The sequence below is a fragment of the Pristiophorus japonicus genome, chromosome 18 (genome assembly GCF_044704955.1).
Source record: "Pristiophorus japonicus isolate sPriJap1 chromosome 18, sPriJap1.hap1, whole genome shotgun sequence".
Taxonomy (NCBI): domain Eukaryota; kingdom Metazoa; phylum Chordata; class Chondrichthyes; family Pristiophoridae; genus Pristiophorus; species Pristiophorus japonicus.
This window is the reverse complement of record NC_091994.1, coordinates 115,318,703-115,380,311: the sequence shown is the minus strand read 5'-3', so window position 1 is coordinate 115,380,311 and position 61,609 is coordinate 115,318,703. Positions and strand designations below refer to the sequence as shown.

Sequence of the window (61,609 nt, the reverse complement as noted above, 5' to 3'; positions counted from 1 at the left end):
CTTCTCAGCACCATGTGGAGGGAATGATTCAATCCATGTCTGTCAAAAATGTGCAGTACAAATAGTTACACTGTTTAAAAATACCATTGTACAATAGGTACTGATCTCAGGCTGAAACTTTTATAGTGTAATGTGCTGCCAACAGACCAGAGTTATACTGCTGCTGCCCCTTGCACACTTCCAATTCCACTTTAATTTGAGGGGAGGAGGCGAGAGCCAGGAGAGCAAAGACTTCCCTCGAACAGTAAAATTGAAGTTTAAAACATTCCCAGGTTATCCGGTGAGTAAAGCGGGAAGTTTAAATTTGCTTTCACACCAGACAGGATTGCCTGAGCAGACAGACAGTGACAGAAAGGTCCCTGTGATGCCCAAGCTGTCAGTGCGTGTGTTCGGGGACCAGATCACCAGCCACCTGGCACACCTTTCCACAAATCAGCTGACCTCCTCCCCTAATGCACCGTCAGCTCCTCCGATTAATTAATCGGAGTAACTATTTGTACTAAGTCTCCCCCCCCCCCCCCCCCAGCACTCCCCCACCCCCCGAGGCCCGAACAGCTGAATGCATCCACCGAGCCTCAAGCGGGGGGTGAAGAGAGAGACACAGGGAGAGAGATAGAGAGAGAGATAGTGGGGGTTGGGAGAGAGAGCAGGGGCGGGGTGGGGAGAGAGAGAGAGAGTTGGGGGAGAGAGACACAGGTGAGGGGGATCGGAGGGGAGAGAGGGAACTCAGGGAAGATAAATAAACATTCTTGCAACCCCCTGGTGCATGCAAGCTCATTGCGTGTGTTACAAGGGACATCATTTGGGTGGATGAAATCCAGAAATCACGACACTGTCACTATTCACTTCATACCCGATAAACAATCTGCACACAATGCCCCATCTATGGGGGTGGGGGGGGGGGGGGGTAAAGTCATGCACTTGCACTGGGATAAGGGTCTTCAACTGGGGGAGGGACGCACTTAGAAAACATAGAAACATAGAAATTTACAGCGCAGAAGGAGTCCATGTCGATCCATCGTGTCCGTGCCGGTCGACAAAGAGCCGCACGGCCCTCGGTCAGCAGAACTGAAGGTTACATATAAACCTATGAACAATGAACAATGGTGGACAGGTAAATAGCACCCAGCCCAACCAGTCTGCACCACACAACTGCGACACCCCTTACACTGAAACATTCTGCACTCCACCCCAACCGGAGACATGTGATCTCCTGGGAGAGGCAAAAAACAGATAAAAGCCCAGGCCAATTGGGGAAAAAATCTGGGAAATTCCTCTTCAATCCATCCAGGAGATCGAAACTAGTCCAGGAGATCACTCTGGCTGTATTCGATTCTCTGCTGTACTTACCATCGTATCTGCGCTAGCCAACAAGAGGTTATCCAGTCTAATCCCAATTACCAGCTCTTGGTCCCTAACCCTGCAGGTTATGGCACTTTAAGTGCCCATCCAAACACCTTTTAAATGTGGTGAGGGTTTCTGCATCCACCACCCTTCCAAGCAGTGAGTTCCAGATCCCCACAACCTTCTGCATAAAGAAGTTTCCCCTCAAATCCCCTCTGAACCTTCCACCAACCACCTTAAAACTATGCCCCCTTGTAATTGACCCCTCTACCAAGGGAAATAGGCCCTTGGTATCCACTATGTCCAGGCCTCTCAAAATGTTATACACCTCAATGTGGTCTCCTCTCAGCCTCCTCTGTTCCAATGAGAACAAATCCAGCCTATCCAATCTGTCCTCATAACTAAGATTCTCCATTCCAGGCAGCATTCTAGTAAATCTCTTCTGCACCCTCTCTAGTGCAATCACATCCTTCCTATAATACGGCAACCAGAATTGCACACAGTATTCCAGCTGTAGCCTTACCAGAGTATTATAAAATTTAAGCATAACCTCCCTGCTCTTATATTCTGTGCCTTGGCCAAAGCATTCCATATGCCTTCTTAACCGCCTGCATCCCAGAGTACTTAAGGAAGTGGCCTTGGAAATAGTGGATGCATTGACAGTCATTTTCCAACATTCCATTGACTCTGGATCAGTTCCTATGGAGTGGAGGGTAGCCAATGTAACCCCACTTTTTAAAAAAAGGAGGGAGAGAGAAAATAGGGAATTATAGACCGGTCAGCCTGACATCGGTAGTGGGTAAAATGATGGAATCAATTATTAAGGATGTCATAGCAGCACATTTGGAAAGAGGTGGCATGATAGGTCCAAGTCAGCATGGATTTGTGAAAGGGAAATCATGCTTGACAAATCTTCTGGAATTTTTTGAGGATGTTTCCAGTAGAGTGGACAAGGGAGAACCAGTTGATGTGGTATATTTGGACTTTCAGAAGGCTTTCGACAAGGTCCCACACAAGAGATTAATGTGCAAAGTTAAGGCACATGGGATTGGGGGTAGTGTGCTGACATGGATTGAGAACTGGTTGTCAGACAGGAAGCAAAGAGTAGGAGTAAATGGGTACTTTTCAGAATGGCAGGCAGTGACTAGTGGGGTACCACAAGGTTCTGTGCTGGGGCCCCAGCTGTTTACACTGTACATTAATGATTTAGACGAGGGGATTAAATGTAGTATCTCCAAATTTGCAGATGACACTAAGTTGGGTGGCAGTGTGAGCTGCGAGGAGGATGCTATGAGGCTGCAGAGTGACTTGGATAGGTTAGGTGAGTGGGCAAATGCATGGCAGATGAAGTATAATGTGGATAAATGTGAGGTTATCCACTTTGGTGGTAAAAACAGAGAGACAGACTATTATCTGAATGGTGACAGATTAGGAAAAGGGGAGGTGCAAAGAGACCTGGGTGTCATGGTACATCAGTCATTGAAGGTTGGCATGCAGGTACAGCAGGCGGTTAAGAAAGCAAATGGCATGTTGGCCTTCATAGCGAGGGGATTTGAGTACAGGGGCAGGGAGGTGTTGCTACAGTTGTACAGGGCCTTGGTGAGGCCACACCTGGAGTATTGTGTACAGTTTTGGTCTCCTAACCTGAGGAAGGACATTCTTGCTATTGAGGGAGTGCAGCGAAGGTTCACCAGACTGATTCCCGGGATGGCGGGACTGACCTATCAAGAAAGACTGGATCAACTGGGCTTGTATTCACTGGAGTTCAGAAGAATGAGAGGGGACCTCATAGAAACGTTTAAAATTCTGATGGGGTTAGACAGGTTAGATGCAGGAAGAATGTTCCCAATGTTGGGGAAGTCCAGAGCCAGGGGACACAGTCTAAGGATATGGGGTAAGCCATTTAGGACCGAGATGAGGAGGAATTTCTTCACCCAGAGAGTGGTGAACCTGTGGAATTCTCTACCACAGAAAGTTGTTGAGGCCAGTTCACTGAATATATTCAAAAAGGAGTTAGATGAAGTCCTTACTACTAGGGGAATCAAGGGGTATGGTGAGAAAGCAGGAATGGGGTACTGAAGTTGCATGTTCAGCCATGATCTCATTGAATGGCGGTGCAGGCTAGAAAGGCCGAATGGCCTACTCCTGCACCTATTTTCTATGTTTCTATGTTAGCCACCTGGCGTGCTACTTTCATGGATATGTGGACAAGCACTCGAAGGTTTCTTTGTTCATCTACACTGCTAAATGGCCTGCCATTTAATGTGTATACCCTTTCCTTATTAGCCCTCCCCAAGTGCATTACTTTACACTTCTCCGAATTAAATTCTATTTGCCACTGTTCTGCCCACCTGACCAGTAGAGTGATATCCTCCTGCAGTACATGACTTTCCTCTTCATTATTAACCACACAACCAATTTTAGTGTCATCTACAAACTTCTTAATCATATCCCCTATATTCAAATCTAGATCATTAATGTATACCACTGGAAACATCCTTCCAGTCACAAAAGCATCTTGCACTGGGACAAGGGACTTTGGCTGGGGGGGGATGCACTTGCGCTGGGGTAAGGGACTTTGGCTGGAACTTGGTGGCTTTTGGGGAGATCTATCCTCTGTGGCTTCTAAAGTCAAAATGGATCGAATTACAAATTGGAAAGTCAATCAGAACTTGGGCTGGGCGATTCCAGTTGCACATTCCAGAGAAGCTTCAGGGTGTGGCTTATCCTCCAAGAGGACCAATCAGCAATAGATAATGTGATAATGGAGAGCCAATCAGAGAAACGGCAGCCTTTCAGTTTGTACAAATAAACGCATCCTTAATTAATGGTTGTTCCCAGGAAATTACTCAGGATGCGCTGGCAGAGTGTGAATTCTGCAGGATTCCCAGTACCAGCACCACATAAACAGTTCCTGGCACAGGATGACTAAAGGATTCACAGCACAGAAACTGTACACTTGGCCCAGCTGGTCTGGTTATGCTCCACATTCCTCTTCATCTCATTCTATCAGCATATCCGATTCCTTGCTCCCTCATGTGCTTATCGAGCTTCCCCTTAAATGCATCAACACATGCTCCTCACAATGTGGAAATTCTCCAACTGAGAGCTACGGTATATTTTTTTTGGGGGGGTGGCGGGGAGGGTTGATGCCCACATCAATAGAGTACTGGACTTGTGAAGGTCAGGCCTTGAGTTGGGGCTGGCTTGGGAGTTGGGTGAGTAGGGGTTGGGGTCCGTAGGGGTTGGGGTGAGTAGAGGGTTGGGATGAGTAGGGGGTTGGGGTTAGTAGGGGTTGGGGTCCGTAGGGGTTGGGGTGAGTAGGGATTGGGGTGAGTAGGAGATGAGTCGAGATGAGTTTGGGGTGAATAGGGAGTGATTGGGGGCCCTGATATAAAATGTAAACCGATTTCTGTGGGCCTTCCTTTGCACTGTCTATTTCTGATCGCCGCTCAGGCACTCCAGCCATATGATAGGAAGTTGCTTTAATCAAAACGTAAGAAGCCTTTCAGACACTTCCTGCCCAGACACGGGGTGGCCACTGGGTGGTAGTAGGTGCACAGCAGGCACTGAGTGGGCCTGAGGCCTCGCCAACACCGCGTGTCACACAGGGAACTGAGGCACAATAAGCAACAGCCATCACACTATCAACCCCAACAAATACATTCCAACACTTTCGGTAACTAGTTCGTCATTGCATTATTAATAAAAAAGTGACAATAATAGTGATATTGCCGCATAAGGTGGTGGCAGTTCCCGTGAATGGGAATGAACTGGCCATGATGAGAGGAGCAATTTATAACATCACATCTCATGGTTCCTTACAGCTGACCTCAAAAATTAGCTTATCCAGTGAATAACTTCCGTATTGTATATCAAACACCAAATGTATGTTGGCATATGAAACACTATTAAAGTTTATATAGTCATAATAAAATATGTGTATTTGTGAGTGATTTGGTTTACCCAAACAATATTTTAATATAAAGCAAACATGCCTCTCCCAGGAGATCACATGGCTCCGGTTGGGGGGGGGAGTGTAGAATGTTTCAGTATAAGGGATGTCGCAGTGGTGTGAGGTGGACTGGTTGGGCTGGGTGCTCTTTGCCTTTCCGTCATTGTTCATAGATTTATATGTAACCTCAGGGCTGCTGACCGAGGGCCGTGCGGCTCTTTGTCGGCCGGCGCGGACACGATGGGCTGAAATGGCCTCCTTCTGCCCTGTAAATTTCTATGTTTCTATACCTATATTCAGGACACTTAACATAAGAGGCCGAATTTTAACAACAAGCAGGTTTCGGGCAGATTGTGATGTGGGGTGGTGGGGGGGGGGACGTTGGGGTGAGTGCAAGAAGTACTTTGCAGGCTGAAGGAAGAACCCAGCCATCATCTGCATGCAGAAAGTCAGCTCCCACCCGAAGCAGAGAGACCAACACCTCTTCATACAGAAATAATTGTGGATCACTGTAGGTTGCTGCTGATGGGAATCTATCCCTTTTATATTATGAGATGGCTCCCCAGCATGAGAACAAATACTGTGGGTGCTTTTTCAATGTAATTTAAAAGTAATTACATTTCTGGATGTTGGGTCTTTCTGATAACTGGGCAGCACCAGGGAAAATGGTCAGTGCTGGGCTGGGCAGGTGGGCTGGAGACTGATGAGTGGGGCAGCACTGCGGGTACTGTCCTATGGTACCCAATAAATTAATATTGGAGATGGTCAACTGGGAAGGAATGAAAGATACACCCTGAAATGGTATACAGGAGAAGGCATTGAGGTAAGCAAAGAACAGTTGGTGACCATGAGACCAGATTGAATGCAGTGCAGGATGAACTTCCCTGGAGAATTCCCTGATCTTTGCCTTTTATATCCCTCTCTGGGACTGCAGCCCCCTAACGCTCAGCAACCTGCCTGATCCCCCATTGCTTGTCAGCGCCTTGACTTTGACCATTTAATGTACTGCAGCGAATATACACCTGAACTCACGCTGAACTGGAGCGACAAATGTTGCTTGCATGGGTTCCGTTCGCGCTCTCCTACTCACTGAATGTCCAAGGCAGATTCCACCCAAGTATCTGAGGAGGCAGAATAGGAATTAATTCCAAAATAACAACTGAACGTACTGGAAATACTCAGCGGGCCAGGCAGCATCTGTGGAGAGAGAAGCAGGGTTAATGTTTCAGGTCGCTGGTCCCTTTTAAAAGCTATGACCTTTCCCAATTCTCCTCCGTTGGCTGGCCCAGATGATGTGAATATTTATACCGTGCCGTTAATATTAAACCCGAAGCGCCCATTACAGTGTTCCCATTGCTGGTTGTGTCGGTGCAGAAAACAGGGTGGCCGCTGTTAGATTTTTTTTGTATGTTTTTTTTAGGGCATTAAAATTCCACATTTGACAAGTGCCCCCTATAAAAGGGGAGGGGGACACTAAAAACCCGGCAATTAAAACAAATTAAACCTTAAAACATATAGAGTCAAATTAAAATTTGGTTGCCGGGGGTGACAATGCACTCCAGTCCCTCCAGCGCCCACCTCTCACAGAAGGCCGCGAGCGTACAGGTGGACACCGCGTACTCCATCTCCAAGGACACCCTGGCACGGATGTGGCCGCTGTTACTTCCCTTGTACTCAGAGCCAGCTGCAGAGTGACAGGAGTGTATCAGTCTGACCGCAGAGTGGGAGCCCAGCCTCCTTGGCGGATGCTGCCGTGTATAAAGGAGCTCTCACTGTCCCAGTGTCACCGCTCGGAAATGATGCTGCCGACTCTACTCATTTCCCTCATCGTTCTGTCCTGGGCAAGTGAGTACTTTAGTGGGGCAGCGGGGCTTAACACCCCACTCGACTGTAGATTGCTGTTTATTTAAGAAGTTAATCTTCCAGTGACTGTGAGGAAATAATTTGGTTTATAATAACACTTTTTGAGGCAGAGTTTCAGCAACTGATTGAATGTTTTCATTATTCAGGCACCGCTCCTGAGAATATTGTCACACAATCTCCTGCTGCCACAGTGTTTGTGGGACAGGCTGTGGAACTAAACTGCGGACAGAGCGCTTCCTGGGATTACATGTACTGGTACAGGCAGGTTCCGGGGGAAAGCTTCCATTTCATCGTCTATTCCCAACAAACATATGGAGCACAGAGGCAGAGCACTTTGGAAATTCCCGCAAGGTTCAATGTTTCTGGACCAGGGTTCGGAACTGCAGCCTGATTTTAACCTCGCTCCGCCTGGGCGACAGCGCCGTGTATTTCTGCGCTGCTAGTTTCCCACAGCGGTGCAAACAGACGAGATTGCACACAAAATCCCAACCGGGCGTAGTCGGCCTATTTGCAGGCATTTTATCGTCATGTCATAGATTCATAGAATAATAGAATGACACAGCACAGGAGGAGGTCATTGGGACCTTGGTGCTATGCTCTTTAACAGATCTATCCAATGTATCCAACGCCCCTGCTCTTTCCCCATCGCACCGAAATTCGGCTTCAAGTTTTTACCAATTTCATGTTTAAGGTTATTATTGTATCTATTTTCACCACCCTGTTAGGCAGCGCTTTCCAGATCACAAAACTCGCTGTGTAAAAAAAATTCTCAACTCCCGCTCCTCTGTTACCAACCCCCCTGCCATTGGAAACCGCTTCTCCTTATTTACTCCATCAAAACCCTGTCATGGTTTTAAACACCTCCATCAAATCTATGAGACAGGTTTTCCATATTGGTGAATGTGATTCAGTGAATAGTGATCAGACATCAAAAATCCAACGAGAACTTCCAGAAAGTCATAAACCTAGTTCCAAGGAACAAAAACAGAAACTGCTGCAAGCACTCAACAGGTCAGTCCGAATCTGTGGAGGACAGGTGAGTTTTGTTCTCAGCAACCTTGCGGAGCCCCGCAAGTTCCTCCCTTAGCTTCACACCGCCAGGTGAGACGGTATTATCTCACTGTGCTCCCTCCGCCTGGAGCACAGGCCGCTCGGCTCCCAAACATACCCCTTCTCTGCTGTTCGCCCACAGCAACATCTGAAGGGCCATGGGCCTGAAACATTAGCTCTGTCTCTCTCTCCACAGGTGCTGCCTGACCCGCTGAGGATTTCCAGCACTTTCTCGTTTTATACCGGTCTGTCTGGACTCCCTCATCTGACGCTCCTTTTCTCCAGAGCAAAGCGGCCCCGGGCCCAGCAGCACCAGTTTCTAAACCTGGAAAGGGATTCCCAGCAGAGTCAGGTCTTTCCGAACTTCAGACATTTCGCCTCCTGGAGAGAGAGCGCCCGGGGTCCGCGCACTGCAGGCAGCTTGTCGACGCCTGCAACAATATTGGGATTTAATTTGACAAGTTTCCTTTGTTTTTATTTAAATTTGGTATTTATTGTTTGTCCCACTTTTAAAAAGGAGGCTCTTTTGTTAACTTACTTTTGCATGCGGATGCAATCATGCTAATTAGCGATTGAGAAGAGATGAACATTTCGCCAGAGTTTGGGTAAAGCCAGCCTGCACAGAGGTTTAACTGCGCATGTTCAGAACTCTGCTTCCTGCCTCAGGGCATTGAATCCAATGGCTGTTTAAATCATCATCATCATCATAGGCAGTCCCTCGGAATCGAGGAAGACTTGCTTCCACTCCTAGAATGAGTCCTTAGGTGGCTGACCAGTCCAATCCGAAAGCCACAGTCCCTGTCACAGGTGGGACAGAGAGTCGTTGAGGGAAAGGGTGGGCAGGGAGTCTGGTTTGCCGCACTCTCTTTCCGCTGCCTGCGCTTGATTTCTGCATGCTCTCGGCATTGAGACTCGAGGTGCTCAGTGCCCTCCCGGATGTACTTCCTCCACTTAGGGTCACCACTCCAGACTGAGACCAGGGTTAGGAGGGAGCTGAGAACTCTGCATTTCTATAGCGCCCTTCACAACCTCAGGAGACCCCAAAGCGTTTAAGAGCCAATGATGTACTTTTGAAGTGTAGTCGCCGTTGTAATGTAGAGAAAGCCGATAGCCAATGTGCACACAGCAAGATCCCACAAATAGCAATAGGATAATGACCAGATCATCTGTTTTGGTGATATTGATCAAGGGATAAATATTGACCAGAACAGCAAGATCTTTTGTGTCCACCTGAGAGGGCAGATGGGGCCTCTCATCCAATTACAGTTACGGTTCTGGGACTGGGCGGGTTGTTGTGCCAAGGTCCAGCTACACGGACCCGGAGCAGAGCTGGCAAACCAGACTAATCCCAGAGTGACCCCGACTGCTGTTTCATGGACATTGGTTAAGTGCGATAAAATCATGATGTTCAAACCATTCTATGTGTGAATCCTGCGGGTGAGAGGGAGTGGTCCGGGCTGGGGTTTCTCTGTGCCAATGTTGTTTGGAATTAGGATCTGTCTAAAACTTGTGCCAAATTAGTCATCGCTTCAAAAAGCGTCATGCAAATATTCCAGTCACTCTGAATAAATTCCCTAAACCAATCATCCGGCTGTGGAAACGGATTGTTTGAATAAACAGCCTATTCACACAAATCCAATTTCAAATAAGGATATCACAAACAGGAACATGGTCTCAAACCATCTTACACAATAAAATAACCAACTTCTATCCGCCTCTTTAATAAAATATCGAGCGGGCATTGCTGGAAAATCTGTGTGTTGATGCCAGTGTTGGACTGTGTGTTGATGCCAGTGTTGGACTGTGTGTTGATATCAGTGTTGGACTGTGTGTTGATGTCAGTGTTGGACTGTGTGTTGATGTCAGTGTTGGACTGTGTGTTGATGTCAGGGTTGGGTTGTGTGTTGATGCCAGTGTTGGACTGTGTGTTGCTGCCAGTGTTGGGCTGTGTGTTGATGTCAGTGTTGGGCTGTGTGTTGCTGCCAGTGTTGGGCTGTGTGTTGATGTCAGTGTTGGGCTGTGTGTCCATAGACTCATACACATTTACAGCACAGAGAAGGCCATTCGGCTATCCAGCCTAATCCCACCATGGTATTTTGAGAATTTGAAGTCAGGTTAAATAAATAACTCGACATTTTAAAAAAGTTAATACCAACCTATCGGATTCACTAATGTCCTTTGGGTAAGGAACCCTGGTTTATAAGTGACTCCAGTCCCACAAAAACACGGTTGTCTCTTAACTGCTGGCTGAAGAGGTGCAAGGACTTTGGAGAGGACCAGAAGGTTGGCGATGGGGCTGTAGTTAGTAAGGACAGAAGGCTCGAGGATGTTATTTTTGAGGTTTAGGTGTGGGCAGAAGTCAAATCCTGCACTGACTCTCAGTTTTACTATATTTGAATCAATGTGCACTCAAATCTTCGCCAAAACACCGATGTTGAAGTCAATGTGGCCAGTTAGTGAAACATACATTAAATTAGACCATAATACTTTAATAAATAAATGAAAATTAAATTAGAGACAATTTTCTTCGTTAATGAAAGATAAGTGGTTTAAATATTCTGCAGGTGGGTAGCAGAGAGAAACATATTAGAAACCTTCAAAACGCAGACTGATATAAAAATGCAAGACTTTGGGATTTCAGTGGGAGAGCTTCCAGGGCCCCAATTGCCTTTTGTGCATCTTGACTTGTGATTTCACCTCTCTCGCTCCCTTTGAATTTGTAAAACGCTGAACTGTGTCAACAATCAGGAAGGCAAATGGAATGTTGGCCTTTATTGCAAGAGGTATAGAGTATAACAGCAGAGAAGTCCTGCTACAATTGTACAGGGTATTGCTGAGGCCACACCTAGAATACTGCATGCAGTTTTGGTCTCCATATTTAAGGAAGGATATACTTGCATTGGAGGCTGTTCAGAGAAGGTTCACTAGGTTGATTCTGGATTTGAGGAGGTTAACTTATGAGTATAGGTTGAGCAGGTTGGGCCTGTACACAGTGGAGTTCAGAAGAATGAGAGGCGATCTTATTGAAACATATAAGATAATGAGGGGGTTTAGAAAAGGTGAATGCAGAGAGGATATTTCCATTCATAGGGGAAACTAAAACTAGGGGACATAGTCTTAGAATAAGGAACTGTCCATTAAAACTGAGATGAGGAGAAATTTCTTCTCTCAGAGGGTTGTAAATCAATGGAATTCTCTGCTCCAGAGAGCTGTGGAGGTTGGGTCATTGAATATATTTAAGGCGGAGATAGACAGATTTTTGAGTGATAAGGGAATAAAGGGTTACGGGAAGCGGGCAGGGAAGTGGAGCTGAATCCATGATCAGATCAGCCATGATCGTATTGAATGGCGTAGCAGGCTCGAGGGGCCAAATGGCCTACTCCTGCTCCTATTTCTGCTGTTCTTATGTAATCCCCAACAATGAAAGTATTAGAACAGGAACCAGTTATCAAAAGCTGGAGCTAATTATTCCATTCTAGCTGCTATACAAGATGTTAACCAAGGTCCAGGTCGCTGATTGGAGCATGGGCAGACACAGCTGGAGCAGCGAGGTCAGGGCGCAGGAGTGGCGAGAGATCATCGAGCGACATGATCCAGGCCCAGGTGATGCGTGAGTTTGGGGCCCAGAAGAGGCGAGGGCCCAGGGGCAGCATGGGCCAGCCCACACTGCGATATGTGCACGCACTCGGTCCTGGTTAATCCTTGCAACTGGATCAAGACCTAGCTCTGTCAAGCTGGTGTGTGGCTGGTGTGCAACGGTCACCACACGTTAAAAAAAATCCACGCACAGGAATCTTCCACCCTTCAGGGTGTAGTTCGGGATATGGAATATTAGGTCCTTCATTGAAACACCTGTGAACTCATCCCTTTTTGGTGTTGAAGCAAGTCATCCTTGCTTCGAGGGACTGCCTATGATGATTACCTGATACTTTGTAAAATGCCATTATGTTATTGGCAGAGGACTAGAGGATATAGATTTTAATTAATTGGTGGGAGGTTTAGAGGGGATTTGAGGGGAAATTTCTTCACCCACAGGGTGGTAGGGGTCTGGAACTCACTGCCTGAAAGGGTGGTAGAGGCAGAAACCCTCAGCACATTTAAAAAGTACTTGGATGTGCGCTTGAAGTGCCGTAACCTACAGGGCTACGGACCAAGAGCTGGAAAGTGGGATTAGGCTGGATAGTTCTTAGTCGGCCGGCGCGGACATGATGGGCCGAATGGCCTCCTTCCGTGTTGTAAATTTCTATGAATCTATGCATATGTGTCTGTTTCTTACCCCTGGTCCTCCCGCACCCCTCTCCAATATATTCCACACACACACACAAGTGGCAGTACTTTAGAGAAGTCTGGAGAATTATGCTACATCAGAGTACTTTCCATTTTTTAGTTTGTGCATTCCTTTTCGTCTTATTTGCTCTTATGTTCGGCAATGATATTAAATACACACTTAAGGTCTTTATAGTAATGATCAACAGTTTAATGGCAAGCACTGTATTTGAAAGCAGCTTTTTTGCACAAACCATCTGTCTTGGCCCGTCTTCCTTTCACAGTACTGGCGGGAATAAAAGTACTATGCAGGAAATTTCCAGGGGTAGGAGTTGTGGAATTACTCTGGGCACTAAGTGCATTCAAAAGAAGATGTTCCTATATTAAGAACATAATAACATAAGAAATAGGAGCAGGAGTAGACCACCTGACCCCTCGAGTCTGCTCCTCCATTCAATAAGATCATGGCTGATCTGATCATGGACTCAGCTCCACTACCCTGCCCGCTCCCCATAACCCTTTATTCCATTACACACAACATTCCTCTGTTCGCTCCGTCCATCCCCAAGCTCTATGCTCCTGCGGTAAAGGGTCATTAGAAGTTCAGTTTAATCGGGGCTTTTAATTTAGAAAATGGCTTTTATTGAATTAACCTAAAATTTGTCCTTCAGTAATCATTAAGTGATCAGTTTTAATTTTTTTGCCACGATTCCCCTAAAAACTAAACAGCAGATCCCATGAACGATCTGAGGAAAAATATTTGAATATTTTCCGCATTTTCCTGTCAGAATATTCGCATCTGCCGACAGTAATATTTCCCAGGTGCCAGAGATTTAACCGGCGCCTGGAATCGGCTATTCTCTCGGTGTATAAACCGATAGACTAACTCCAAGTATATTAACTTAACCCTTTAATACCGTTTAATGACTTTATAAATAATTTCTATGAACTCATCCAATTGTGCTTTAGACTGGCTTTCTCTGTATATGCAATCAGCAATATTACTTTATCCAATACTTCATATAAAGTTTCCAAACAAGAAAATAACGTCATTAGATGTCAGTATTCCTGGAATGTCTTGATCGAATTTTTGCAAATATCAAATGTTGTATTAAATCCGTCACCGTTAATAATCTGAAGCAAATACAATGAAAATAGTTTCCTAAAAGTGATGAAACCTCAAGGGTCGGGATTTTCTGATAGTTTTCTGATAGTTTACTAATTACGATTTAACTTTGGGTAATATTAATATCGGCACATCCTTAAAGTGATATCTGCGGACTTTTACAGGTCTTCAATTATTCAGGGTTAGTTATAATCTTTTAACGGAATAGGTTATCCAGACTAATTCTCATTCAATTCCATTCAATTTTCTCAAGAATTGGCAATAGAAAGGACACTGCAATTTATAAATAAAGCGTCACATCTGAACGCAGTGCATGAATGAGAAAAATGATCCTATGTAACAAAGCGGGAACAGACACTGCATCTACATGGGTCACATTGCAAGATTTGATGGCATTTCTGTGACAATGCTGATGCAATGTTTGACCAGAATTAGTTCTAATTCATTGGTTGCAAAGTAGCGTTATTTAAATAGGAGTCTTTCTCTAAATCACTTTCTGGGAGGAATATTCCACCACATGGTTACTGATGTCGGCAATATTCCGTTGGCGCGTCACCATTTCTTTCATTACAAGTTTTTGATTTGGAAACTGTTTTTCTGCTGACGGATGCTGTTGGAATATTTGCAGGTCACGCGAGCAGTGCCCCTCTGTGTTTATCCTGCCGCCCCCTGCTGCCGGTGTTGAGGGAGGGCCGAGTGCGAGCCTCAGCGGTTTATTGACATCGTTTTACCCGGACTCGCTGACAGTCACCTGGAATGTTTCCGGCCAGTCGCCTATCGGCGGGAGTCGCCTGCAGTTCGGTGCGGCGGTGGGCCGAGATGGCTATTACAGTCTAGACAGTCAAACATCGGCCACGGTTCAAAGCTGAGACGCTGGAAACTCATACACCGGCCAAGCGGATCCGCCTCGCTCTGTGAGAACTGTATCATCAGACATGTCAAAAGACAGAGGTTGGTTTAAATTCTATAATGGCATGGTCTCACTAAATCTCCCTCTGCTAAAATAACGAGTGGTAATAATGATACTATATAAAGCAAAGTCTTGCAATTACACGGGCACATACTAATGTAAGGGTAATACAAATGGCAAAATATATTTAGTACAAATACAAAAGCAAAATACCGCGATGCTGGAATCTGAAATAAAAACAGAAATGCTGGAAAGCTCAGCGGGTCAGGCAGCGTCTATGGAGAGAAACAGAGTTAATGTTTCAGAGTTCTGAGGACGGGTCACTGACCTGAAACATTAACTCTGTTTCTCTCTCCGCAGATGCTGCCTGACCCGCTGACACTTTCAGCACTTTCTACATTTAATACCATTTGGATTCTCGACATCCCCAGCCATCTAACGCCGCCCTGCCTGTTTGCTGTGTTAGGGAGCGGGGATAGACTCTGGAATAGAGGACACGGAGGACCTGAATCCATCACTGACAGCGGGAAAGGCTCGCCCTCCAAACAATAATTTGTCTCTTTGTTAATGTTTGTTATTTTTCAAGCTTTGCACTGTTTCCTCAAATAGAAAAGGAAAGTTTTGGACAATTCTTTGCTCACTAATGAACCGCGCTTTGATCATTATTCTTTCGGGATTTTAACTTTCTTTGTAAATTCTTACAGCCCAGAAGCTGCGAGAGGAATGTCTCCTGGTCGACTCCGATGAAGGTTTGTCCAGCTTCATATTTTAAACAACGAGATCTTTTTCAAATCTTTCAGCTTCACCTCTACGCAGTTTATAAAGAGTCGAATCTCGAATACCGCGTTTGGTAACTAGGTGATAAACACAAAGGATTACACAAAAAATTGGAGAAATTGTGGCATCGACCAGAACTCGAATGTTCTTCCCTTCTCGAGTTGTTGCGCGTAACTTGGTTATTGGAAATGAAACGCCTCTAAATCTCACACACACATACTGTCTCTTATTATTAATCATCTGGGGATGTGGGCGTCGCTGGCGAGGCCGGCATTTATTGCCCATCCCTAATTGCCCCTTGAGAAGGTGGTGGTGAGTCGCCTTCTTGAACCGCTGCAGTCCGTGTGGTGAAGGTGCTCCCACAGTGCTGTTAGAGAGGGAGTTCCAGGCATTTAACCCGGAGACCATAAAGGGCCCATATATGTTCAAATCGGGAAGTGTGACGGGGAGCAGGGGAGTACGCCCAGGGTCCTGGCCAATATTAATCCCTCAACCAACACCTAAACTGGTAGGTATCACATTGCTGTGGGATTTGCCTCAGATTGTCTGTCGCTTTTCCTACATTACAACAGTGACTTCACTTCCAAACTACTCCATTGGCTGTGAAACGCTTTGGGACGTCCTGAGATCCTGAAAGGCGCTATATAAATGAAAGTCTTTTTTTTATTACTAGTGTTCCTTTTTTATGATAAATTTACCAAAATATTTGCCTAATCCTATATGGCGCCTTTAGCGGTGGTGAGCAGCTGTAGAAATGGCGGTTGTGAATTTAGAAAACCTGAGAGAGCTCGGAGTTAGAAGCTTTGAGTGTTAGTTACAATATTTTCATCTGGAGGCTAATTCACTGCTTGGTACCAAACAGGGCCATTTCACTGAGTCTTTTCAGGGCTGATCCTGAACTGTCTCCAGCGATGGCCTGTAATGCTGTCGTTACATAATATAACCAGAATAGCTCTTTTTTACTTCCGACCCGCCCCTTTCAATAGGTCGGTTAGTCCAGAACATTTTTATCATCTTCACATTGAAACAAACTATGTGGTGTGATTCAAACTTTATTTTTAGTTGTTTATTTAATGTTAGCAGAAAACTGATAACCCAACAAACCTTTTAATGTTAAAATTCAACAGATATTTTAAGAACATTGAGTCGATCTGTGCATGACATGTCCATGTTTCCGCTGGCTAAACGGACACTTGGAATTGGCAATATATCCCGGGTCTGTTGGCTGAGCCGCTCCCCTGGCAGCGAGAGTGTAACCGTGCTCTGAGAGTGAGCCGAGTTACAGTGCCAGTCCCAACAAGTTAAGTGCAGCTTTGCGCGTGAGTGCTTTAAGGACATGCAGAGTTCACCTCAGGATACTGGTGACGTTTGTCACTTGGTGAGCGGGTCCCCTGTGGGCTCTTTGTTAACATTACCAGGAATCTTGGTGTCTCACTGACCGACGGCTGTAGGGTAACTGTATAAAACCCAGCTACTGTCAGATTATCGCTAGATATTAGGGGTTGCCAACTCTCCAGAATTGCCCTGGAGTATCCGGCAATTAAAGATTCATCTCCTGGTCAGTTCTGCGAGATACCCGCGAGAAAAAATGGTGTGTTTGTTTTTCATTTTCTTTGAACACGTTTATTTATTAGTTATAAACGTATTGGAGATGGCGAAGAAAGGCTGTTTGGCCGGGTGGGGCGGTTGGAGGGGGGAGCTCATGTTATGAAATCTCCAGGAATATGTCCAGTCAGAGTTGGCAACCCACCAGATTCGGCCATCTAACTCCTCCCTAACTCCGCGGCTTTACACCAACCAGGTCTTTCTTCACGATGATGGTTTTAATGTTCTGAATTTTGCACTAGTGCATTTTATTTCTTTTCTATCACAGACGAGATCCCACGTTCACTTCCAGTAATTATATTCTCCCTGCGAATCCTCTTAAATCTTTGGTTTTCAACGGTTTGATGACTTCAGCCATTTCGGTCTCAAGCTAAGGTAAAGCTCAACATTTGAACGCTCACATATTCACCACAAACCGTGTTTCTGAACGTAACACATCACATTGTTGAGAGCTGAACTGTAAACATTACCTCAACTATTAAACTCCATTGTCTGAGGACATTTACTTTTCTGCAGTGGACAATTGGGTGCAAAACTCTCGAATATATCATCAAAAATATTTAAAATTAGAACATAAGAACATAAGAAATAGGAGCAGGAGTAGGCCATACGGCCCCTCGAGCCTGCTCCACCATTTAATACGATCATGGCTGATCCGATCATGGACACAGCTCCACTTTCCTGCCCGCTCCCCATAACCCCTTATTCCCTTATTCCCTTATCGGTTAAGAAACTGTCTATCTCTGTCTTAAATTTATTCAATGACTCAGCTTCCACAGCTCTCTGAGGCAGCAAATTCCACAGATCCACAATCCTCTGAGAGAAGAAATTCCTCCTCATCTCTGTTCTAAATGAGCGGCCCCTTATTCTAAGATTATGTCCCCTAGATAGAAACATAGAAAATAGGTGCAGGAGTAGGCCATTCGGCCCTTCTAGCCTGCACCACCATTCAATGAGTTCATGGCTGAACATGCAACTTCAGTACCCCATTCCTGCTTTCTCGCCATACCCCTTGATCCCCCTAGTAGTAAGGACTTCACTAACTCCTAGTTCTAGTCTCCCCCATCAGTGGAAACATCCTATCTGCATCCACCTTGTCAAGCCCCCTCATAATCTTATACATTTTGATAAGATCACCTCTCATTCTTCTGAACTCCAATGAGTAGAGGCCAAAACTACTCAACCTTTCCCCATAAATCAACCCCTCCACTCCAGAATCAACCTAATGAACCTTCCCTGAACTGCCTCCAAAGCAAGTATATCATTTCTTTAATATGGAAACCAAAACTGCACTCCCTCAATAGCAAGAATGTCCTTCCTCAGATTAGGAGACCAAAACTGTACACAATATTCAAGGTGTGGCCTCACCAAGGCCCTGTACAACTGCAGTAAGACCTCCCTGCTCCTATACTCAAATCCCTCGCTATGAAGGCCAAAATGCCATTTGCCTTCTTCACCGCCTGCTGTATCTGCATGCCAACTTTCAATGACTGATGTACCATGACACCCAGGTCTCGCTGCACCTCCCCTTTTCCTAATCTGTCACCATTCAGAAATATTCTGCCATCCTGTTTTTGCCACCAAAGTGGATAACCTCACATTTATCCACATTATACTGTAAATACTGATACAAAATATTTGTTCAGAGTTTCTGCCATCTCCATGTTCCCCATCACTAATTCCCCGGTCTCATCCTCTCAAGGACAAACATTTACTTTAGCCACTCTTTTCCTTTGTATATACCTGTAGAAACTCTTGCTATCTGAACATTTCTGAACAGTGAACAAATGTGATATATTTTACAAGTTCTCTGATTATATTGCAAGTCGCTTCTTTATAATTTGATTATTTAATTAACAATCACTGATTAATTTATTTATTTCAGGGAATGACCTGCGATGCACTTTTGCCATTGAATATTTCAACATGTTTTTATTTCTTTATACATCAGGTTTGTCAATTTAAGGGTTAGTTCTTCAGTCTATTTCAATCTACTTTAACAATATTTCACTTCAAATCTGTTTAAAAAGTATTGAAGAAAAATGCTCATTTTGTAAAGGTTGATATAATGTTTAGCTGAATTGTTTGTTGGTAGATATTGTTCAATCTAATATTGAAGGTAATATTTTTATGAAAATCTCTGCCTAATATTGTTGCTAAAAGATATGTTGAGCATTTCTTCAATTTCTAATTAGTAAGTCATAGGTAGATTTCATTTTTATATATATATATTATTTTCTAATCAATGGGGAAGCATAGTTTTGTAAATACTGCAAACATTTCTGTAACAGTGATACAAATTGGAAATATCCATTTTAAAGCTTATAACATTCATAATTTTTTAATATTTGAAATGTTACACACTCACATTCTAATGATACATATTCTGGATCTTGGAACAACTCTTTTTTGTTACCAATGTACATGGATGTTCCAGAATACATGTACTGTGTTATATAACAATTTGCATTTATAAAGCACTTTGAATGTAGGAGAACATCCCAAGGTGCTTCACAGGAGCGCAAACAAAACATTGGTGCCGACTGAGAGGGGATCTCATAGAAAAATTTAAAATTCTGACGGGTTTAGACAGGTTAGATGCAGGAAGAATGTTCCCAATTTTGGGGAAGTCCAGAACCAGAGGTCACAGTCTAAGGATATGGGGTAAGCCATTTAGGACTGAGATGAGGAGAAACTTCTTCACCCAGAGAGTGGTAAACCTGTGGAATTCTCTACCACTGAAAGTTGTTGAGGCCAATTCACTAAATATATTCAAAAAGGAGTTAGATGTAGTCCTTACTACTAGGGGGATCAAGGGGTATGGCGATAAAGCAAGAATGGGGTACTGAAGTTGCATGTTCAGCCATGAACTCATTGAATGGCGGTGCAGGCTCGAAGAGCCAAATGACCTACTCCTGCACCTATTTTCTATGTTTCTATGACCCAAATATTAGCAGCTAAAAGCTTGGTAAAGACGTAGGTTTTAAGGAGCGTCTCAAAGGAGGAGAGAGAGGTGAAGAGGTGAAATGGTTTAGGGAGGGAATTGCAGAGCGTAAGATGAAGATTGGTTGAAGATATGGCCGTCAATAATGGCCCAAAGGGAGTGGGGAGTGTGTAAGAAGCCAAAGTTGGAGGAACAGAGTTCTTGGAGAGTTGTCGGGCTGGAGGAGGTTACAGAGATAGGGAACAGTGAGGCCAGAGATGAATTGAACATGAGGATGAGAATTTTAAATTTGAGATATTTTTGAACCGGCATCCTAAGACCTGAAAAGGTAACTTTCTGAACATTGCTAATCCTGGAAATGAAGAAAGCAATTGCCATTTTTCTGAATAAACTTATTAGATTCTATTTGTTTTGGACAGTGCACACATTTCTGATTTACCCACACTTTCCTTCAGTATTATCGATAGTTGTTCCTTCAATACTCCATTAAATTCAATGACAGGAGTCGGTGTGTTTCCACAGTGTATAATATTAAAGCTTGTATTTGTGAAATGTGGTATATGTATTCTTTAATGCAAATAAAATGGGCACATGAACCCAAGCTGTGGTATTGAACCATATAGGCCAAAATGTCCCAGGTTTGATTACCTGTCTCTGTGGTTCAATTGCCAGAATGTGTGTATATCCAGTAAAAAGACTGACTGGGCCGTGATGCGCATATCCATTCCACTGAACACCCAACAAAAATGAGGAGAGATGGTGAACAAAGAGTTGGCCAAAAATCTAAAAGAAAAACATTGTCAGCATGATATTTTTCTAAGCGGTGTACATTCAAATTATATCCCATTGAAATAAACACAGCTGCAAGTGTGCACAGATGATCTGGCCTTTGAGGATCCTTGGATGACACGAATCATTCAAGCTAGGAAAATGCAGTTCTGGTTGGGAGAACAACAGTGCCCACCTGGTACCGAAGACTTTCATACATCCCCATCATTCAGAGCTGGAAAAATAAGCAGATGTGCAGCAGTCTCCCAGTCCAGTTGTGACTGCAGTGTTAGCCTAGATTCTGTGCTCCAGTCCCTGGAGTGGGACTTGAACCCACAACCTTCTGACTCAGAGGCGAGTGTACCACATTGAGATTTACTGAGTTTACACACTAACTTTATGCTCACAACCAATGCTGAATACAGATTACAAATGCCCACATGGTTTTCATTTACAATCACAAACCACATTGGACCTGTTTTGTTATAATGCAAGAATTTAAGGCCTTTTGAAGGTTGTTGTGACTCAGAAAGACTGCTGCATAAAAGCTACACTTTTATTTCTGGGGGCGGATGGCACTCATTGCCTTCAGAATAAACGTAAGACCACAACCTCATCCGAGAACAGCACCTGAAGATGCTGATTGAGGTTCCGGCGGACTGGGAACCGACAAAGAGCTGAAATGCAAGTTTCATTTTCTTTGCTCTGTTTCCTGTTATTCTGCAAGTTCTACTTGTTTCAAAATGAAATGGAGAATGAGAAACGTCAAATACAAAAAAAGTATTGACATCATGCATTAAACTTTTGGGGACTTCATTCGCATATGAAGTTGTGTTATGATTTAATACATATTTCTACAGAGAATAACTTAGCTTAATTCTTTTACTGACTTTCTTCTAAACTCCAAAAATTCAATAGTACATCCACTTACTCCTGGACCTTGCACAATCACTGTGCTACAATTAAACTTTATTGTGTTGCTCCTGAAATATTCTTTCCCAGGAAATCCAAACTGTGGAACTCTTTGCCTCCCCCGATCACCCCTTCCTCCTGTTGTAATAGTCAGAGAACGCAATCTTGATATCTAAAGAGATGTGTAGATATCATATTGTTAATAAGATTGTATTGTGTATCTGGGCAATGTGAAAAGCAGATAAAGTGTTTGGTAGAATAATTATTAAACTAGGAAAATCCATTTGGCTTTAGTCCACTTCTTTTCAATTGATATCCCCACCTTCACCACATTCCTCAATAATTTCTCTTTTCACAAACACATTTAGTTGCCCCCTGAGTCCATGTCAATTGTTTTCTTCAATGGCCTTTCCTAACAGCTTATTCTTTTTGTCTATTGCACTTTGTTTTACAAAATGCAGTCTGTCTGACTCCTCTTAGCTCTAACTTTCTCTGAGATATTCTGTATTTGGTCCCTTTGATGTAATAAACAATTTGCTTGGATCAACTTTGACAATTTCCTTTACAATGTTCAACATTTCGGGAAGGTCATCCTGAAATGTAACATTAGCGACTGGTGCCGAGTGCCCCAGATCACGGTCAGCAACATCCTTACTGGGATTAGGTGACCAGCACTGTCAATTCAACCACGTGGCTGTGTGGATAACCAGACTTTTTCAAACGAGAAGAAACTGATACAGGCAGGATAATCTGCCAATAATCAGACAGGAAACTAAGCTGTGGGCACATCACAATTTCAAGCACAGCTAACATTTATATTATTAAAATCTGTATACCTTGTCATCTTTCCGATCAAGCGTCTTATGTCAGTGGTGCCAGGCCTGAGATTTTCGATGTTATTTGCGTTGGGGTCTGATCACAGGCGTTGAATGTAATTTCCCCATTAATGAGCCGCCTATGGTGCTGCAGTTCCAGCGTTCACCACTGGGTGGTTATGTGAGCAGGCTATCTTGGCAAAGATGAGTGTACAGGTCAGTCTTAACCTCTTCTAATAATTACATAGAATTACAGAGAATTACAGCACAGAAACAGGTAACTCGACCCAATAGGTCCATGTTCAACACGAGCTTCCTCCCACCCTACTTCATCTCAACCTATCAGCATATCCTTCTATTCCTTACTCCCTCATGTGTTTATCCCGCTTCCCCTGAAATGCCTCTATGCTATCCTGAGCTGTAGTTTGATTGTTGCAAAAGCCTTTAAATAATTTGCCCTGCACAGGGTCAACTCCTGGCACTGCCGGTGTGGGCCGCTCCTCATTCTGTAGCGAGCTGCACTTCAGTGGTATATGTAGAACTCTCCCTGTTTCTGTATTTCATACAGCCCACACACACACATACAACCCACACACACACACATACAGCCCACACACACACACATACAGCCCACACACACACACATACAGCCCACACACACACACATACAACCCACACACACATACACTCCGCTCCCCATCACCTGAAGTCTCGGCTCTGAATTCCACAGGCCGCTCCGCTGCTCCATCACCGTGGGCTGAGGGAGCGAGGGCTTCTCACCCAACAACGGCACCCTCACACTTTCCAGCGGGGGGGGGGGGGGGTTACTAGCTAACCTTCGGAGAGGGAGATTCGATTGATTTGCCCCCATCTGCAACCTCGAGACACTGAGGCCCCGCCCACCCAGCGAAGGCCAGTTGGCTCATTAGCATAGATTGGGCCGGACATGGGGCTTTCTGCCAATGCATGGCTCAGTAATACATTGGAAAGAAAGACTTGCATTTATATAGCGCCTTTCGCAACCTCAGGACGTCCCAAAGCACTTTACAGCCAATGAAGTACTTTTTGAAGTGTAATCACTTTGTACTATCTGGCGGCAGCCAGAGTGCGCACAGCAAGCTCCCACAAACAGCAATGTGGTCACGGCCACAGAATCTGTTTTAGTGATGGTGATTGAGGGAAAAATGGTGGCCGGGAAATTAGTCAGAATATTCACCCACTGCACCACCAAGAGAGCGGACATCTTAACTCTCGATGGTACACGGGAAAAGGGAGATTCTACTAAAAGGCTGATCACACGAACTTTAATCTTTTGTTATTTATAAAGTTTTATACACTTTGCTGTTCCCCATGCTTTTTTACTGCATTAAATGATTGGGATCTAGTCTGCTTCCACCATTGGCACCTCTGTTCTGTGTCCCCCTCTGTTCCATTCTAGCGCCTTCTCTACGACAATACTCTGTCCCCACTGTCTCGTATTTCTGTCATATTCAGCCCCTGGACAAGCATCCTATGGCGAACCATTGGCTTTCCCGCGGCTGCTTTAGGATGGTCATGGCCTATATCTGCCGAGCTCCCGTGCCCACCTTCCTGCTCCTCCACGCGGCCGCATGACAAGGCTACCCTATAGACATTGGCCAGTATTACCACAGTCTGTCCCAAATACTGCTTATCATCACTCGGGTCAGAGAGAAGCCTCAGCTTATATATCCATCGCCATTTACAGACTAGAAGCAGCCCCTCAATCCAAACTTCCCAATTCATTATCACATCAAAAACACAGCACAGAACCCATTCGGCCCAGCTGGTCCATGTCGGTGTTTGTTCTCCACACCAGCCTCCTCCCACCCCTTTTCATCTCATCCCATCAGCACATCCTTCTATTCATTTCTCCCACGTCGTCTGTTTATCTAGCTTCCCCTTAAATGAATATGTGCTATTCGCTTCAACCATTCCCTGTGCAATGCCACGGGAGATCAGCTAGTATTGTACAGGATCAAGTGTGGAAGAATAAGAATTTACAGCTGGAATTACAAATAAACTTTTGGAATTTGACGTACTCACACAATTATTGGCATTACAGAAATGTGGCTGCAACCATAAGGTGGACAAAAAATGAATTTAAGAGAACCACGAATGCTTTCCAAAGATATACCTGAGTAAGAAAGGGAAGTGTCATTGCTGGAGAGGCAGTAATGGTGAGAGGGAACGCACATGTATTCAAAGGGATGATATTATAAGAGATGACAGAATCAGTATGAGTTGACATTACCAATGATAATGTCAACAAACTAATAATAATGAACTATTACACGCCAGCTCAGTGATCAGGCAGACAGAGAGCAGCAAGAAATGCTAATACATTAATCACTGTGGATTCCAATATCCCGCAGAGTGGAGCGGGCAGCTCAGAGTCAATAAAAGGGATGGATGCAAACAATTTCATGCTGGTGATGAATGACCACTGAACTCATGGGAAGCAATGTGTTGGAACAAAGGCTGTGCTAGAGTTTATATTTAGAAGTCAAGCAAAACCGAATGTCTCCACTTCTGCTTTCTGATATTAAGCATGTTAAGGCCAATGAAGGACAGCTTGTTGCATTGCTGGTTGCACTGCCACTGCTCTCCCCTCATTTCTGTTTAAATACTCCAGTCACACTCTGGAGTTCAGAGAATAAGAGGTGATCTTAGTGAAACATAAGATAATGAGGGGCTCGACAAGGTGGATGCAGAGAGGATATTTCCACTCATGGGGGAAACTAATACTAGGGGGCATAGTCTCAGAATAAGGGGCCACCCATTTAAAACTCAGATAAGGAGTTCTCAGAGGGTTGTAAATCTGTGGAATTCTCTGCCCCAGAGAGCTGTGGAGGCTGGGTCATTGAATATATTTAAGGCGGAGATAGACAGATTTTTGAGCGATAAGGAAGTAAAAGGTTATGGGGTGTGGGCAGGGAAGTGGAGCTGAGTCCATGATCAGATCAGCCATGGTCTTATTGAATGGCGGAGCAGGCTCGAGGGGTCGAATGTCCGACTCCTGCTCCTATTTCTTATGTTCTTATGCTTTTACTTTTGCTCAGGTTGAAATAACAAGAATGAGCAGATACTGCAAGATATACACATATCCCTCCATATCTTTCTGCAGTCTTTGACACAGCCGAGCACACTATTCTCCTCCAGTGCCTCTCCTCTTTGAAAATGAAGACAGAAAATCATGCGAACATTGAACTGAGCAAGCTGACCTCCTCAAATTCCCATTCCTGCCATGCTCTGCAACAGGAGTGCTGATTCATATTTTACCTAAATGTTACTGTATATTTCCTGCTGCTCCATTCCTCCTGTCATAGAAACATAGAAAATAGTTGCAGGAGTAGGCCATTCGGACCTTCGAGCCTGCACCGCCATTCAATGAGTTCATGGCTGAACGTGCAACTTCAGTACCCCATTCCTGCTTTCTTGCCATTCCCCTTGATCCCCCTAGTAGTAAGGACCTCATCTAACTCCTTTTTGAATATATTTAGTGAATTGGCCTCAACAACTTTCTGTGGTAGAGAATTCCACAGGTTCACCACTCCCTGGGTGAAGAAGTTTCTCCTCATCTCGGTCCTAAATGGCTTACCCCTTATCCTTAGACTGTGACCCCTGGTTCTGGACCTCCCCAACATTGGGAACATTCTTCCTGCATCTAACCTGTCTAAACCCGTCAGAATTTTAAACGTTTCTATGAGATCCCCTCTCATTCTTCTGAACTCCAGTGAATACAAGCCCAGTTGATCCAGTCTTTCTTGATAGGTCAGTCCCGCCATCCCGGGAATCAGTCTGGTGAACCTTCGCTGCACTCCCTCAATAGCAAGAATGTCCTTCCTCAAGTTAGGAGACCAAAACTGTCTGTACGACATACATCTCCATTCATTTCGTAATAAATGGGAAAGCAATGTGGAACCCTTTCCTCCCAATTTATATTTATTCAGTTTATGACCCAGGTAATATATTTTTGAAGGTTTTTTTTCACCCAAGAATTTTTTTATATTCATTTCTGGGATGTGAATGCAAGGCCGGCATTTATTGCCCATCCCTAATTTCTCCTTGAGAAGGTGGTGGTGAGCCGGCTTCTTGAACCGCTGCAGTCCGTGTGGTGAAGGTGCTCCCACAGTGCTGTTAGGGAGGGAGTTCCAGGATTGTGACCCAGCGACGATGAAGGAACGGCCGATATATTTCCAAGTCAGGATGGTGTGTGACTCGGAGGGGAACTGATACGCATCGAATCAATCCGTGTTGTCCCTTTTTCATTGTGATGTTAAGAATGAGTAATGGTTGCCATGGACAACTGACAGATTTTTCAGGCCCGTTATTCCCACAAACTAATCACGGTGCTCAAAGCAAGATGAGTCGTGGTTACAAGGGAAATGATCACTTAATGTCTGGGACCAACCATAGATTGCCAAATCCCCCACACCACGGTGCGAACGCCACTTTTCACGGGTTTCCGTGGCTCTTCCACTGAAGTTAAGGCGGATTGTGTGGGAGAACTCTCCCTCCCATGAAAAGTTACCCCCAAAATGTGAAAGAACTGTTTTACTCGCACAAAGAAAACGATTGGAGCTTCTGCAGAGACACCCAATGGCCAGGGCGTGGAACTACAGGCACTTTTAAAAGTTCTTCATTGGCTGTGAACAGCAATTCTTCCTTTACATTTTCTGACCACAATTCAGATAATTCTCGTTATGACCTCCCGAAATAACGACTTCTGTTACGTAGTTGCTGGCACCTGTAAAAACGCGATAGTAGATTTTACAGCGTATCCATTGCGTATCGAACATATTCTTCGAACTTGGGATATTTGACCTGCATGTGTCAGACCGGTCTGCGCCCTTTCTCGTCCTACGTAGATACGGACTGGACCACAGCTCGACCATATATGACTATGGTTTATATAATGCTGCTTTATATAACTCTGAGCAACCGTATTGACCGGTGCAGAGTTATGCCTGAGCCAATGAAGGCAGGACTGCAGCACAACCTTAGCAAAATGAGCTAATTCCCTCTTGCGACAGTCAACAGATGACGAGAAGCTTGGTCAAAGAGGAAGGTTTTAAGGAGGAGCGAGAGGCGGAGAGGTTTAGGGAGGATATTCCAGAGCAAGATGTTAAAGTCCACAGGGAATAACTAATTAAATAAGCTCTAATTTTATAACAGATACGTATTAAATTTAGCATAGAAGATAACACACTAAAGATTCTCATTCAATAAAGCGTTGATTTTACAAGAGCCTTTGGTTAGGTCTCCCGCTACAGTGAGCATGACCTTGTTTAGCTTTAACAGTTACCTGTACTGGGGATTTAAGTAAAGGTTATAAAATTTGAGGGTGTCCCTGAAGCATTTCCTCTGCCCACCTGGGGCTCGCTTGCCAAGTCGGAGCTCCGAGTAGACTGCTGTTTTGGGAGTCTCGTGTCAGGCATGCGGGCAATGTGGCCCATCAAGCGGAGCTGATCGAGTGTGGTCAATGCTTCGATGCTGGGGATGTTGGCCTAAACGAGAACACTGACGTTGGTGCACCTATCCTGCCAGTGGATTTGCAGGATCTTGCAGAGGCAGCGCTGGTGGTACTTCTCCAGTGCTTTGAGGTGGCTGTTGTACATAGTCCATGTCTCTGAGCCATATGGAAGGGCGGATATCACTAATGCTCTGCAGACCATGAGCTTGGTGCCGGGTTTGAGGTTATGGTCTTCAAACATTCTCTCCCTCAAGGGACCGAAGGCTGCACTGGCACACTGGAGGTGGTGTTGGCCCTCGTCGTCGATCTCTGCCCTTGTTGACAGTCAGCTCCCAGGGTATGGAAAATGATCCACGTTGTCCAAGGCTTTGTCATGAATTTTGATAACCGGGGGCAGTGCTGTGTGGCAGGGGCAGGTTGGTAAAGGTTGAACAGATTCCCGTTTGTCCTGTAATTTAGCTCCACTCCAGCGGGGAGCTTGCTGAGGGTGAGATGGAGCATTGCTGCAAGGAAGATTGAGAAGAGCGTTGGTACAATGACACAACCTTGCGTGACCCCGGTCCGAACATGGAATGGGTCTGTGGTGGAAACGTTGGTCAGGATCATGGCTAGCATGTCATGCAGGCGGAGGATGGTGACAAATTTTTGAGGGCAGCCGAATCTGAGGAGGACGCTCCATAATCCCTCATGGTTGACAGTGCCGAAGGCTTTTGTGAGGTCAAAGAAGGCCATGTACAAGGGTAGGTGCACCAACATCAGTGTTCTCGTTTAGGCCAACATCCCCAGCATCGAAGTCCCCGCTTGGACGATGACGTAGTCTAGCAGATGGCAATACTCTCGCTCCAAGCACTGGCATGAAGCCTTGTACTTGTCTCTCTGATGGAACAAGGTCATGTTCTAAGCATTTCATCAGGAGTGTATCGTTGGAGTTGATCGTTGGAGTTGGTTTTCCCGACCCCCTCTCTGCCGATCACACGTCCCCAGAGGTCTGTATTCTTTCTGACTCTGGCGTTGAAGTCACCCAGGAGGATCAGCTTGTCGTCCATTGGGACTCGGGATAGGGATTGTTTGAGGCTGGAATAAAACTCCTCTTTGATCCATCTGTAGCTTCCGGTATTGGGGTGTGGTGCATTGGTTCTGGGCTAGGGTGAGCCGAAGAATCATGAGGTGTTCATTTATCCCGCAAAGGAGTCTCTTGACGGCCGACTAGCTCGTTTTTTATGTCAACGTCTACCCCTTTCCAGAAGTTGTAACAGCCACCTTGTTCTTTGAGCTGGTCTTCCCTTGCCCGCCAGGACTCGCTTAGGGGGCAATGTCTACGTCGAAACGTCTGAGTTCTCGGGCAACAATAGCAGTGCGACATTCCGGTCTGTCACTGTTGGGGTTGTTCATCAGATGCTCCTGACGTTCCAGGTTCCGAACTTCGTTTTGAAGGGTGGAGGATGCAAGACTGTGTCATCGCACCAACACTCGTCTCGATCTTCCTTGCTGCAATGCTCCATCTCATCCTCAGTAAGCTCCCCGCTGGAGTGGAGCCAATCCACAGAACAAACAGGAAATTGTTCAATCTCCGTCACCTCAAGGTCATATCAAAGGTCGTCCCATCCTCAGTCATTGAATTGCAGTTCGCAGACAACGCTTGCATCTGCGCACTCAGCAGCCGAACTTCCAAGCCATTGTCAACACCTTCACCGAGGCGTACAAGCATGGGCCTTACACTAAACATCCTTAAGACATACGTCCTCTATCAATCTGCCCCCGCTAAACAGCACTGCCCCCCGGTTATCAAAATCCACGACGAGGCCTTGGACAACGAGAACCATTTTCTATACCTCGGGAGAATACTGTCAACAAGGGCAGATGTCGATGATGAATTCCAACACCACCTTCAGTGTGCCAGTGCAGCCTTCGGTCGCCTGAGGTGAAGAGTGTTTGAAGACGAAGATCTCAAACCCGGCAGCAAGCTCATAATCTACAGAGCAGTACCCACCCTCCTAGATGCAGCAGACACCTCAAAGCACTGGAGAAGTACCATCAACACTGCCACCACAAAATCTTAGGTGCACCAACATCGGTCTTCTCGCTCAGGCCGACATTCCCAGCATCGAAGCATTGACCACGGTCGATCAGCTCTGTTGTACGGGCCACATCATCCGCATGCCCGATACAAGACTCCGAAAACAAGTGCTCTACTCGGAGCTCTAACACGGCAAGCGAGCCCCAGCTGGGCAGGGAAAATGCTTCAAGGACACCCTCAAAGTCTCCTTGAAAATGTTCAACATCCCCAGTGACACCTGGGAATTCCTGGTCCAAGACCGCTCAACGTGCAGGAAAAGCATCCGGGAAGGCACCGAACACCGAGTCTCTTCACCAGGAGCAAGCTGAAGCCAAGCCCAAACAGCAGAAGGAGCGTGCGACAGCCCAAGCACCCCACCCACCCATCAACCACCATCTGCCCCACCTGTGATAGAGACTGTAGGTCCCGCATTGGACTCATCAGTCACTTGAGAACTCATTGTTAGTGTGGAAGCAAGTCATCCTCGACTTCGAGGGACTGCCTATGAAGACTATTTAGGAAACAGTGACCAATATATAATTAAGTTCAGTTTAAGGCTAGAAAATAAAGTCAAAAGGCAAGAAAAAGGCAATCTTAAATCCACATCCCTTTTTAATCTGGCTATAAGAATTGAAATTTGCTGAGGACATCAAATTAGGGGTTTGGCAAATTTTGATGAGGATTGCAAAAGATTGCAGGAGGGCAAAAATAGGCTGGCAGTTTGGGCAGATAGATGGCAAAAGCAGTTTAATGTAGAAAAATGTGAAATACTACACTTTGGAAGAATAAGGAAAAGAAATAAAACTTAAATGAGAGCACAAGCAGACAAGTCCATAAAAAGCCTGCCTGACATCCTCGGTATGCCTAGAGGTACCAAATTAAAAAAGAGATAATGTTGAACTTGTAAAAAATCTTAAGTAGGGCACGTTTGGGATAATGTATAGTTTTGGTCAGTACATTATAGGAAGGATATGAAAGCAATGGAAAAGGTGCAGCAGAGATTCACTATGATATTAGTAGGTTGAGGGGTTACAGTTGTGAAGAGAGATTTGGGGAATGAATGCCTCGCCCTCCCCCCACCTCTCCCCAATAAGGTAAAGGGGTGCTCAAGATTATGAAGAGTTACAATAGGTTAAATAGTGACAGTTGTTTCCACTGGTTGGCAAGACGATAACAAGAGGACATAAATTTAAGATAATCATAAAAGGAATTAGGGGAGGATCGAAAAGATTCTTTGCACAAAAGAGGGGGTTGAATGTTGAATGCTCAACCCCAAATTATTGAAGCAGAATCCACAACTTCTTTTAAAAGGGAATTAGATCATTTCTTAAAACTGAGAAATATTAAAATATATGGGAAGCAAGCAGAAGCGATTGGAGTAAGCAGCTTGTGCAGAACCATTGGTGCAGACTAGACCACATAGCCTGGTTCTATGCTGCAAGAAAGTGTATTAGTAGTTTATGTCAATTTATCATCTTGGCCAATGTTTATCCCTCAACCATCACAAAAAATGGAACGCTCATGGTCCCATTGCTGTCAGTGGGACCTTGCTGCGCACAAATTGGCTATAGTGTTTCCCACAGTGCAGCAGCAACTACACTTAATACTTCATTGGCTGTAAAGCGCTTTTGGACATCCCACGGTCATGAAAGGCACTATATAAATGCAAGATCTTTCTTTTGGTTAAGCAAAACCTGAACTATAACTCAGAAGTCAAGGCAGCAATCTCACCGCTGATTACATCAAAGGCACAACTTGCAAGACATCTTTCAGGAGGTAGGCTGGTGTTATACTGGACTGTGTCCTGCTAGTACTTGCATCTTTCAACTGATGCTGAATGTTGCAGCACAGAAACGGGCCATTCATGATTCGAAGACAGGAATTGTTATATTGCTACTTTTATGTCAATGGAAAGCAAATATAGCTACACAAAACCAGTCCTTTGATTGCAACAACCCAAAAGCACACGCACGGTTCGCTGAAGCCAGTGGCTAATCTCTCCAATTAGGTGTTTAGAGCTGCCAAGCGATTGCTTTTTCTTTAAACCAGGCAGCCCGGCTTAGAGAATTTTGGATTGCTGCTGGGTGCATGTCAGGAATTGTGCAGGAACTCCCATTTGCTCTTGGGTAAAACTAAAAAACATAGTTCTTGTGCATGTAACAGAGTCACAGCTTAGCTCCACTCGACACTGGAGTACCAATCTGAGAGCAGCACATGTGGTACAATTACCCTATTATGGTGAAGTGTTCTTCACAGAATGACAAATGAGAGAGTGGTAGAACTCAGGTTTGCACCTTGCAAGAAAAGCTGTTTTACATTTTTAATACTTAACTTTCTCAGGTTTGGCCTGTAGTGATGCTACAGTTCGGATTCAGAAAAGGCCTCGATTTAAAGAAAAGGTAAAGAAAAATGTAATTCGTTTGAGGCTCCTGAAATGGCAGCTCTAACAATCAAATGTTTCTCAAAAATTACATTTAAACATCACCGAAGACAGACGTCATTGAATAAAAAGAAACACAACAGGAACGGAGACCACAAGGATTTCATGGAGAAAGGTAAATGGAAATGGATCCACCATGGGCAGTCAGAGCTCGGGTTCAAACTGAAGTTGAAGGTACATGAAATGTGGAAATATCAGGATAATCAGCGAGTTGTAATTTCACAAAACGCCTCATAAGTTTCTGAACTCTAGATTATGCCTCCTGTAGACAGATGGCAAATTAGGAATAGCTTCTAATCTTCTGGCAGACTTGGCAGCTCCAAGCACCTAGCTGGAGCTGTTGGTCGTATGGTTCCCACAGGCCAGATCATAGAATGGTTACAGCACAGGAGGCCATTCGGCCCATCCCGACTCTCTGCAAGAGCCCTTCAGCCAGTCCCACTCCCCCGCCCTTTCCCCGTAGTCCTGCAAATGATTTTGCCTTCGGGTACTTACCCAATTCCCTTTTGAAAACCACAATTGGATCGGCCTCCACCATCATGATTTTGAACACTGCCATCAAATCTCTGATCTTATCTGCTCTAAGGAGAACAACCCCAGCTTCTCCAGTCTAAGTAAATGAAGCCTCATCCCTAGAACCATTCTTGTAAATCTTTTCTGCATCCTCTTAAGGCCGTCACATCTTTACTAACTTCACTAACAGAATATGCACTCATTTTGTCAGATAAAAAAGGTGCACCACCACTGCACTTGACACAATATGGAGATGGTAGACAAACTTTGCTGTAACCTTAAATCTGGAAAAAGATTAACATTTTCCTGCAGGTCACTCAATATGTACACTGCTACCAACTTATCTCAAATGCATGTATATCAAAATCCTGCTTATTTCGACAAAAAGTGAATTAGCAAGCCCATCTCCAGACATTTAATATCAAATACTTATCTATGTCAACACCAAAAATGTTTTTAAGTCCCGAACACTATTAATGCTTTATTTTTAAACCACTCATGTCGACAGGCCATAACAGAAGATGGTTAGGTCAATAGCTGGCCACGCTCGGGCAGCACATCCAGCAGAGAGACCACAACTCAGGAAAGGGAGCTTTAGTGAATGGACAGCAGTAAGATCGTAGAAAACTGCAATGTCTGCTTCATTCAACAAACCACTTATTCCACCAAAATCAGAGTGCCCCAAGCTGTCATAGTTTGCACATCAATAATTCTGTCACAACACAAAATTAAGTGTAAATTTATTGTAAGAAATGGACATTTATAGAATGGAGGAATCTTTCTTTGTGCAAGATTGCAAATTAAAAAAAAGGTATGAAACTACTGCAGTTTTGCATTTCTCATGTGACTGACAATCTAAGTGTAATAAGCCCTTACTCCAAAAAGGAACAAAACCACTCACTCATTAAACCGAACACAGAGGTTCTCTAAAGCTCACATCCTTTAGAACTTCTATGGTAAAAGAGAGATGGAGTCTAAGGCAGTTAACGATCAAATGGTTACTTGAACTTTTTAAAAACATTTAAGCAAACAATATAATTCAATTTTAAGTTTAAAAAAAGAGATCAATTTAGAAAAAGCTTAAATCAACATATTCTGTTAAAAGGTTCCCAGTTTTAAAGAGATGGTAATTATTTTGTTGGACTTGTTTTAGAGAACCAGAAATGAACTATTAGAACAGTTTCACACCTCCACCACTGTTCTGATCAATATATCTGTAACTGCAGTTTCAAATTTAAATGGTATACTTAAAAAAAAATTATATTTTTCTTCTCGTATGGCTAACTTTTTTTCCTTCTACTTTACGGAGTAAATGAGCGGAACTACCTGATGTTGCTGGAGAAAAGCAGAGTGGCTTTGAATTTTTTTTTAAATATACAGAGGAGGTTCTTGTGCTCTCCTTTCCCCTCAAAAAGAAAACAATATTGACGACACAAAACTATTTTTTACATGGACAGATTTACAAGTGAACACGTTTGAAAAGCATCATATGAAAAACATACAACTATACCTGGAAATAATATGGCTATCCTCTCACTGGTTGATAAAACTAGCTTGCTGCTTTTATACAGAACATTTCCTAAAGGCCAGTAAATTCCATTGGGTTTTAATTTAGGTTCTATTTTAAACCGACCCTGACTCGGTTTACAAAAAAGGAAAACAATACCTTCAAAACTCATTGTATACAGACTCAAATTATTTCAACCCTTTCTATCATCACAACTAACAATTCAAAAGGAAATGCAAGAATCAGGTGAAAAATAATGCTGCCCTCCAAAAGATGAACAAATGTTGGTTGTAGATTCAAAGCCACTTTGGAACTTGTCAAACTGGGCAACTTCTCAACTTGTGGCATATTTATTTTCCACCTTCATATTTTCCAAAAGGCATTCAGAGCCAACACTGTACAGCACTCACTGGATGTCAATCAGTAGTCACAGTTTGCTGATGAAGATGCTTCCAGATCTTTATGTAAAGTAATGAGGTTTCTTCACATTGATACCATATTCAGTGAGAGCAGGAATTAAATCCTCCATGGTGAGGGTGTACTTCTTGTCCTAAAAATGACAAAATACAGCTATTTAACCAATGATTTAGAAAACGAGAATAGCAGCAGCTCATAAGACATGGTTCGCAGAATTCAACTTGAACTACCTTCAAATTAAACGTCTTTATTTTTTTTGAGATTATTTCTCCCCCACCTGCTCCATTAACACCAGACAATACTAAAATAGGAGACACAGTAAATCATTCTGGGGACCAAAGTAAATTTCATGGGGATATTGAAAAGATGGTGGAATGGGCAAAAATAGTGGCTAAAGGAATCCAATGCCACTGTAATATAATTGTGAAGTGGTATATTTTGGTAAATATGCTGGGAATGGGGGAAAGTTGAGTGGATGGATTCAGGGATGCAGATCCTCAAAACAGCACCTCAAGTGCCCAAGGCAATTAATAAAAAGCTAATGGAATGTTACAGGACGGAGCTGAGACACCGTAAAGAGTGCAGTGTAGATCCACTAGGATGCTGCCTGGTATGAGGCAGTACAAATATGAATAGCTTGAAAAATTGGGGCTGATTTCATTAAAAGAGAAGAGATTAAGGGATGATTTGATACAGGTGTTTAAAATTTTGAAGTGAGTGACCGGGTAGATAGAAATAGACTGTTTCCAGATTGAGGGATCTAGAATGATGGAGATATACACGAGAGATTTAGGACAGAAAGCAAGAGAAAGCATTTTTTTTTATAAACACAGAGGGTTGCACGGATGTGGAATGTACTGAGTTAGTGACTGAAGCAGAGACCATGTCAACATTTAAGAATAGATTCGATAGGTGGTTGTAGGAATGGGGATAAAGGTATAGGGCAACAGGGCAGCACATGGGATTAGGACACTGCTTGAGTGGCGGATCAAGACCACCACGGATTGGTTGGGCTGAAAATGATCAGTTTCCATGTTGCAATTTCTGCATAATTTTCTACGAGACTGGCCCAAGTAATTGTAATTTCAACATAATACTACAATTCCTGACATTTGCAAAGCTTTTTCATTGTAAAATTAGTTTGATTTGTGTTTAGTATGCACGCTGAAAACTTTGTTTTAAAAAGTCTGGAGTTCCCTTGGGCTGTTGGTCTATGAACAATAACTTGTATTTATATAGAGCCTTTAACTTAGTAAAATATCCCAAGGCACTTCACAGGAGTGTTATACGAGCAGAAAAAAAATTGACATGGAGCCACACAAGAAGAAATTACGGCAGAGGACCAAAAGATTGGTCAAAGAAGTAGGTTTTAAGGAACGTCTTAAAGGAGGAGAGGTAGAGAGGCGGAGAGGTTTAGGGAGGGAATTCCAGAGCTTGGGGCCCAGGCAACAGAAGGCACAGCTGCCGATGGTTGAGCGATTATAATCAGGGATGCTCAAGAGGGCAGAATTAGAGAACAATGAAATATGAAAACGAGTTTGTGCGGCCAAAAATATTCTAACAAATGAATAGCACAGTAAATAGTGACAAATACAAGCTTAGATCGGATTTTTTTTTTTTTATAAATCTCATGGTTGAGAAAGAATAATTTTATAAATTAAATTACAAAGGCTGCAGTTTTACAACTTTACACAGTGCACTTCAGAGTAAACTTTCTGTTCTTGCAACATGGTTTTGGTGAGTAAAACTTTTATACAGGTGCTTTGCATTGCTCGAAGCACAGCACCATTGCTCTGTTCAATGTGAACAAACCTTGCTCTTGTTTCTGGAGCTTCCTGATGCTGTTCCTTTCATTTTACAGTGCTGCAAGGCATCGTTTGCAATATCCGAGATGAACTTTTGTGCAGCCAAAGATATCAAACGAATTCTGTTTAGAAAACACAATTAGGTCAAATGTCAGATTTAATGGTCATTAAGTGCGATACATCCAGTTTTATTTCACAGTACACAAATGTTATTTCTTCAAAGATTATTGAAGGTTTTATAAATTAAATTACACAGACAGCATCCTCTGTGGAATTCTTTCATTCCTGTCGAGTAGAAATTTTTTTTTTTTTTTTTTTTTAAAAACATTCCTGGAGGCTCCGCTGGGGAATCAAATTCTTCAGAGAAGTCATTCAATCTACAAATTCGAGCAATTATAACCGCCATCCATTTATAAACCTCTCCTACTCTGAATGTCCATTCGCAAAGAGGCTTACTAAAGGAGGAGGAAAGACTCCCGAATACATGCAGGCTTGATTCACTGCAGGGACCAACAGTACAGAATTTCAGAATTTTATCATAAACATGACATGAAACATGCTATTTGGAACATTTTGCATATATATTATAAAATGCTTTAAAAATTAAATATTTCTCAAAGCAGAAACCTTGGAAGAGAAGCTGGGAATTGACGTTATTGCACAAGAAGAATTTGGAGCAGGTCATTCGGCCCCTCGAGCCGACTCCACCATTCAATGAGATCATGGCTGATCTATACTAGAATGGGTAGTTATGCAAGTCAAAACATTAACGTACATTCGAGGATCAGAAGCCTCAAACCCTGCTCGATTCAGATAATATCCTGTCACAGCATCTGGTATCTGAAATGTTCAAATAACAAGAGATAAGAATGCAATGCTACATTTAAAATTATGTATACATATCATACCACTTTAAGGCAGAATACATTGGCATTTAAACAATACTTTTATCACCACCTCGTCTTGTGAAAATCCCACAATGCAGTACAGCCTACTCGAGAGCCAATCAATACTGAGATTCCATGCGGCCATTATAACTGCTCATTTATCAAATATTCTTACATGTTTGTGGGACCATTTCCTTAAATGACAATATTAAATACAGTTCATGCCAGGTTCTAAACAGGCAGTATGCTTTGCAAAGAGCTTTTGTAATTATGCGAGTTCCAAGTACTTAGATTTTGAACAATTCATTTTCTAAATAATCTCAGTTAGAGCTCCTGTGTGTCAGAGAAACATTGAAGGAAAGACGCATGGAATGATACAGCCCAGCTTTTAGAGTATAGCTGATTTTGATGTAAAGTTTCTTTGTGCTGGCATATGCCACAGTCACAGAAAATAAAGTAAAACTAAACCTAAAATTCCTCAGACCCTCAAGACTGTAAACAGCTTTACCAAAACTCACGTTGTTGGTTTGAGAAGAGACAATTGTTAATTCTCAAAAAACAATTCTGTAATTGATATGAATGCAGATACTGTACGCTTCACCAGTTTACTGTGTTCAGTTCATTATACTGGAATGAAGTGCTCTCAAAAAACTTTAATCAAGTAAAATTAATTTTAAGCTTGCTGTACACATGGATGCACTTTTGTACTCTAAAAGGAGTTTGAATGATAGATCAGAATATGCATATTGCACATGTAAATTTTCTGAACAACAAAAAGTGGAGGATTATTTTGTAATTCACAGTTATTGAGGCAACACCAAATACCTTTGCCATGGTTTCAGTTTCTTGAACGGGACTCCTGGTTATACATTCAGAAAATGTCAAGTTAATGTCCATCTATTCGATTCAAAAATGTTCGAATGAAGGATTTCTAAACATCGTGTCCCATCTGCAGAAAATCAATATTGATCGGAATTCCAAGTTCTCTTGGCCTCCCACTCCCTACAACCTAAAATCAACTTCAGTCTGAGCAAATCTCCAGCACTACAAAGCTCTACAGGGAATTGGAACTGTTGAAATCGTTGTCTGTTCAAATGCCATACCAGTAACTTTGTTATACTGCAGCTAATTATAATTTATACGCAATTTGTTTACTTGGCTAATTGATAAGCGAATGGAAAATGTGGAAAGCCAGTTCTAACTGTGCACTTACATTGTTTCCAATATGAGCTTGAATTATTAAAATACAAAAACTTACAGTTGGTGTATAATCTTCTAACTGCATAAGGAAGTCTGCCAGTGGTGTTGTTGATATAACAGGCTTGACATCCCCATTGGCAATCCCTTGAGGAACATAGACACCATTTGAAACAGAAGTCTCTGTTGCAGAGACAGCAGCAGTTGGAACTGAAAGAACACAGAAAGGAAAGATACACTGATCAACATTACAACAGAACACCAGCAGCTTTCACAATTCAACGAGAATTATTTCCTATTTGCATTAGACGTTTCCCAATACTTTCTCTTTTGCCATACACTTATTGATGGGGACTTACAGGTTGAGATATCATAAAATAGGTACAAAGTCTTTTATAAATTCTTACACATTCTTAAGAGCAAATTCAGTAAAATTGCAGAGTGTGAATCTTTGCTCCTTGTTAATGTTGCCAATATTATATTAACATTCACATTGCCAGGTTTACAATAATGACCATCATTGGTTAACAACACCGGGCAGTATCTGCTATACAAGTGATTGGCGGGGGGGGGGGGGGAAATCAAATATCTGGAAGTTCCACAAAAAAAAATAGTTCAGTAGATACGATACGATTCTTTGTATTAACACAAAATGACTAGGTCACACAGTACAACACAGTCCAGAATACACATTGGGTTGTGTGGATCGGATATTGCTGAATTAACTGAGAAAAATCATGCATTTTTGGCCAGCATTGGCTAAGCCCAATCTGAATCAGTGCAAGTTCTCATTCAACATATTTCCATGTGCTCTCCAGGCAGTTCAGAGAGTAGTCGCAACTCTCAGCCATTCAGACCATGAAATTGTAATTTTGATCTCCTGCTTTGAGTCGCCAACCTCAGCCAGAACCATGGTAAAGTCCTTACAATTTAGGCTGCGGAGGGAGAATCTGGTTAAGAGGGAGAATCAGCCAAAGGTTCCAACTCCTGCTGGCTTTAGAGCCACCTCCATTGGAAGTAGACATGTGCAGACAAGTACAGCGAGAACAGGATTGGACCTGGCTGTGATAATCTCCACGGCTGGGTCGCCTGCTGGTAGCCGGGGTCAAGGCTCACACATAAATTAACAGCCACTTGAACGAGGTACAGAATGAAAACCTGTGGCGCCACAATGCAGCCCAAGGGAAGAAAAAAAGCAATGCCACCAGTAGAGCTCAGAAGAAAAATTAATTTGTTACTCCTTTAAGGGGCATTGTCTCAAATATTGAACAAGCTGAGGAGGTGAGGGTGAGCATGCACAAGTCTGTATTATATATGTATAATGTATTAAAATAATTTTTAGAAAATCAGTGAACAGATCTGAATATTCTTTCGTCAGGGAGAAGCAGATGCTGAGCAGTAACAGAAAAATTAGGAGAGCCGACCGAAAGCATGGTCTAGAGAAAGATTTTAAAGACGACTTTTAAAGGCAGGGAAACAAGACAGAGTGTTTAACGAGAGTGATCCAGTAGTGTGGCTGAGACAGATGGAATGCTCGGTCACCGAGGGTAGAATGGAGGGAGCTGCAGGATGGAAGAGCACAGCTGGATGAGGTTGCAGAGGTACAGCAGGGCAACAAAGGAGATCATCAACAATAGGAGTGACAGACAAATGGAATGTGGTGCAGAATAGCATGCAGGCAGATTTGTATAAAGTGCAGTTCAGGTGTTGAAGTTAAGCTTAAAGGTAACAAAAGCATCAATAAAGATTTCAGTGGCAGTAAAGTGATGCAAGGATAAAGATGGGCGATATTATGGAGGTGGAGGAAAAAAGTTTCATGGGTGAATAAGACATATATGGTTTGCAAAAGACTTGCATTTCTATCGTGCCTTTCACGACCACCGGACATCTCAAAGCACTTTACAGCTGATGGAAGTACTTAGAGAGTAGTTACTGTTGTAATGTAGGAAACGCAGCAGCTAAATTGCTCACAGCAAGCTCCCATAAACAGCAATGTGATAATTGCCAGATAATCTGTTTTTTTGTTACTTTGGTTGAAGGATAAATATTGGCCAGGACACCAGGGATACCTCCCCTGCTCCTCTTCGAAATACTGCCATGGGATCTTTTACGTCCACTTGAGAACACAGACAGGGCCTCAGTTTAACATCTCATCCAAAAGACGGCACCTCCGATAGTGCAGTGCTCCCTCAGTACTGCACTGGGGTGTCATAAGAACATAAGAATTAGGAATAGGAGTAGGCCATCTAGCCGCTCGAGCCTGCTCCGCCATTCAACAAGATCATGGCTGATCTGGCCGTGGACTCAGCTCCACTTACCCGCCCGCTCCCCGTAACCCTTAATGGTTAAAAATCTCTCTCTCTGTGATTTGAATACATTCAATGAGCTAGCCTCAACTGCTTCCTTGGGCAGAGAATTCCACAGATTCACAACCCTCTGGGAGAAGAAATTCCTTCTCAACTCGGTTTTAAATTGGCTCCCCCGTATTTTGAGGCTGTGCCCCCGAGTTCTAGCCTCCCCAACCAGTGGAAACAACCTCTCTGCCTCTATCTTGTCGATCACCTTCATTATTTTAAATGTTTCTATAAGATCACCCCTCATCCTTCTGAACTCCAACGAGTAAAGACCCAGTCTACTCAATCTATCATCATAAGGTAACCCCCTCATCTCCAGAATCAACCTAGTGAATTGTCTCTGTACCCCCTCCAAAGTTGTATATCCTTCCTTAAGTAAGGTGACCAAAACTGCACGCAGTACTCCAGGTGCGGCCTCACCAATACCCTGTACAGTTGCAGCAGAACCTCCCTGCTTTTGTACTCCATCCCTCTCGCAATGAAGGCCAACATTCCATTCGCCTTCCTGATTACCTGCTGCACCTGCAAACTAACTTTTTTTTTTGGGATTCATGCACAAGGAGCGGAGGAGCGGGCTGGATGGCGCCAGACACGCTGGCGCGGCGCCTAAATTCTGCCAACGTCCGCCACGCGGCCGATGCCATCGAGTCGCTAAAAACAGCTCTGGGCCGTGACTCCGTTAGGTGCATCGAGGAGGCTCAGGCACGTGGGGAGATCCCGTCCGAACTGACCCCCGTCCGGACGGAATTCCTCATCGGCGCCAAACCCCGGAACCTCCCTCGGGGGCCGGCGCCTCACAACTTGAGCCGCCTCAGGGAAATCCCCTCCGTGCCTTTCAGTTCCGCGCGGAGGGGTTTCCTGTACGGGCTGCTTCTGCACACCCTCAACTTTGCCATCCTCGCCGGCCGTCCGGACACGCCATGGCGTACCATCTTGCCGTCCGGAGGAGGCGGGGGTCCCCGATGGAGGGCCCTCTACGCAGGGGTCCTCCCACTATTCATCGGGGACTTGGCCTGGAGGGTGGTGCACGGAGCAGTGCCGTGCAACAAATTTTTAAGCCGGTTCACGGACTCCCAGGCCGCCTGCAATTTCTGCGGTCTGGAAGAGTCCGTGTTCCATGTTTTTATGGAATGCACAAGGTTGCAGCCCCTGTTTTATTATTTGAAGGGGCTGCTCCTGAAATTCTGGCTGCACTTCAGTCCCACTCTCCTGATCTTTGGGCACATGTGCGGAGGGGAGCGGGTAGGTCCGAAGGCCTCCTCGTAGGACTGCTCCTGGGCACGGCCAAGGGTGCCATCAGCCGGTCCAGGCAGCGGGCGGTCGAGGGGGTCGTTCAACCTGACTGCCTGCCTCTCTTCCGCTCTTACATCCGGTCCAGGGTGTCCTTGGAGATGGAGCACGCGGTGTCCACCGGTACGCTCGCGGCCTTCCGCGAGAGGTGGGCACCGGAGGGACTGGAGTGCATCATCACGCCCGGCAACCAAATTTTAATTTGATTTTACGTTTTAAAGTTTAATTTGTTTTAATTGCCGGTGCTTTTAGTGTCCCCCTCTCCTTTTATAGGGGGCACTGGAATAAGGAAAAATTTGATTTTAGTGCCCAAAAAAAAAAAAACCACAAAAAAAGGGCCTTGTAAATGTCTTGTGTGTGTCATCCAGGTCGGGTGGCACGGATACATGTTTTATGTTTTCGCAGGTAAACTCAAAAGAGTTTCATGCACAAGGATCAGGCCTTTTGCCTGGAGCACGACCCATCTCCTCTATCTGGGAGTCTACCTTAGCCCCGACGAGGGAGCCTGGCCGGCGAACTGGCAGGAGCTGGAGGCCAAGGTCGCCGCTCGCCTAGGGCGCTGGACAGGACTGCTCCGAGTGCTGTCCTACAGGGGTCGAGCGCTAGTCATAAACCAGCTGGTGGCCGCAATGCTGTGGTACCGGCTGGTCACTTTGACCCCTCCCCCTGCGTTTGTCGCCAAGATACAGAAGAAGCTGGTGGACTTCTTCTGGAACAACAGGAAGCACTGGGTCTCTGCCGCGGTCTTGAGTCTCCCGCTTGAGGAGGGCGGTCAGTCGTTGGTGTGCGTCAGCACCCAGCTCGCGACTTTCCGTCTTCAGACCCTGCAGAGATACCTTTACGTCGAGCCCCCTCCTAGGTGGTGTGCTCTGGCGAGGTATTTCTTCCGCCAGCAGCGCGACCTCAATTATGACACGCAGCTCCTGTTTGTGAACTTGGTGGGTGCCAGGACCGCCCTCCGGGAGCTGCCTGTCTTTTACAGGGAACTCATCAGGGTCTGGAACAAAGTATCCACCAAGCGCAGCTCTCCGCCGGCTGGAGCGGCGGCCGTCCTGCAGGAACCGCTGCTCGGGAATCCGTACCTCCACGGCCGAGGTTTTATGTGGCGGTCGGAAGAGAGGGCTGTGGCTGGTGAGGTGACCAGGGTCAGGGACCTGCTCGATGGCGGAGGAGCGGGCTGGATGGCGCCAGACACGCTGGCGCAGCGCCTAAACTCTGCCAACGTCCGCCACGCGGCCGATGCCATCGAGTCGCTAAAAACAGCTCTGGGCCCTGACTCCGTTAGGTGCATCGAGGAGGCTCAAGCACGTGGGGAGATCCCGTCCGAACTGACCCCCGTCCGGACGGAATTCCTCATCGGCGCCAAACCCCGGAACCTCCCTCGGGGGCCGGTGCCTCACAACTTGAGCCGCCTCGGGGAAATCCCCTCCGTGCCTTTCAGTTCCGCGCGGAGGGGTTTCCTGTACGGGCTGCTCCTGCACACCCTCAACTTTGCCATCCTCGCCGGCCGTCCGGACACTCCATGGCGTACCATCTTGCCGTCCGGAGGAGGCGGGGGTCCCCGATGGAGGGCACTCTACGCAGGGGTCCTCCCACTATTCATCGGGGACTTGGCCTGGAGGGTGGTGCACGGAGCAGTGCCGTGCAACAAATTTTTAAGCCGGTTCACGGACTCCCAGGCCGCCTGCAATTTCTGCAGTCTGGAGGAGTCCGTGTTCCATGTTTTTATTGAGTGCACGAGGTTGCAGCCCCTGTTCCATTATTTGAAGGGGCTGCTCCTGAAATTCTGGCTGCACTTCAGTCCCACTCTCCTGATCTTTGGGCACATGTGCGGAGGGGAGCGGGTAGGTCCGAAGGCCTCCTCGTAGGACTGCTCCTGGGCACGGCCAAGGGTGCCATCAGCCGGTCCAGGCAGCGGGCGGTCGAGGGGGTCGTTCAACCTGACTGCCTGCCTCTCTTCCGCTCTTACATCCGGTCCAGGGTGTCCTTGGAGATGGAGCACGCGGTGTCCACCGGTACGCTCGCGGCCTTCCGCGAGAGGTGGGCACCGGAGGGACTGGAGTGCATCATCACGCCCGGCAACCAAATTTTAATTTGATTTTACGTTTTTAAGTTTAATTTGTTTTAATTGCCGGTGCTTTTAGTGTCCCCCTTCCCTTTTATAGGGGGCACTGGGGAAAATTGTGATTTTAGTGCCCAAAAAAAAACCAAAAAAAGAAAAACAAAAAAAAAAAAAAAAGGGGGGGGGAAAAAGGGTCTTGTAAATGTCTGGAGTGTCACCCAGGTCGGGTGGCACCGTTTAATGTTTTATGTTTTGCAGGTGAACTCCAAAAAGAGTTTCATGCACAAGGACCCCCAGGTCCCTCTGCATCACAGCATGATGCAATTTCTCCCCATTCAAGTAATATTCCCTATTACTGTTTCTCTTCCCTCCCCCCCCCCCCCCCCCCCAAGGTGGATGACTTCACACTTTCCGACATTGTATTCCATCTGCCAAACCTTAGCCCATTCGCTTAACCTATCGAAATCTCTTTGCAGCCTCTCTGTGTCCTCTGCACAACCCGCTTTCCTACTAATCTTTGTGTCATCTGCAAATTTTGTTACACTACACTCTGTCCCCTCTTCCAGATCATCTATGTATATTGTAAACAGTTGTGGTCCCAGCACCGATCCCTGTGGCACACCACTAACCACCGATTTCCAACCCGAAAAGGACCTATTTATCCCGACTCTCTGCTTTCTGTTAGCCAGCCAATTCTCGATCCATGCTAATACATTTCCTCTGACTCCGCGTACCTTTATCTTCTGCAGTAACCTTTTGTGTGGCACCTTATCGAATGCTTTTTGGAAATCTAAATACACCACATCCATCGGTACACCTCTATCCACCATGCTCGTTAAATCCTCAAAGAATTCCAGTAAATTAGTGAAACATGATTTCCCCTTCATGAATCCATGTTGCGTCTGCTTGATTGCACTATTCCTATCTAGATGTCGCGCTATTTCTTCCTTAATGATAGCTTCAAACATTTTCTCCACTACAGATGTTAAACTAAGTGGTCTATAGTTACCTGCCTTTTGTCTGCCCCTTTTTTTTTTTAAAAACAGGGGCGTTACATTAGCTGCTTTCCAATCCGCTGGTACCTCCCCAGAGTCCAGAGAATTTTGGTAGATTATAACAAATGCATCTGCTATAACTTCTGCCATCTCTTTTAATACCCTGGGATGCATTTCATCAGGACGAGGGGACTTGTCTACCTTGAGTCCCATTAGCTTGTCCAGCACTTCCCCCCTAGTGATAGTCTCAAGGTCCTCCCTTCCCACATTCCCGTGACCAGTAATTTTTGGCATGGTTTTTGTGTCTTCCACTGTGAAGACTGAAGCAAAATAATTGTTTAAGGTCTCAGCCATTTCCACATTTCCCATTATTAAATTCCCCTTCACATCTTCTAAGGGACCAACATTTACTTTAGTCACTCTTTTCCGTTGTATATATTGGTAAAAGCTTTTACTATCTGTTTTTATGTTTTGCGCAAATTTACTTTCGTAATCTATCTTTCCTTTCTTTATTGCTTTCTTACTCATTTTTTGCTGTCGTTTAAAATTTTCCCAATCTTCTAATTTCCCACTAACCTTGGCCACCTTATACGCATTGGTTTTTAATTTGATACTCTCCTTTAATTCCTTGGTTATCCACGGCTGGTTATCCCTTCTCTTACCACCCTTCTTTTTCACTGGAATATATTTTTGTTGAGCACTATGAAAGAGCTCCTTAAAAGTACTCCACTGTTCCTCAATTGTGCCACCGTTTAGTCTGTGTTCCCAGTCTACTTTAGCCCTCATTCCACAATCCCTAGGGGGAGTGTTTGCTAGTGCTGTTGGGGAGGAGTTAAACTAATATGGCAGGGGGATGGGAACCAATGCAGGGAGACAGAGGGAAACAAAAAGGAGACAAAATCAAAAGACAGAAAGGAGATGAGGAAAAGTGGAGGGCAGAGAAACCCAAGAAAAAGAACAAAAAGGGCCACTGTACAGCAAAATTCTAAAAGGACAAAGGGTGTTAAAAAAACAAGCCTGAAGGCTTTGTGTCTTAATGCAAGGAGTATCCGTAATAAGGTGGATGAATTAACTGTGCAAATAGATGTTAACAATTTTGATGTGATTGGGATTACAGAGACGTGGCTCCAGGATGATCAGGGCTGAGAACTCAACATCCAGGGGTATTCAACATTCAGGAAGGATAGAATAAAAGGAAAAGGAGGTGGGGTAGCATTGCTGGTTAAAGAGGAGATTAATGCAATAGTTAGGAAGGACATTAGCTTGAATGATGTGGAATCTATATGGGTAGAGCTACAGAACACCAAAGGACAAAAAACGTTAGTGGGAGTTGTGTACAGATCTCCAAACAGTAGTAGTGATGTTGGGGAGGGCATCAAACAGGAAATTAGGGGTGCATGCAATAAAGGTGCAGCAGTTATAATGGATGACTTTAATATGCACATAGATTGGGCTAACCAAACTAGAAGCAATACGGTGGAGGAGGATTTCCTGGAGTGCATAAGGGATGGTTTTCTAGACCAATATGTCAAGGAACCAACTAGGAGGGAGGCCATCTTAGACTGGGTGTTGTGTGATGAGAGAGGATTAATTAGCAATCTCGTTGTGCGAGGCCCCTTGGGGAAGAGTGACCATAATATGGTGGAATTCTGCATTAGGATGGAGAATGAAACAGTTAATTCAAGAGACCATGGTCCAGAACTTAAAGAAGGGTAACTTTGAAGGAATGAGGCGTGAATTGGCTAGGATAGATTGGCGAATGATACTTAAGGGGTTGACTGTGTATGGGCAATGGCAGACATTTAGAGACCGCATGGATGAACTACAACAATTGCACATTCCAGTCTGGCGTAAAAATAAAAAAGGGAAGGTGGCTCAACCGTGGCTATCAAGGGAAATCAGGGATAGTATTAAAGCCAAGGAAGTGGTATACAAAGTAACAAGAAATAGCAGCGAACCCAGGGACTGGGAGAAATTTAGAACTCAGCAGAGGAGGACAAAGGGTTTGATTAGGGCATGGAAAATGGAGTACGAGAAGAAGTTTGCAGGGAACATTAAGACGGATTGCAAAAGTTTCTATAGATATGTAAAGAGAAAAAGGTTAGTAAAGACAAACGTAGGTCCCCTGCAGTCAGAATCAGGGGAAGTCATAACGGGGAACAAAGAAATGGCAGACCAATTGAACAAGTACTTTGCTTCGGTATTCACTAAGGAGGACACAAACAACCTTCCGGATATAAAAGGGGTCAGAGGTCTAGTAAGGAGGAGGAACTGAGAGAAATCCTTATTAGTCGAGAAATTGTGTTGGGGAAATTGATGGGATTGAAGGCCGATAAATCCCCAGGGCCTGATGGACTGCATCCCAGAGTACTGAAGGAAATAGCGGATGCATTGACAGTCATTTTCCAACATTCCATTGACTCTGGATCAGTTCATGTCGAGTGGAGGGTAGCCAATGTAACCCAACTTTTTAAAAAAGGAGGGAGAGAGAAAACAGGGAATTATAGACCGGTCAGCCTGACCTCAGTAGTGGGTAAAATGATGGAATCAATTATTAAGGATGTCATAGCAGCGCATTTGGAAAGAGTTGACATGATAGGTCCAAGTCAGCATGGATTTGTGAAAGGGAAATCATGCTTGACAAATCTTCTGGAATTTTTTGAGGATGTTTCCAGTAGAGTGGACAAGGGAGAACCAGTTGATGTGGTATATTTGGACTTTCAGAAGGCTTTTGACAAGGTCCCACACAAGAGATTAATGTGCAAAGTTAAAGCACATGGGATTGGGGGTAGTGTGCTGACATGGATTGAGAACTGGTTGTCAGACAGGAAGCAAAGAGTAGGAGTAAATGGGTACTTTTCAGAATGGCAGGCAGTGACTAGTGGGGTACCGCAAGGTTCTGTGCTGGGGCCCCAGCTGTTTACATTGTACATTAATGATTTAGACGAGGGGATTAAATGTAGTATCTCCAAATTTGCGGATGACACTAAGTTGGGTGGCAGTGTGAGCTGCGAGGAGGATGGTATGAGGCTGCAGGGTGACTTGGATAGGTTAGGTGAGTAGGCAAATGCATGGCAGATGCAGTATAATGTGGATACATGTGAGGTTATCCACTTTGGTGGCAAAAACACGAAGGCAGAATATTATCTGAATGGCGGCAGATTAGGAAAAGGGGAGATGCAACAAGACCTGGGTGTCATGGTACATCAGTCATTGAAGGTTGGCATGCAGGTGGTTAAGAAAGCAAATGGCATGTTGGCCTTTATAGCGAGGGGATTTGAGTGCAGGGGCAGGGAGGTGTTGCTGCAGTTGTACAGGGCCTTGGTGAGGCCACACCTGGAGTATTGTGTACAGTTTTGGTCTCCTAACTTGAGGAAGGACATTCTTGCTATTGAGGGAGTGCAGCGAAGGTTCACCAGACTGATTCCCGGGATGGCGGGACTGACCTATCAAGAAAGACTGGATCAACTGGGCTTGTATTCACTGGAGTTCAGAAGAATGAGAGGGGACCTCATAGAAACGTTTAAAATTCTGATGGGTTCAGACAGGTTAGATGCAGGAAGAATGTTCCCAATGTTGGGGAAGTCCAGAACCAGGGGTCACAGTCTAAGGATAAGGGGTAAGCCATTTAGGACCGAGATGAGGAGAAACTTCTTCACCCAGAGAGTGGTGAACCTGTGGAATTCTCTACCACAGAAAGTTCTTGAGGCCAATTCACTAAATATATTCAAAAAGGATTTAGATGAAGTCCTTACTACTAGGGGGATCAAGGGGTATGGCGAGAAAGCAGGAATGGGGTACTGAAGTTGCATGTTCAGCCATGAACTCATTGAATGGCGGTGCAGGCTAGAAGGGCCGAATGGCCTACTCCTGCACCTATTTTCTATGTTTCTATGTTAGCCCCCTTTGTGTAAGCATAGTACGCTCGTTTGAGACACTACTTCCTCACCCTCAATCTGTATTACAAATTCAACCATACTGTGATCACTCATTCCGAGAGGATCTTTTACTAGGAGATCGTTTATTATTCCTGTCTCATTACACAGGACCAGATCGAAGATAGCTTGCTCCCTTGTAGGTTCTGTAACATACTGTTCTAAGAAACAATCCCGTATGCATTCTATGAATTCCTCCTCAAGGCTATCCCATGCGATTTGATTTGACCAATCGATATGTAGGTTAAAATCGCCCATGATTACTGCCGTTCCTTTTTCACATGCCTCCATTATTCCCTTGATTATTGTCCGCCCCACCATGATATTATTTGGGGGCCTATAAACTACACCCACCAGTGACTTTTTCCCCTTACTATCTCTAATCTCCACCCACAATGATTCAACATTTTGTTCATTAGACCCAATATCATCTCTCACAACTGCCCTGATATCAAACTTTATTAACAGAGCTACCCCACCTCCTTTCCCTTCTTGTCTATCTTTCCGAATTGTCAGACACCCCTGTATGTTTAATTCCCAGTCTTGGCCACCCTGCAACCATGTTTCTGTAATGGCCACCAAATCATACCCATTTGTAATGATTTGTGCCATCAACTCATTTACTTTATTTCGAATGCTGCCTGCGTTTAGGTAGTGTTTTAATCCTAGTTTTTAAACCATGATTTTTAGTTTTGACCCCTCCTGCAGCCCCTTTATATTCATACATATTGTCCCTTCCCATCACCTTGTGGTTTACACTTACCCCAGTGCTATTCTGCTCTGTTGTCTCCTGCCTTTTGCATTCTTTCTTGGGGTCCTGTTCATCTGAGCTCTCACCCACTCGAACTAGCTCAGAGCCCTCTCCTGGGTTCCGAATACTCCTCGCATTGAGCTTTCAGGCTTGCCTTCTTATTACACTTTGACCCTTTAGAATTTTGCTGTACAGTGGCCCTTTTTGTTTTTTGCCTTGGGTTTCTCTGCCCTCCACTTTTACTCATCTCCTTTCTGTCTTTTGCTTCTGCCTCCATTTTGTTTCCCTCTGTCTCCCTGCATTGGTTCCCATCCCCCTGCCATATTAGTTTAACTCCTCCCCAACAGCACTAGCAAACACTCCCCCCTCGGACATTGGTTCCGATCCTGCCTAGGTGCAGACCGTCCGGTTTGTACTGGTCCCACCTCCCCCAGAACCGGTTCCAATGCCCCAGGAATTTGAATCCCTCCCTGCTGCACCACTGCTCAAGCCACGTATTCATCTGAGCTATCCTGCGATTCCTACTCTGACTAGCTTGTGGCACTGGTAGCAATCCCGAGATTACTACTTTTGAAGTCCTACTTTTTAATTTAGCTCCTAGTTCCTTAAATTCGTCTCATAGGACCTCATCAGCCTAGATTTTTTTTTTATGCTCAAGTTCCTGGAGCGGGACTTGAATCCACAGCCTTCTGACTGAGGCGAGAGTGCTGCCCACTGAGCCACAGCTGACACTGAGCTTATGGTCGACCAGTGCAGGGAGGTTAAAAACCATCAGGTTCTGCCCGAGTGAGCGACCAGCAATGAGGTCGTCGGGTGAAGTGAGGAGATTTTTCATCGTAGTCGAATTGGATGACTATAATCTTGGCAATATTCCGTTGATGAAACGCCAACATTCAGTTGGCTCATCAGCAATCTAAAATATAGTGGTGATGATCAAGAAGTTAAAGGTGGAGAGATAAAGCTGGGTGTCATCAGGTGATGTTACCAACACGCAAATGAGAAAAAGGAGATGGCCAAGGATGTAACCTCGAGGTGTACCCAAGGTGGCCATGCACAGTGGGAGAAGCCATTGCTGGAGATCTGCTGGCTGTGGAACCAAGCAACGGTGGAGTCGCAGAGATAGTCCAGAGGAAAAATGGTGGCGTTATGAACCAACGGGACGTTGCTGAGGCTGACAAGAGGCCAGCCGGTGCAGCTGCAGCAGGGAGGAAAAAAGAAATGGAAGGAAATCGTACAGTGATGTCACAGCCAAGGGGGTAAGTGATTGGTAAGTAGTTTTTCTTTTTCCTTTCTATATCAGCAAGTAACCTATAGCATTGTTGTTGCCAATTTAAGTTAATCTAAAGAGTTAAGACATGGCAGAACAGCTCAGACACGTGTTATGTTCCTCCTGTACTACGTGGGAAGTCAGGGACGCTTCCAGTGTCCCCGACGACTACGTGTGCGGGAAGTGTATCCACCTGCAGCTCCTGACAGACCGCATTGCGGCACTGGAGCTGCGGGTAGATTCACTCTGGAGCATGCACGATGCTGAGAATGACGTGAATAGGATGTTTAGTGAGTTGGTCTTACCGCAGGAAAAGGGTACACAGCCAGATAGGGAATGGGTGACCAACAGGAAGAGCAGTGCAAGGAAGATAGTGCAGGGTCCCCTGCGGTCATCCCCCTGCAAAACAGATACACCGCTTAGGGTACTGCTGAGGGGGATGACTCATCAGGGGAGGGCAGCAGCAGCCAAGTTTATGGCACCATGGGTGGCTCTGCTGCACAGGTGGGCAGGAAAAAAAAAAAGAGTGGGAGTGCTATAGTAATAGAGGATTCAATTGTAAGGGGAATAGATAAGACGTTTCTGCGGCTGCAACCGAGACTCCAGGATGGTATGTTGCCTCCCTGGTGCAAGGGTCAGGGATGTTTCGGAGCGGGTGCAGGGCATTCAGAAAAGGGAGGGTGAACAGCCAGTTGCCGTGGTGCATATAGGTACCAACTATAGAGTTTAAAAAAAGAGATGAGGTCCTACAAGACAAATTTAGGGAGCTAGGAGCTAAATTAAAAGTAGGACCTCAAAAGTAGTAATCTCAGGATTGCTACCAGTGCCACGTGCTAGTCAGAGTAGGAATCGCAGCATAGCTCAGATGAATACGTGGCTTGAGGAGGGAGGGATTCAAATTCCAGAGATATTGGAACCGGTTCGGGGGGGGAGGTGGGACCAGTACAAACCGGACAGTCGGCACCTGGGCAGGAGCGGAACCAATGTCCGAGGTGGAGTGTCCAGGGGCAGTTAAACAAATGTAGCAGGGGGATGGGAACCTATGCTGGGAGACAGAGGGAAGCAGAATGGGGGCAGAAGCAAAAGATAGAAAGAAGAAAAGTAAAAGTGGAGGGCAGAGAAACCCAAGGCAAAAAACAAAAAGGACCACATTACAGCAAAATTCTAAAGGGGCAAAGTGTGTGAGAAAGATAGGCCTGCAGGCTCTGTGCCTCAATGCGAGGCGTATTCGGAATAAGGTGGACGAATTAACTGCCCAGATAGTAGTTAACAGATGTGATGTAATTGGCATCACGGAGACATGGCTCCAGGGTGACCAAGGTTGGGAACTCAACATCCAGGGGTATTCAACATTTAGAAAGGATAGACAGAAAGGAAAAGGAGGCAGGGTGGCATTGCTGGTTAAAGAGGAAATTAATGCAATAATAAGAAAGGACATTAGCTTGGATGATGTGCAATCAGTATGGGTGGAGCTGCGGAATACCAAGGGACAGAAAACGCTAGTGGGAGTTGTGTACAGACCACCAAACAGTAGAAGTAAGGTTGGGGACAGCATTAAACAAGAAATTAGGGATGCATGCAATAAAAGGTACAGCAATTATCATGGGTGATTTAATCTACACATTGATTGGACTAACCAAACTGGTAGCAATGCGGTAGAGGAGGATTTCCTGGAGTGTATTAGAGATGATTTTCTGGACCAATATGTCGAGGAACCAACCAGGGAGCTGGCCATACTAGACTGGGTGATGTGTAATGAGAAAGGACTAATTAGCAATCTTGTTGTGCGAGACCCCTTGGGGAAGAGTGACCATAACATGGTAGAATTCTTTATTGGAATGAAGTGTGACAATTAAATCAGAAACTAGGGTCCTGAACTTAAGGACAGGTAACTTCAATGGTTTGAGGTGTGAATTGGCTAGAATAGACTGGCAAATGATTCTTAAAGGGTTGATGGTGGATAGGCAAAGGCAAACATTTAAAGATCACATGGATGAACTTCAGCAATTCTACATCCCTGTCTGGAATAAAAATAAAACGGGTACGGTGGCTCAACCGTGGCTAACAAGGGAAATTAAGGGTAGTGTTAAATCCAAGAAATTGGCCAGAAAAAGCAGCAAGCCTGAGGACTGGGAGAAATTTAGAATTAAGTAGAGGAGGACAAAGGGTTTAATTAAGAGGGGGATAATAGAGTACGAGAAGAAGCTTGCCGGAACATAAAAACTCACTGTAAAAGCTTCTACAGATATGTGAAGAGAAAAAGATTAGTGAAGACAAACGTAGGTCCCTTGCAGTCGGACTCAGGTGAATTTATAATGGGGAACAAAGAAATGGCAGACCGATTGAACAAATACTTTGGTTCTGTCTTCACGAAGGAAGACACAAATAACCATCCGGAAGTATGAGACCGCCGAGGGTCTAGTGAGAAGGAGGAACTGAAGGATATCCTTATTAGGCTGGAAATTGTGTTAGGGAAATTGATGCGGTTGAAGGCCGATAAATCCCCGGGGCCTGATAGTCTGCATCCCAGAGTACTTAAGGAAGTGGCCCTGGAAATAGTGGATGCATTGGTGATCATTTTCCAACAGTCTATCGACTCAGGATCAGTTCCTATGGACTGGAGGGTAGCTAATGTAACACCACTTTTTAAAAAGGGAGGGAGAGAGAAAGCAGGTAATTATAAACCGGTTAGCCTGACATCAGTGGTGGGGAAAATGTTGAAATCAGTTATTAAGGATGAAATAGCAGAGCATTTGGAAAGCAGTGACAGGATCAGTACAAGTCAGCATGGATTTATGAAGGGGAAATCGTGCTTGACAAGTCTTCTGGAATTTTTGAGGATGTAACTAGTAGAGTGGACAAGGAAGAACCAGTGGATGTGGTGTATTTGGACTTTCAAAAGGCTTTTGACAAGGTCCCACACAAGAGATTGGTGTGCAAAATCAAAGCACATGGTATTGGGGGTAATATACTGACGTGGATAGAGAACTGGTTGGTACACAGGAAGCAGAGAGTTGGGATAAACGGGTTCAGAATGGCAGGCAGTGACGAGTGGGGTGCCGCAGGGCTCAGTGCTGGGACTCCAGCTATTTACAATATACATCAATGATTTGGATGAAGGAATTGAGTGTAATATTTCCAACTTTGCAGATGACACTAAACTGGGTGGCGGTGTGAGCTGTGAGGGGGACGCCAAGAGGCTGCAGGGTGACTTGGACAGGTTAGGTGAGTGGACAAATGCATGGCAGATGCAGTATAATTTGGATAAATGTGAGGTTATCCACTTTGGGGCAAAAACACAGACAGATTATCTGAATGGTGGCAGATTAGGAAAAAGGGAGGAGCAACGAGATCTGGGTGTCATGGTTCATCAGTCATTGAAAGTTGGAAAACAGGTACAGCAGACGGTGAAGGCGGCAAATTGTATGTTGGCCTTCATAGCTAGGGGATTTGAGTAGAGGAGCAGGGAGGTCTTACTGCAGTTGTACAGGGCCTTGATGAAGCCTCATCTGGAATATTGTGTTCAGTTTTGGTCTCCTAATCTGAGGAAGGACATTCTTGCTATTGAGGGAGTGCAGCGCAGGCTCACCAGACTGATTCCAGGGATGGCTGGACTGACATGAGGAGAGACTGGATCAACTGGGCTTTTATACAATGGAGTTTAAAAGGATGAGAGGGGATCTCATAGAAACTTACAAGATTCTGATGGGACGGCACAGGTTAGATGCGGGTAGATTGTTCCCGATGTTGGGGAAGTCCAAAACCAGGGGACACAGTCTTAGGATAAGGGGTAGGTCATTTAGGACTGAGATGAGGAGAAACTTCTTCACTCAGAGTTGTTAAACCTGTGGAATTCCCTGCCACAGAGAGTTGTTGATGCCAGTTCATTGGATATATTCAAGAGGGAGTTAGATATGGCCCTTATGGCTAAAGGGATCAAGGGGTATCGAGAGAAAGCAGGAAAGGGGTACTGAGGGAATGATCAGCTATGATCATATTGAATGGTGGTGGTGCTGGCTCGAAGGGCCGAATGGCCTACTCCTGCACCTATTTTCTATGTTTTTATGTTGAACACTGTGGAGAGGTCAACGGATAATAACACACCACAGTTGGAAAGGATGGCATTGATGACTGTCGAGAATGGTCTCAGTGCAGTGATGGATCCTTAGGGAACACCAGAGAGAAAGGTGAAGGGGTGGGAAGAGAAGACATTAGTAGAGACGGGGTGGCTGGGGTTGGCGATGCAATAGTGGAACCAAGAAAGGACAGTCCGCCCAGCTGGAGAACAGAGAGGCAGAGGGGGGAGAATGGCGAGGCTCATGGTGTCAAAGGCTCAAAGATAATGGTCAGTGAATGGGATTTATGGCTTTGGTGAAATAACAATATTGAAGAATCAGTTGTGGTGTGGCACATTATAGGAGAGAGAGTATCAGCTGAAGGAAATTTAAAATCAAATGTTCCGGCAGATCATTAACTGCAGCAAACTGTTCAATGGGGAAAGGAAGAGAGAGAGGCCGGGGGGGGGGGGGGGGTAAAGGAAGAGAGAGAGGCCGGGGGGGGTAAAGGAAGAGAGAGAGGCCGGGGGGGGGGGGGGGGGTAAAGGAAGAGAGAGAGGCCGGGGGGGGGGGGTAAAGGAAGAGAGAGAGGCCGGGGGGGGGGGGGGGGGGGTAAAGGAAGAGAGAGAGGCCGGGGGGGGGGGTAAAGGAAGAGAGAGAGGCCGGGGGGGGGTAAAGGAAGAGAGAGAGGCCGGGGGGGGGGGTAAAGGAAGAGAGAGAGGCCGGGGGGGGGTAAAGGAAGAGAGAGAGGCCGGGGGGGGGGAAAGGAAGAGAGAGAGGCCGGGGGGGGGGAAAGGAAGAGAGAGAGGCCGGGGGGGGGGGGGGAAAGGAAGAGAGAGAGGCCGGGGGGGGGGGGGGGAAAGGAAGAGAGAGAGGCCGGGGGGGGGGGGGGGGGAAAGGAAGAGAGAGAGGCCGGGGGGGGGGGGGGGGAAAGGAAGAGAGAGAGGCCGGGGGGGGGGGAAGGAAGAGAGAGAGGCCGGGGGGGGGGGAAGGAAGAGAGAGAGGCCGTGGGGGGGAAGGAAGAGAGAGAGGCCGGGGGGGGAGGAGGAGGACCGGGAGGGGGAGGTGGAGCGGGGGCCGGATCTGTAGGCCGCACAGCCTGAGCCTCGAGTTCCGCACTTACCGTTGCCGGTCACGCCAGCCGCGGCACCGCCGCCCGCCACGGTCAGCGACAGGTTGTCGGAGTTCATGGTGGCCGCTGCCGCTCCCTCAGGCCCCGAACTCTCCCGCACGCCGCTCCCGCTCACTGCCGCCTCTCCCCGCCGCCTCTCGCCATATTCGGTCCGTCCCCAAACGCTTCCTCGCTCCGCACTGACACCGCTCCGGGGGCTCCCGGCCACCGAGCGCCAGCTCCTCCGTTCCGCCTCTCAGGCGTCACGTGTCCGGCCTGGGCGGGACATCCCATAATTTAACCAAACCGAGCCTGGGGAGACTATTTCTGGGGCAGCGACTCATTCTTTTCTTTATATATGTTGGGCTCTTCACATTCTGTTTGTTAAATCCAACCTTCAAAAAAACTACATCTGCATCAGTTTGATCGAATCTATAATTGTCAGACTAGGGGTGTGAGAGTTCTGTAAACTCGGGGTACAGAGGTGTCTGTGTCTATGGGAGGATATCATCATCATAAGAAGATCAGAAATAGGAGCAGGAGTCGGCCACACGGCCCCTCGAGCCTGCTCCTCCATTTAATACGATCATGGACTCAGCTCCACCTCCCCGCCCGCTCCCCATAACCCCTTATCCCCTTATCGTTTAAGAAACTGTCTATTTCTGTCTTAAATTTATTCAATGTCTCAGCTTCCACAGCTCTCTGAGGCAGCGAATTCCACAGATTTACAACCCTCTGAGAGAAGAAATGTCTCCTCATCTCAGTTTTAAATGGTCGGCCCCTTATTCTACGATCATGACCCCTAGTTCTAGTCTCCCCCATCAGTGGAAACATCCTCTCTGCATCCACCTTGTCATAGAAACATAGAAAATAGGTGCAGGAGTAGGCCATTCGGCCCTTCGAGCCAGCACCACCATTCAATAAGATCATGGCTGATCATTCCCTCAGTACCCCTTTCCTGCTTTCTCTCCATACCCCCTGATCCCTTTAGCCATAAGGGCCATATCTAACTCCCTTTTGAATATATCCAATGAACTGGCATCAATAACTCTCTGCAGCAGGGAATTCCACAGGTTAACCACTCTCTGAGTGAAGAAGTTTTTCCTCATCTCAGTCCTAAATGGCCGAACCCTTATCGTAAGACTGTGTCCCCTGGTTCTGGACTTCTCCAACATCGGGAACATTATTCCCACATCTAACTTGTTCAGTCCCATCAGAATCTTCTGTGTTTCTATGAGATCCCCTCTCATCCTTTTAAACTCCAATGTATAAAGGCCCAGTCGATCCAGTCTCTCCTCATATGTCAGTCCAGCCATCCCGGGAATCAGACTGGTGAATTTTCGCTGCACACCCTTAATAGCAAGAACGTCCTTCCTCAGATTAGGAGACCAAAACTGAACACAATATTCCAGGTGAGGCCTCACCAAGGCCCCGTACAACTGCAGTAAGACCTCCGTGCTCCTATACTCAAATCCCCTAGCTATGAAGGCCAACATACCATTTGCCTTCTTCACCGCCTGCTGTACCTGCATGCCAACTTTCAAAGACTGATGAACCATGACACCCAGGTCGCGTTGCACTTCCCCTTTTTCTAATCTGCCGCTATTCAGATAATATTTTGCCTTCGTGTTTTTGCCCCCAAAGTGGATAACCTCACATTTATCCACATTATACTGCATCTGCCATGCATTTGCCCACTCACCTAACCTGTCCAAGTCAACCTGCAGCCTCTTAGCATCCTCCTCACAGCTCACACCACCCAGTTTAGTGTCATCTGCAAACTTGGAGATATTACTCTCAATTCCTTCATCTAAATAATTCATGTATCTTCTAAAGAGCTGGGGTCCCAGCACAGAGCCCCGCGGCACCCCACTAGTCACTGCCTGCCATTCTGAAAAGGACCCGACTCTCTGCTTCCTGTCTGCCAACCAGTTCTCTATCCACATCAGTACATTACCCCCAGTACTACATGCTTTGATTTTGCACACCAATCTCTTGTGTGGGACCTTGTCAAAAGCCTGTTGAAAGTCCAAATACACCAGATCCTCTGGTTCTCATTTGTCCACTCTACTAGTTACATCCTCAAAAAATTCCAGAAGATTTATCAAGCATGATTTCCCTTTCATACATCCATGCTGACTTGGACCGATCCTGTCACTGCTTTCCAAATGCGCTGCTATTTCATCTTTAATAATTGATTCCAGTATTTTCCCCACCACTGATGTCAGGCTAACTGGTCTATAATTACACACTTTCTCTCTCCCTCCCTTTTTAAAAAGTGGTGTTACATTAGCTACCCTCCAGTCCATAGGAACTGATTCCGAGTCGATAGACTGTTGGAAAATGATCACCAATGCATCCACTATTTCTAGGGCCACGTCCTTAAGTACTCTGGGATGCAGACTATCAGGCCCCGGGGATTTATCGGCCTTCAATCCCATCATTTCCCTAACACAATTTCTCGCCTAATAAGGATATCCTTCAGTTCCTCCTTCTCACTAGACCCTCGGTCCCCTAGTACCTCCGGAAGGTTATTTGTGTCATCCTTCGTGAAGACAGAACCAAAGTATTTCTTCAATTGGTTGGCCATTTCTTTGTTCCCCATTATAAATTCACCTGTATCCGACTGCAAGGGACCTACGTTTGTCTTCACCAATCTTTTTCTCTTCATATATCTATAAAAGCTTTTGCAATCAGTTTTTATTTTCCCGGCAAGCTTCCTTTCGTACTCTATTTTCTCCCTCTTAATTAAACCTTTTGTCCTCCTCTGCTGAATTCTAAATTTCTCCCAGTCCTCAGGCTGCTTTTTCTGGCCAATTTATATGCCTCTTCCTTAGATTTAACACGATCCTTAATTTCCCTTGTTAGCCACGGTTGAGCCACCTTCCCCATTTTATTTTTATACCAGACAGGGATGTACAATTGTTGATGTTCATCCATGTGATCTTTAAATGTTTGCCATTGCCTATCCACCGTCAACCCTTTAAGTATCATTTGCCAGTCATTTCTAGCCAATTCACACCTCATACCATCGAAGTTATCTTTCCTTAAGTTCAGGACCCTAGTTTCTGAATTAACTGTTTCACTCTCCATCTTAATAAAGAATTCTACCATATTATGGTCACTCTTCCCCAAGGGACCTCGAACAAGATTGCTAATTAGTCCTTTCTCATTACATATCACCCAGCAATAGTGGAAGGCTGAGTAAACAAAGGTAAGAAACAAAAGGGCCATACTACATCATAATTCTAAAAGGACAAAGGGTGTTAAAAAAACAAGCCTGAAGGCTTTGTGTCTTAATGCAAGGAGTATTCATAATAAGATGGATTAATTAACTGTGCAAATAGATGTTAACAGATATGATGTGATTGGGATTACAGAGACGTGGCTCCAGGATGATCAGGGCTGGGAACTCAACATCCAGGGGTATTCAACATTCAGGAAGGATAGAATAAAAGGAAAAGGAGGTGGGGTAGCATTGCTGGTTGAAGAGGTGATTAATGCAATAGTTAGGAAGGACATTAGCTTGGATGATGTGGAATCTATATGGGTAGAGCTGCAGAACACCAAAGGGCAAAAAACGTTAGTGGGAGTTGTGTACAGACCTCCAAACAGTAATAGTGATGTTGGGGAGGGCATCAAACAGGAAATTAGGGGTGCATGCAATAAAGGTGCAGCAGTTATCATGGGTGACTTTAATATGCATATAGATTGGGCCAACCAAACTGGAAGCAATACAGTGGAGGAGGATTTCCTGGGGTGCATAAGGGATGGTTTTCCAGACCAATATGTCGAGGAACCAACTAGGGGGGAGGCCATCTTAGACTAGGTGTTGTGTAATGAGAGAGGATTAATTAGCAATCTCATTGTGCGAGGCCCCTTGGGGAAGAGTGACCATAATATGGTGGAATTCTACATTAGGATGGAGAATGAAACAGTAAATTCAGAGACCATGGTCCAGAACTTAAAGAAGGGTAACTTTGACGGTATGAGGTGTGAATTGGCTAGGATAGATTGGCGAATGATACTTAAGGGGTTGACAGTGGATGGGGAATGGCAGACATTTAGAGACCGCATGGATGAACTACAACAATTGTACATCCCTGTCTGGCGTAAAAATAAAAAAGGGCAGGTGGCTCAACCGTGGCTATCAAGGGAAATCAGGGATAGTATTAAAACCAAGGAAGTGGCATACAAATTGGCCAGAAATAGCAGTGAACCCGGTGACTGGGAGAAATTTAGAACTCAGCAGAGCAGGACAAAGGGTTTGATTAGGGCAGGGAAAATAGAGTATGAGAGGAAGCTTGCAGGGAACATTAAAACAGACTGAAAAAGCTTCGATAGATATGTAAAGAGAAAAAGGTTAGTAAAGGTTAGTAGGTCCCCTGCAGTCAGAATCAGGGGAAGTCATAACGGGGAACAAAGAAATGGCAGACCAATTGAACAAGTACTTTGGTTCGGTATTCACTGAGGAAGACACAAACAACCTTCCGGATATAAAAGGGGTCAGAGGGTCTAGTAAGAAGGAGGAACTGAGGGAAATCCTTATTAGTCGGGAAATTGTGTTGGGGAAATTGATGGGATTGAAGGCCGTAAATCCCCAGGGCCTGATGGTCTTTGTCCCAGAGTACTTAAGGAGGTGGCCTTGGAAATAGCGGATGCATTGACAGTCATTTTCCAACATTCCATCGACTCTGGATCAGTTCCTATGGAGTGGAGGGTAGCCAATGTAACCCCACTTTTTAAAAAAGTAGGGAATTATCGACTGGTCAGCCTGACATCGGTAGTGGGTAAAATGATGGAATCAATTATGAAGGATGTCATAGCAGCACATTTGGAAAGAGGTGACATGATAGGTCCAAGTCAGCATAGATTCGTGAAAGGGAAATCATGCTAGACAAATCTTCTGGAATTTTTTCAAGGATGTTTCCAGTAGAGTGGACAAGGGCGAACCAGTTGATGTGGTGTATTTGGACTTTCAGAAGGCTTTCGACAAGGTCCCACATAAGAGATTAATGTGCAAAGTTATGGGGGTAGTGTGCTGACGTGGATTGAGAACTGGTTAGCAGACAGGAAGCAAAAAGTAGGAGTAAATGGGTACTTTTCAGAATGGCAGGCAGTGACTAGTGGGGTACCGC

The 61,609-nt window shown here is 45.1% G+C and overlaps 1 protein-coding gene across 1 annotated transcript; it reads right to left on the bottom strand.

Moving 5' to 3' along the window:
* Positions 1-32,190: 32,190 nt before the first annotated feature.
* Positions 32,191-56,718, bottom strand: taf10 (TAF10 RNA polymerase II, TATA box binding protein (TBP)-associated factor). Its single transcript, XM_070860660.1, has 5 exons — positions 56,484-56,718; positions 38,713-38,861; positions 37,343-37,407; positions 36,575-36,689; positions 32,191-34,895 (listed from the first exon to the last, which is right to left on the bottom strand). The coding sequence occupies exons 1-5, from the start codon at positions 56,548-56,550 to the stop codon at positions 34,806-34,808; spliced, it is 486 nt and encodes a 161-aa protein (XP_070716761.1). The 5' UTR covers positions 56,551-56,718; the 3' UTR covers positions 32,191-34,805.
* Between the last annotated feature and the right edge of the window lie 4,891 nt (positions 56,719-61,609).

Coding starts and splice junctions, on each gene's coding strand:
- taf10 (XM_070860660.1), bottom strand. CDS start 56,550: ATGAACTCCGACAACCTGTCGCTGACCGTGGCGGGCGGCGGTGCCGCG. Junction 36,690..37,342: donor GAGGCTTCTGATCCTCGAAT/GTACGTTAATGT, acceptor TTTTCTAAACAG/AATTCGTTTGATATCTTTGG. Junction 34,896..36,574: donor GCTCCAGAAACAAGAGCAAG/GTTTGTTCACAT, acceptor TGTCATTTTTAG/GACAAGAAGTACACCCTCAC.